General features: G+C 41.0%; 2 protein-coding genes across 3 annotated transcripts; both read left to right on the top strand.

Moving 5' to 3' along the window:
• Window positions 1–9,706: 9,706 nt before the first annotated feature.
• Window positions 9,707–19,673, top strand: ARGLU1 (arginine and glutamate rich 1). Of its 2 annotated transcripts, none has more exons than XR_015913189.1 (4): window positions 9,707–10,195; window positions 13,709–13,934; window positions 15,781–16,349; window positions 17,657–17,745. XR_015913189.1 is itself a non-coding variant. In XM_010216013.2 (4 exons), the coding sequence occupies exons 1-4, from the start codon at window positions 9,840–9,842 to the stop codon at window positions 17,819–17,821; spliced, it is 831 nt and encodes a 276-aa protein (XP_010214315.2). In that variant the 5' UTR covers window positions 9,732–9,839; the 3' UTR covers window positions 17,822–19,673. The 2 variants fall into 2 exon arrangements, 1 of the variants encoding a protein (XP_010214315.2); XM_010216013.2 differs by having other exon boundaries at window positions 9,732–10,195; window positions 16,266–16,349; window positions 17,657–19,673.
• Window positions 19,674–26,314: 6,641 nt separating this feature from the next.
• EFNB2 (ephrin B2) lies at window positions 26,315–68,061 on the top strand. The gene is made up of 5 exons (XM_088521347.1): window positions 26,315–26,513; window positions 47,029–47,312; window positions 63,841–63,933; window positions 64,691–64,804; window positions 66,415–68,061. Exons 1-5 carry the CDS (start codon window positions 26,386–26,388, stop codon window positions 66,795–66,797), a joined length of 1,002 nt encoding a protein of 333 aa, XP_088377473.1. The 5' UTR covers window positions 26,315–26,385; the 3' UTR covers window positions 66,798–68,061.
• The last annotated feature ends 3,498 nt before the right edge of the window (window positions 68,062–71,559 follow it).

Here is a 71,559-nt window from a genome sequence, read left to right as displayed (position 1 = left end):
AAACTCAAATGGTACTATCTGACTTTGCAGAGCTATGTCAACAAGCAGAATAGTTACTATGTCAATAATCAGAATAGTGCTAGCAACAGTGAAACAAATAAACTCTTATAAATTAACACAGGAAAGCTGTCTCTTTCCGTAATCATTGTTTGGTCTCATCCTCCACTTTGTAGGAAAACAAACAAACAAACAAAAAAAACCCTTGAGAATTCCAAGTGCACTTCTTTCTGTTTTATGGGTAGAGATGCCTAACATACATGCTGAGGACATGGGGGGAAAAAATGCAAAGATACAAGGAAAAAAAAAAAAAAAGAAAGGAAATGCAAATGGAGAAAATGGGAAGCTCTAGAAGACCTGCCCTGGTGTTAGCAGATAATGTAAGAAATGGACATCACTGAAATAAGAAAAAAAAAAAATCTAGCAGTCTAGCCAACTGGCATTATCTTCCTGGAAATGAAGAACCGAACATGCTACAGCACTCAGAGCAGAAACTAGTGTGCTATGGGGAAAATCCAACTCCCCTTCCTTAGCCAGTAAAAAACTGAGCTTATATTACACAGTCAATCCCCTCCCAACAGCATTAACCTGGCTTCCTAACAAAGTCTTGTCTCTCTATCACTTGCAGCATACCCTGACTCTTGAGAGAGTGATACTTACTATTGCATATTGTTTTCTTTCTGCTGCCCAACCTAGCATGAAGATTTGAGCAGCTGGAGGGAAACTGTGGCACTCGACTGGAGGAACATGAATTGCAAATACCACTTGGGGAAAGGCAGGAAATAAGCACAGGCACTTCAGCCTGTCCAGTAAATCCAGACCTGTTCAGTATCCCCTCCATTCTGAGTGCATGCAGGGAAGAATGAACAAAGTAATCCACAGCAAACGGGTAACAAATCATCCCTGAATTCTGCTCTACACTGCACACCTCAGCAAATACAGCATAGCTGGGGACACAGAGTGGCTGTTCGCACCACGATGAAGCTCTGCTAGATGGTGCTATTCTGTGAAGCAACATCGGAGGAAATGCATTTAGAGACTGCACTGCAACACAGGCTGGAAAAGCGGCCAGAGCTCTGCACAGCTTCCTTATGTCTAGATCGGCACACGCCTTTCCACTAAGAAATAGCAATGCTTGTTAGAAAAGCCTTAATAGACTTTACCAGCCTGAACTGTGGAGTGAAATGGAACTAGTTTCAAGACAGGATCTTGCTGCCAAACAAATATAAATATTTGTAAATATATATATATATGCATATACATATATATATATAGGCATTATATGGATATCTTCCGGTAGAAGTTAAAGCCATGATTGCATTTTACAGAGAATGTATTTTGCAATAAGGAAGCTTAGTACATTTATTTCCTGATAGATAAAATTTACTGCTCAAGAAAAATTGTTGCATATTTTCTCCCAGTATTAATATCCCATTACTATTTCTGCCAGCTCAGAAAGTAAGCAAGAAAAGTCAAATAAAGGTTACTGGCCTGGGACTTGGAAACTCCCTTCCCTGAAACAAGCTGTGTCTGCAGATGCAAGCATAGCTCTAATTCAAGCTCTGTTCCTCATTTGTGAAGCAGAGGTAATAGCAATGCCTTGTATCATGATAGTGTTGTGAAGTTAAACATAACAAGCCCTCAGGAACACTGTGGTCATAAGAGTAATGCGGCAAAGGCACAAAGTCAGGGCATATTTATTTATTTTGTTGGCAAAGCATTGCTCTCAGGGCAATAAGGCAAACATTCTTGGTGTAATGACAGGTATGGTTGTAAATGAGATGTGTTTGGGCTGTTGCTTTTGACTGGCACTGTTTCTGTTCCTAGCTTTTCAGGCACTGCAATCAAATAATTATTGTTTCCTTGGTTGCCAACTATTTTTTCTTTTATTAGTAATACTGACCTTTGTTTACTCTTCTTCCTCCCATGGGAAATTTCAACACACCTCCAGGAGGATGTTGTATGGATCTCATTTCTAATGGGTTCACTCCCTTTCTTCCCAGAGGAGGCTTTCTCTTTCAGTTTTTCCCCCGTACCCATAGAAGGAAACACCAAGTCAAATCTCTGCTGCATTCACATTCTTCTGATCTGAACACGAGAAACAAATCAGCACTTCTCACACATTTGCCCGGAAGACTACAGCTTAAGAGAAAACATCTCAGACACTACAAGAGCAGTCTCTTGTATATACCTAGAAAGGTAAAATCAAAATTACATTCAAAAACACAGTTTTACATTTTCATTTTCCTTATCACCAATAGTGCTTTCAGGGGGATGCATTTTTTTATTTTGTTATTATATTGAGTGTTTGGGAGGGAGGAGATGCATCTTTCAATTCTTTACTTTTTTTGCTCTTCACTTCCTACACTTTGTCCCACTGTGCTCATGCCTTTTAATTTCTCCAGTGCACCAATACTTTAGACTTATTCATTCACCATTTATTTTCTGGTGTGGTGGTATTTTTTTTTCTTCTCCTCTTTAGCTACCCATATCCTCCCCTTTCACCTGTGTAGTTTACTTTCGTGTCTTATCATGAACTGCTATCATCTGTCCTAGAAAGCTTTTCCTTTCACCGGTTTGTCGTGTACCTTTGTCACTCTCATCTGTAGCCCCAGCTCCACTACTTGCAACTCCTGCTGATGACAGATGTCTGACACCGCTCTTGGCTTCCAGCCTGACGGAAACTCTAGACTTTCCTTACATTTGCTCTTTGCAGCATACTTTTATACAGACAAAGCAGAGTCACCTTTTTCTGGTATACAGGTTCTCTTAGATGATTGCAGGTCCCTGTACAGCATCAAGATTGAAAAACATTAGAAACAGCTTAAAGAAAAGTGCAGACAATGCTACCTAGCAGAGTGAGCAAGCATGGATGGCATTTTTCCCTGGGAGTCCGATTTTGAGCAGTCAGTGTATTATTTCATCATCTAACACACACAGCAGGAGCTCCCAACTCAAGTGTGCACAGGAACCTTCAATACATCAACCCTAAGCTACATCCTCCCCATCCATCTAGCGCAATACTTTCATTTTGTCCCATGCCTCCTGTGCCCTTCAGCCTCCATGTTACCTTGCACCAGTCATTTCTTCTACTTACATTTGGAAAACCAGAAAGAACAATGATTGTCCAGTGAGGATTTTAAAGAACAGAGTCTAGGGTGTGCTAACTCATCAACTAGCTAGCAGGAAAGTCTGCAAATTGGTAGATATCCCAGTGCTATATATATACAGGTTGGCTTGGTTTCCATCAGACACTATCAGAGAAAAAAAGAGTCTCTTAGCCTGCAAGAAAAACAAACAAACCAACACAGTGGCTCAACAGTCTGTGTAGACCTGATTTGCTAAGTAGTTGTGTCTTTTGGCCTAAGTGCTCTGCAACCTGACATGCTACTGAGCAAAGGATCCAATGCCAGAGGACTTTCTAACTCAACTCTATATGGCACCACTGCTATGACAGCAAGAACTGCTTTGAAGTCAAAATCTGTGGATTAAGACAGTGGCTGCGGAGAACCTGAGTCCCACACTATGTGCTTTTGGGGAGAGCTTTATTTTGGACTAGCTCTGGTCTAGTCCTCTAGACTCAAACCCAACAGCAAATAGTCCTAGAATACATCATATGATTCTATTTCATCCCTCCAAAAATCAGTTTATATGAGATTCCTCCACAATGCAAGTAAATTGCTATGAGTTGAAATGTTCAAGAGATGCAAACTCTGTATTATAACTAAAACATTTCATTCACTGGTTCTTCTGTTCCAGCCATATAATTCAGGATCAGTAGTGCCTGACTCTAAAAGTGATATTTAGTATACTATTTCTTTAAACACTTTTACAAATTGTGGACAAATTGGTTTTTTTTCTTGGTTATTCTCCTATCTCCAAAACCAGAGCACAATACAAAGGAAAACACTGAGAACTGCCTAGGTACAAATGCACCACACTATGTTTTGCAATGGTCTAAACCATAGGATATGCTTCACTCACCTGAAACTTTTTAATAATGCAAACAAGGAAAAGGAGAAATAGTTGTGGATTCCTTTACACAGGTGCATCGTTTCCCAAGCTACTGAGAGCGTGCCCCCCGCCTTCATAAGGCTGCAATTTTCATCTGTGATAGAAATCCCAATACAACTTTATCAAACTTGCATGGCAACCAAAAACACTAGCAGTCAACAGTAACCATATATATCCATATATGATGTCAGCTATAGCTCTAGAAAAGTATATCCACGCATTAGATATTCCATACATTTGGAAACCTATCCTGCTCTAATGCGCCGTCATCCTGGACCAAAACCAAACAGGCCCCATGCTCCATTTTGAAATCCATGTGCAGCATGTTTGATGGCAGATCAAATGCACTGCACAGGCTTTGTAGAGCGTACAGGTCTGTACGGCATGACTCCAGACTACAGAAGCAGTGGCTAGATGCTGTATGTGCTAAGGGTGCCCTATGTTCAGAGCTCTGTCATCGCTCGAGACAGTTCTAGTACTGCTGAAGTCATGGCTACGGCTCTGTGGTAGATCTTCAGCTGAGATGACATCCAAGTCAGTCAGAATCCTCATCAAAAGACAATTCAGTGTGACAAGTAGAGTTAACAGTATGGCTTAAATGTTATCAAACTATCTATGGAAAAATATTCAAGTATTACTGATATAATTTAGGAATAAAGGGCACAAGACACCAAATGAGCCAAGGAGTCAAAGGACATGTTCCACAGCATTTTCAACATCTTCCAAGAAGAGCAGAAGGAAAAGCAAGAACTTTTAATGAAAACTCCTATAGGGTTGGAATTCAAAATGTTTATTTTCTCTCTCATATTTTGTTTCTCTTCAAATCATTATAAAGACCTCCACAACTAGTCTCTTAAGCCTTTGCCATTTTAAGGAGATATTCGCCAAAATAAATAAATAAATAAACAAACAAAATGTTGAAAACTTTTGTCGAAACTCATAACAAATATATAATAATAATGAAATTATGTCATATCCAAATGCATTATTCATTCAACCTTTAGCCTGCTTTGGTGTGCCTAGGGAAATGAAATAACTCAGTCAACTTGCAAAATGAAGTACTAGTTTGTGAATGCAGGAGGTGGAATCTGGCACTCATAAAACTTCCTGCTAAACTGGCTGGCCCGTATTTGCAGGATACTTGTCTTAAAATTTTTAACAAAAAAATCTGGGGAAAGTAACAAAATACAATAGCAACTACTATTTTTTTTCCTCATTAATGCATGCAGCTTTAAGTTCAACAATTCATATGATGAGAAGGAAAAAATAAAGTTTTTGCAAATCTTTTTTGATAGTATTTCAGCACTGTACTTGACTATTGAAATTTCAAATCTGCTTCAGGGCAAATTCCCATCCATTGTTGAATCATTGTGTTAAGTGTAGGCTGCTTTTCCCATACCTGCAACCCTATTTTTACCATAAACAAGTTGCTTCCTGACTGCTTCCCCTCTCCTCCCCTACCAAAAAAACAGAAGTAATAGCTCCCACTTGTTTGCATATTCACACAGAAAAGCTGTAATGAGAGCTGTACTAATCTGTTTAAAAAAAAAAAAAAAAAAAAAGGTTGGGGGGAAAGGTTCTGCCTCTAAATACAATTTACTGAGCCAGGAATTCATCCAACTACTTTTTTCAATATCAAATTAGAATTAGGAACTCATAAAACATGCATGCTAATTGGGAATTACGAAGCCACGCGGAAATGCAGCACGGAGAGGTGTGGCACTTTCCCTCAGGTGTCTGAGTCAGCATTTCAAGGGTGGCATCTTCATCTCTTTAGGAGCCAAAACTCGGAGGTCTCCCCTGCGGGCAGTGCCTGGGATAGTCTTTGAAGAACTAAGGACGGCTCTCACTCTTTTTAAAACAGCTGCTGTATGACTAGTGTTATGTAATATCCTAGTGGTTACAGCACTTGTCATGTCTTGTGTTCCAGCTCTCAGGATTAGCCCTTCTTTTGTTCCCATGACTATTTAATAAAATGAAAAACTTGTCTCATGAACAGGAACCTAAACCCGAGATGGCTCACTTCCACAGACACGTTCACTCATCCCGTATTATGTTTTGTGAAACCATGTGGCTTCAAGAAGTAGAAGGGGACTTTGCACCCAACTCTCCCCTGTCTCCAAAGTTCAGCAGCACGGTGATTAAGACACTTTCCTGGAAGGGAAGTGATGTTGATATGAGCAAGGAGACACCAGAAGCCTGTCTTCTTACTTGTCTATGTAGTCTAACCCCTGGATTAAGAGCAACCTGTGTGTTTGAGTAACAGTGCCCTTTGCTACTGACTCTATAAATACACATACACACACACACACACATATATATGTAAAAGGTAGTCAAGTATTCCTACTGGATCAGTTCCTCATAAGATTTAGATGACACTCCAACTTATTTGTGCATCTAGTTGGTATTAAGTTCCTAGTTACACATACACAAAGCTGCGAATGCTAAAAGATCCTCCAGATAAATCAGGATATGCCTACAGAGTTAGGGTATCTCCAGGATCATGCATCTTCTGACAAGGTTGATTGTTTTTCATATTACATCTAGTATCAATGAATCATTGTATTTCACTCACTGTGGAAAAAAAAAAGAACATTAGCTCACATCTTAACAAAAAGTGCCTCAAATTTTAATCAAAATTTATGTTCACCACTACTAACATCCTTCAAGAGCATGATCTAAACGGGTTAGACAATGACAACAAAGAAAATGAATGAACATTTTCCCCTCTTCCATGCAAAAAGTAGTAGTTCAACCATTATTAAAAAGGCATTTTAAAAATTACCACATTGATTATGATCTTGGTAATTGTTTATTAAAAAATAAGTCAATTTGGGAAATAAAACAAATATGATCTTAAATTGACTTGATTAGTACATACCACAAATTAGTCCCAATTCCTCAAGCTGTGAATTACAAAACACCTTTAACAAGCATTCTGTATTGTATTGTTTATTTTTCAAGCATATGGATATCTTTTAAAACACTCTTTTCTATACACAATTAAAAACCTGTATTTTCTGTTTCCCTACAGGATTGTTCAACTAATAATTGTATGTATACAACCTATCCAGCTTTTAGTAGAAATACAATGTGAAAACATTCCCATTGACTTTTATTTCTGTTTGTACAGGATTTCCTATTTTTTCAACTAAATGTTCCCCTTTTCAAAGCAGTCCTTCTGCAGCAGCTGTTTCAATGACTCCAAGTTTTAGAAAAATAGTTCTTTCCTTTATGCCAACTATTCTGTGTTTCTGTCATGTCTTCTTCAGAGGCAGTGTTCTGCTCTCCCAGATGCTTCATCTCCCTCCCTCTCCTAGCTCTACAGTTCAGCAGCTACAGCGCTGCTGAGATAGGGAAAAAAAATAGCAGTTGATAGAAAAGCACAAGCAAAACAAGCAACTTTAACATCAGGTGTGGAGAGAAAAAAAATCAACAGGCAAAAGTGAATAGGCAAAAAAGGGAACAGGTTCACACATATAACTTTTGTGAACCAGAATGTGACATGAATCACAGAGCTTCACACTAAACGCAAACACGGTTTCTATGAGTACATAGTTTCTAATCCTGTAATAAAACTCAGGTCCAAATAGCTACTGTGGAAGGACAGATATTTAAACCATCTCCTTCCCACACCCCCCAAGAATTTCTCTCTTCTGTGCTTCTTCTGTCATCTGATTGTAAATCATATATCCTGTTGCTTAAACTATTATGCCCTATTGCTTACCCTCCAGGAACCTTCCATTTCAAATCCATTAGGAAGATCCTACATCAGCTGTGCTACGCTCTAGCACAAACGATAGCAATCCCCTTTAAGCATCTATGATTCCCCTTGACCCAACTGATGCCAAAAGTGGTGGCATAGGTGAAATCAGAGGCATAATCTGGAGATGATAACAACACACTCTCTCTGCAGGACCACCTCTCAAAGACCCGACAGGCTGAGAGATTTCATGGGATGATAGTAGCCGTGTCACAGAAGGGTGAGGTGCTTTAATTAGGCCAGAATTTGGCTGCCAAATAAGGTGCTTTCCAACCATAAGGCAACTGTTTTAAGCAGCAAATTCTGCATTTGAATATACTGAATATATTCATATGGGGAAAAATATATTTTTTCTATATTCCAGGTCAGGTCTGGTTCAACCCAGTGTTGAACATATTGCTGGAACTTTGGTGTTCCAATCAGAAGTTTGTGTTTTAGTGGTATTGTGCTGTGTTTCAGTTGGTGTTTTAATCAGAAGTTGTTGCTTCTTTTAAAAGACTCAATATTCAGTTGTAGCCAAGAAATTATGCAAGATCCAGCTGGAAACTCAGCTACGTGTCCCTTGGCCAAAAGGGCGAAGCACCAACTTCCTTAGCAGGAACCTGTTACATGGGCTACTATGGTTAGAGACGGACACATACCACAAAGGTCCGTGCCTCCAAAATTCCTGCCGTGCTTTTTCAGTGTCCATTACTCTGGGCCAAGTGGAAAAAAATACTTCATTTACTGAGTAATCCAAATTTCAAGAAATTGAATTCTTCCGTATATATATACATACATATATATATAAAGAACTAAGACAAGTCAGACGAAAAAATTGAGACCATTCTTGTCAACTAAAAAATATGACTATTAAACTTATTATCAAGAAAAACATCCGTTGAGATGTATGTTACAGTACACAAGACTAACAGCTACATAGCAGATCTGCGATTAAAAAACAAAAAACTTTACCCACAGATGACCACAGTGCATGTATATAGTGAATACCAGGATCATGTTTTCTGCCTTAACTGAAGCTGGTAAATGGTTTTCCTTAGAGCATGAAATAGATTTGCTGTTATCAAGGGGGAGGCCAACAACACACCCAGGTAAAGCCACTGTACACAGAAGTTAAATACATACATAAAATGACACTGTTGTGCCAAGTTACAGACTGGCTACAACAAAACAGCTTGCAACGACTTTGAGATTCCACAGAACACCAATAAAAAGTATTTTTTTATTATTTTTTCAACCACGTTTCCACAATTTCCCTAGTTGGCAGTTGGCAACTACTTTTACCCGCTTTTGAGACTTTGATCCAAGTGTTCAGAAAAAAAAACAACAACAATAAATAACTTTTCAGCCGCAGAACCCGTGTCACCCCAGGACGCCTTGGTTGCTGGTGCAGCCTCAGGCTGCCCCGGCCGCTCACAGAGGAGACACCTCCAAACGTCTCCCACACGCAGCAAGCCCGGGCGCTGCGAAGGCGCAGGGAAACCCTCCAAAGAAACGGCGCACGGGCCTGCCCCACTCCAATACACTTCCCGCTTGCGGCCTTGCTACGGGAGGGCTGCGGCGGCCGCCCGGGAGGAGAGCGGGGCAGCCCCCAGGCCGCCGGCCCCAGCCGCCTCCGCAACGGCCCCGAACACCTTCCCCCAACCGCCTCTCGCGGGAGCACATGCGCGGAGGCAGGCGCCGGCGGACGCCACTTCCTCTCCGAGGGCCAGTTGCCATTGGCGGCCGAACCTCCCCGAGCGCCTTCGGGCCCTCCCGGCGCGGCGCCGGGGGCGGGGCGCGGCGCCAACGGCCGGAGCGCCGCGCGGCGCATTGTGGGTCGGCAGAGGAGAGTCACCGCTCCGCCAGCGCCGCCATCTTGTCTGCGTCCGGCCTTGCCACCGCTCCGGGGCCCGCTCCTTGCGCTCGCCGAGCGGCGCGGGGGCAGCGGCGGCCAGAGCGGCCCGGCGGGGCGGCGCCCATGCGCGCGGGGCCTCCCTGCTCCTCTCGCGGGCGCCGCTAGCGAAGGGGCCGGGGAGCGGGGCGGGGAGGCGCGGCCGCCGGCGCGGCCTCCTGCTCGACCGCGATGGGTCGCTCCCGCAGCCGGAGCTCGTCCCGCTCCAAGCACACCAAGAGCTCCAAGCACAACAAGAAGAACCGGAGCCGCTCGCGATCCCGCTCGCGGGAGAAGGAGCGCGCGCGGAAGCGCTCCAAGTCGCGGGAGAGCAAGCGGACCCGGCGGCGCGAGTCGCGCTCCCGTTCCCGCTCCAACACGGCCCCCTCGTCCCGCCGCGAGCGGGAGCGCGAGCGCGAACGCGCCTCCTCCCCGCCCGACCGCATCGACATCTTCGGGCGCACCGTGAGCAAACGCAGCAGCCTCGACGAGAAGCAGAAGCGTGAGGAGGAGGAGAAGAAGGCCGAGTTCGAGCGGCAGCGGAAAATGTGAGTGCGAGGGGGTGGCGGCGGGAAGGAGCGGCCTAGGGCCCTGTTGCCTTCGCCCCCCCGAAAACCACCCTCGACCATTCCGGAAAACAGGCCCTCGCACACCAGGCCTTCGCCGAGGCCTAACTTGTGCCTCTCTTCCCGCCTTCATTTCCGCTCCGCCGGCTCCGTGGGGAGGCGGGAGCCCCGCGGCGCATGGCCTCGCTGTCACCGGGCCGAGCCCTCTCTTCATATCCCGCTCCGCTTAAACTTAAACTTCCCTCTGTAGCCGAGGCCTCTGCTCTCCCAAGGCTTTGTGAAGCGCTGCCGCCCTTGTGCCCCTCCCCTTCCTTCTCCCTCTCTTTTTTTTTTTTTTCCCTCTCCCTCGTGGAGCTTATATTGCGTTGGGCTTGTAGAGTTGCCCATCTTGTTGGTTTTAAGGAGTGGAGTACAACACTTATTAACCTGCGTTGTCTTTCTTTCTTTTTTCTCTTTTTTTTTTTTTTATCCATCCATCCACCCATCCATCCATCAAACTGGCTAGCTATTTATCATCTATCTGTCCTGCTGCAAAGAGGACAGTGAGGCCAGGGAATTTGTTTTTCTTAAAAATCTTTTCCTTGTCCAGTTCCGGCTAATACTGTGGAGTATAGTTCCTCGTGAAATCTACAGAGATGGGTACATTTTGTTCAAATAAGGTGGAATGGGAGTTCAATTGTCTAGTAACTTTGTTAAGTAATGAAAGAGGAACTTTCTGTAGTACAGCCTATAGAAAAGCCATTGTAAAAGCTGTAACAGCGATTCTTGTTCTTGAATGTTATCCTCATTTCTTGGAGCAGTGAATTTAAATACTGAATTCAGAAGTAGCTGTTTGTGTGAAGCTAGTGAATTCAGCTGATTCTCCAGTGCAGAATTTTGCTCTGGGCTTTATTCCAACTCTACGGCTCAAATGCAGTAATTCCTATTATCTGTAGTTCAGAAGGTCTGGTCACTGGAAGTTGCCACTTAGGTACTGATGCTAATGAAGAAAAGAAGCAACTTTGTGGCGGACTGAATTAACTTGTTCATATAATGAAAGTGAATCTCTTCATCAGTCTTTCATCTTAGTAGTTTCTACTTTTTGCTGGGATGGTAATTTTCTGTATGGACCCTGCAAGTGCATCAGCTTTTTTTTGATTGGAAGCTTACTGAACTGTATGCAGTCCTTTCTACAGATTTTATAAAATCAGTCTTTAAGAAGACAAATTAAAGAAGAGTATGCTAAAAATGTTTAGGCGTTAATGACTTTTCTGTTTCTCTGGAGTCATTAATAAGTGGGCATGAACTCATGTCTGTGTATCAAATGAACCATACATGTGTGGTAGAAAATGAATAGGTACTGTCACCTGTAAACTATATCTTTGAGTTTCTCAAGAAAATCAAGTTATAAACACAATCAAGTTATAAACACAAGCATAAATGCCAAGCTCATTTATTGGAAAATATTATCTTTATGAGCACCAGGTGACTTTATAAATGATTTTTGAGAATAAATTTTGTCTTGATTCCATATCACTACTTTTATTTTTCCAGTGTCGTAAGGATCATATCCTCAAAAGTTATTTATAATAGCACCATTGCCTGTGAATGTAGAAACATAAATTTGCTTAGCTTAAATGAGTTTAAGTAGAATTTTTGGAGGCGACAAAAGACTTGTGCAAGTGCAGGGCTTAATTTGAGTACATCACCAGTTGCTTCACATAAGTGACTTTTTTTAAACTTAGTTTGTCATTCCAGATTTCCCTAATGTTAAAAGTGCAGTTGAATAAAACGCTCAATTGCAAGCTTTCTGAAAAATCTGTTCCTACAAAACAGTCTCTGGCATATGCCAAGCTGTGTCACTGAAGGAAAGTACATGCTGCTGAATAGCTCTAACAGCAAAGAAAACTTTTTTTTTTTTTAATAAGAGATTATTTGATAAAAAAAAATGTAGTGGCTTGGTGAAGACACAGTGAGGCGGATGTGTTTTTCTTTCTGCAGAGTGATTTGTTTTTTCCTATCAAAAATCACCAAGATATTCAGTATTGCTTTGGGAAAAGATAATGCCGGCCTGGTATTACTGGAAAAGTTTGCCATCTTCTGAGGAATGAATAAATTCCTTCTGCTGGGGATCAATGTCTAAAATACATTTACTAAATTAAATGGAGTAAGAATTTGCTTCAGAACAGTTTTGAAAAGATGGTACAAGATTGGGAAGTCTTTCACATTGGTATTTCACATGTGCTGTCCATAGGGATCCATACTTTAGTGTCTCCCAAGCATGCATGTTTGCAATTGCACACGGAAATCTAAAATTCAGTAAATGCTACAACTTTTAAGCTATTTTTATGACCGTCAACCAAAATAAGATAATAAAAGGCAAGCATTTTGAGCGTGACAGGAAATTGCATCAGATAAGTGTTACTGTAAATTGTCGGTTTCTGGTGCTGACAGGCCAGAGGCATGTTTATAACGCTGTTCCATACTTCATGGAATACTTAAACTGAAAGTTCAGTTTCAAGGTTAGATCAGAACAACCTTTTCCCCCAAAGCCTATGATAATCTGAAATAAATAATACCTCACTTTGGGTTCACTTTGTATTTACATTATATAAATACATACCATGTGTGAATGTCTACTTGCCATATCACACTGGTGGTAGGAAACCTGGAAGATTTCCTATCTGGAAGAGCTTTTTCTTAGTTGGTAATAAACGTGGGTATTGAGTTTTAATATATGCTTTTTACTGAAAGCTTAAACAGTGCACAGGCTAAGTGATAGAGTTGCCTTCAAACAAAAGGAAGAAAGAAAGGACATTTGAGAAAAAGCTTCTAAATTGTTAAACGAGCAAGAAAGAAACATTGCAAGGATTTATTTAGTTCTTGAACTGGTATATCTTATTTTGGATAATTATGCTGGAAACAATGCCACAATAAGGAAGTTAAGGAGAGCTGAAATATTTGAGATTGGGCAGCACCTGGACAGCACAGAAACAGCACCTGGAATTCATACTAATAATATTAAAATTATAGCTTCCATTACTTCTGTCTTTTTATATTATTTAGCAGTTTGTTGCCTTGGAGATGGAGGTTTTAAAGGTAGGATTTTAATGCTAAGTGTAACATAAAACTGAGCATGTTTAAATTCCTGAAGCAGGAAAAGTGCACAATTTTTTTTTCTTGCTTTTTACTCTAAAAATTACCTTTCTCATAGCAAGAAGTAGCACGATACATTGTCTTGTTAATTTCGATGTCTTGAGCAATGGAGAGATACTTAATAACCTGGCTTCTCTGTATAAGAAACGTTGTTTTGCCTTATGTCTAAGGGAAATGTATTGCACCTACCACTCTAAGGAAGGGATCCATGTGTGCAAGGTGTAAGGCTTGTAATGCTGGTTCTGCAGCGTGGTTGGTGCCGTGTCTTTGTCAATGCTATTTCTATATATATATATATATATATATATATATATATATATTTACTGACAAAAAAGTAATCTTCGTGTTTGCCTCTTTTAGTCGCCAACAAGAAATTGAAGAGAAACTCATAGAGGAAGAAACTGCTCGAAGAGTAGAAGAGCTCGTGGCTAAGCGCGTAGAAGAAGAACTGGAGAAACGGAAGGATGAGATTGAGCGAGAGGTTCTGCGCAGGGTGGAGGAGGCTAAACGCATCATGGAAAAACAGTTGCTCGAAGAACTCGAGCGACAGCGACAAGCTGAACTTGCAGCACAAAAAGCCAGAGAGGTAACGCTCGGTCGTTTGGAAAGTAGAGACAGTCCATGGCAAAACTTTCAGTGTCGGTTTGTGCCTCCTGTTCGGTTCAGAAAGAGATGGAATACAGCAAATCTAATTCCCTTCTCATGTAAACTTGCATTGCTGCGAAACCTAATTTCTAGCCTATTCTGAGGAGCTCACTGATACTTAAACAGTTACTCTCCTAAAACCTGAACAAGGATACTTGATTTTTAATGGAACTGACCTACATATTTCAGAATTGTTTGAAACTTTTGCCATGGCTGCAGGATTTATCAACGGTCCTTTCTTTTTGGGGAAGGGTATTAAAAATCTATAATTATGTATCCTTCATTTGTTTTCATTTTGCTTACCTAGACTGTAAGAGGCTTTTGCCTTCAGTCAGGCAAAGAGCAGGGCCCAGCACTGAGCTGCAGTACCTGTCTTTAACAAATAGGTTTCTTATTCTCCATATAAAATAAACATTTTCCTTGAGCATACATTGGACTAATTCTGGGACTTCGAGCATAAGCCCATCCACGTCTTCACCAAGGATCTATGTCCAAGTCATTATATCCATTTTTAATAACTACTAACAACGCCTTTTTTTTCCCTAGAAGTTATAAAAGAGCAGGTTGCCCTTGTCTGAAGTCAAGCTGAACATGTGACTTGGGTTTTTGGTTGTTGTGGTTTTTTTGTTTTTTTGTTTTTTTTTTCTTTTTTTGGTTTTGGTTTTTCTTAATTAGCAGCTGGAGCGGAAGCTGAAAATGTCTTTCTGTGAGACAGTAACTTGCTACTAAAGGCTTTGCCTGCCTGCACCACTCATTCCAGGATCCAGAAATTTCAGGGCAGGTTTTAAATCTTAAGGGAAATTTGTGCTAAGTAGTCACAAGTATCAAACAGCTTTTTCAGTCTGTGTCCTCCACATTTTGAGTTAATATTTTGATTGGCTTACCAGAGGAAAGTCGTAATTTCTGCTTCGAACTAAATGCTTGTCTGTTACATAGTATCTTTAAAAACAAACAAAGAAGACACTATTGCAATTCAGCAGTTTTTTAAGATTATTAAATTCTCCTTGTTCTGTAAATCTAAACCTTAACTTTAAGAGACCTGATTTAGAAACATTTATTCATCAAATGTTTCATATAGTGAGATTTTCGTTTGATCGGATCACATTTTTTAAGAAGATATCTTTGTTGTAGTCAGTTCAGTGGGGAGAAGTCCCGTCAGTTCTTTACAAAGGAGAATACCTGGAGTGAAGCGTGCTAGCCAGTAGCTGGTTACTAGTCATAGTAAGAAGTTTTCTCTTCACATGCTTGCTTTGTTCATGTTAACTTTTTTTTTCTTATACAGACCCAAACCTCTGGCTAACTTTAAATCTTCCAAATATTAAAATATTTTGGATATATATCATGTGAACTGAAACACTTCAGAAACTTTCACGCAGTCTTCATATTTATGGGTTGCATAGAGTTCCATAAAATTCACCAAGAAAACAACAATTACAAGGCTTTATTTCCTGATCATGCCTTCCCTGGACTCCTGAATTCAAGTTCAGACTGCAAATGACAGTTCAACCTGTCTTAAAATTGTCAAAATATTGAATGTTAAGTCCATTCTCCCCATGAAAGAAGCCCATAGCTCCATGAAGTATGGATGACCATTTGTATTTTTCACTAACAGTAAATGTATTTTTCTTATTAATTGTTTGCCTTAGGAATGATTTACATATTTTTGTTCCTTCTTATCATAAACATCTGCATTCCTCAGCTCAGCCTTCCTTGTATGTTGTTTCTTTATAAATGGTTGAGCTGCTGATGCAGGTATTGCCAAGCTAACAGTACAAATCATTTTAAAGAGGAAGCTGGCGTGTATGGCAGCCGAGGAGCACACTCTGCAGGACACTGGACAAGACAGTAAATATTCAACTTTTAATGCTGATTAAAGGAGTATAGGTAAAGAATACGTAGGTATACTTAATTGGTGAGACAAACTATTCACTTTATTTATATTTTATATATTGCTTTTTAATTTGGTAAATACTATCCAGTTTTTGTAGTTGTCCTTGTTGATTTGTGTGATGTTAAAATTCTAGTCATAAATTGTCAGGTTTCTATGACTAGGGAGGGTTTAGTTGGTTGCTGTTTGGACTGGGCGGGATGATTTAAATTTAGTTCTAGAGACCAGATTTAGTGGCTGCACAATTTACCTTTGTGAGACAAAATAGGTGGCTCTAAAGCTGCCACTTTAAGTCAGTTCACAAAAGAATTCTGAGAAAGATTAGTGAACATGCAGAAATGAATATTTTACTTTACTAACATCTTGCCCTGTCCTCCCGTTTAGGAAGAAGAGCGTGCAAAGCGTGAGGAACTAGAGCGAATACTAGAAGAGAATAATCGGAAAATTGCAGAAGCACAAGCTAAACTGGTATGTGAACATGTAGTTAAAGTTTTCTAGGGGAATACAGGTCCCTCTGCCTAATTTGCAATGCAATTAAAATACACAAGATTTTTAAACTGTCTGTTGCTGTCTATGTCCATAAGGATTGTTCTCCATCTCTACAGAGAGAGACCAGCTCTTTAGCAGTAACAGTGTTCTGAAACTAGTCAGAGACTGGTTCTGGTGCAGATAATTTAGAGAAAGATTACTACCTTTGGAATTTAGAAGTACATGTTAACAGTATTTCACAGGGCTACTGGAAGTATACTTGCAAATACATGTTTAATTTCTAGAATGTGAATGACTAAGTAATTCTGTCTTCTTGAGTAGGACAAGTACAAACTGGATTGAGACTAGTATAATGTTATACAAGTGCTGAAAGGAACTTTGAGCCCATAAGCTTAAGACTTCTACATTATGAAAGTCTTAACCCATGTTCGTCTCATAGTAATTTAAGCGGGTGCCTGCCTCATGAGGATATTTGGTATGGTTTAGCTGATTCTAATCAATTTATGATAAGCCAAACTAAGCTTCTTTAAAATCCTGCTTGAACAGTTTAAGTCACTCAACTAATTACAGCTTTCTCAGGTGAACAAGATCTCTTTTAAACTGTCTACTTGAACTGAATCTGCTTTAGATCTCACCCTGAGGTGGTGTTGCTACTTTGTCCTTTTCCTGACCTCATATGGAGGAAATGGGACAAATGGAAAAACTGAAGTGCTAACCGATTTAATGAACAAAATTGGCGACTTCAGAAGATACCTGAAGAGGTTCTGTTTAGGAAATGTTTGTGATTTTTTACTTCTTGCAAGCAGGTCCATAAGTAGCACATGAATTGTTTCACTTAACTCACTGCATGCTGTAATAGCGTATCAATCTAAGGACTTGCTGGAAGTCAGTTGACAACTGGTTTGAATTAGGAGGGTCTTTTGGACTTTGCTTTTGGAGGGTGAGTTTAGAGCGCGTTTGAGGGAGCATTGCTGTATTTCATTGTATCTTCATCTTAAATATGGCATTATATAATATGGCTCTGTTTGTGCATTGGCTTCCTAAATGAAAATACTTCAGTGTGGTGTTTCCAAACAATACTGAAAAACCTTATATGTAAGCATTCAGTATTTTGGTATTCATCTGTTAGTGTAAAAGTCTGTAAATAGAGATTTTTAAACTCAATTCATGTAACTATGGTGTCTAGCCAGGGTAGAACTACTTATGCTTGGGAGTTGTACAGAACTGTAAACTGCTTTTACGACTACAAAATATGTTGGCCTGAGTTCTGCTCTTTTCATATGTAGGCTGAAGAACAATTGAAAATTGTTGAAGAACAAAGAAAGATTCATGAGGAAAGGATGAAACTAGAACAAGAGAGACAACGTCAGCAAAAGGAAGAGCAAAAAAAGATCCTGGGCAAAGGAAAGTCTAGGCCAAAACTGTCCTTCTCACTAAAGAGCCAGGATTAAGTTGCAACTCTGAACTCTTAAAAGAAACAGGAAAAAAAAAAAAACTTTGTATGGTAGCTTCATGTTGAAGTGTTTTTTTTTCCTCTTCTCTCTCTCTCTCTCTCTTTTTCTCTCTCTCTCTCTTTTTTTTTTTTTTTTTAAAGTCTGGAAAGTTAGCTTGTTCTAATAGGGGCTGTGCTCTGCTTTTCTTTTTTCTTTTTTTTCCCCCCCCCCCCTCCATTAAGCTAAATCCTTATCAGATCATTGTTGCCTTTTAGAGAGTAATCTGTTCTCATCTATTTTGTTTATTAGTGATCTGAAAAAGATCAGGTCACTTTATGAATTGTGGGTGATCTGATAAGGTTTTACTTAGCTACGCATCAGAGTTTGACTCTGATAATTGACAGAACTTTATACTGGGTATTGCTGACTTTTATTTTTATTTTTTTTTTAAAGTCAGTACATACCTTGGTAAATTGTCATGGTATTACTGGACCTCTGTGGTTTATTGTTAAATCAGTGTCCTGTGATACTGTCCCATTGTTGCGCTTGATGTTCCTGATACAGGTAAGGAAATAGTTTGTCATTTCTGCTATGAATACATAGAGAGAGTTCAGTATTGTCTCTGTTAGATTTGTTTTTATTACATTGACAGAATTCAACCAGCGTTCCCCATTGTGTAAATAAACAAATTTGCTGAATAAAGTGAAAGTCTTAAATTCATATGTTTAAGTAAATTTTTTTAGTACACTTCTATAAACAGCTATAAGAATGACAATGCACATTATTAAATTCAAAATTATAGTGGTATTTTTTTAAGTTTGCTTTAAACTATTGTGGCTGCTCCTACCTATAATGCAAAATTACACACAGTTAAAAATCCCTGCGGTTGTGAGTGTTTTTGATGGCTGTTGCTTTTTTCATGAATGTCAGGATTTATTCTTGACAGAAACATATTTCAGCTGCAGTATCATGTTTAAACAGCTGTTTGGCTTACTGCATCCAGACCAATACTTTGATAGCTACTCCCCTTCAGTTTACCCCATAATATAATATGTTGTGTAAGTTAAGATCTTTACCATACAATGAATTGACAGATCCAAAAGGAATTAAAAAAAAAAAAAAAAAAAACCTGGAGGACTGGATGGGCTAGCACACTTGAACTCCAAAGCAGAATGTGAGACTTAAATACATTGTTTCAGCCAGAAAGCAACTGTTATTCGTATATGAGATCTTTGAATGTTATCCATTTATATATACAGGTTTTATTTTGAAAAATGAAACTACAGATTTAAAACTTTATATAAAAAATCCCCTTTTTGTATATAACTCTACTACCAAAATCTGGATTGCTATAGCTCGTCCAGTTCTAAAAACTGTCTTTTTCCTGTCAGTGTGTTACATCTGTAGTAAACATAAACTGAAAGATATCAGTAGTTGCCTGAATATTTGAATGTTTGCTGGACAAAATTGGAAATAATTTCTTATACTCCCAACAGATGTTTCTGTAGATTTGGCAAATTAAATGTGGGAGCAAGTGGAATGTATCACCGAAAGCAATGTTCAGTGTGCTTTGTATGGAACTTGGGATTGGGGACAGGTTGGTGTGTGTTGCTTTGTCCAGTATGTCAAGATCAATGTGAAGACAGCAAAATACCTACACTATTACTGTACTTAAATTTGTCTTTATATATTGTGTTACAAAAGAGGGTTGCTTGATGCATAGAAACAAGCTGAAACCAAATCATGTACGTGACCTGTTGGCAAGAGCAGGCTGTATTTAAAGTTCAACTGATACCTGTGTTTCTAAAACTGAAAACATCCCCTGTTCCCTTATGAGAAACAAGCTATTAAAAGTCAATACTGAAACAGACCTATGCATTTTTGTTTGCTCTCCTCTTCAAAAGGCAAGAAGCCATGTTCTCCTGCACGCAGCTGTGTTATTAGGCACTTCGCTCTTCATTGCTAATTTGCTGTTAAGTAGTGGCATTTGTTTTCTACGTGTGTAAGTTTCTGACTTAGGTTTACAATTAAAGGAGTTTTATTTCCTTCCTATTACATTTTTAGGACTGCTGTGTGCACAAAGTATCGAATCAGATCCTTTCAACATCTCCCACTTTCTTACTTGCATTTTCTTGTCCCCACCATCAGAAACAGGCTACATATTTTGTTCTTTTTGGGGCAAAAAATCACTTTGGAAAACCACCGTATCTTTATTTTCTCTGGTAGGTAGAGTTTTATAGACTTCATGTGGGATGGGCTTCAAATTTGAAGTCCTTCACATTTGATTCTGGCATTTTTTAAAAAAAATTACTGCCAAACTTCAGGCATGCTGCTGATTTATAGGATAGGCAGAATTGGGGGCAGGGAAAGAATCAATGTAAGGTGAGAAGGGGAAATGTTCCATCTTCCCGTGCTGCACCTCATTTGACAGGTATCAGGTATGGCAAAATGCAGAGTGACGTTTGGGTAGTGATTAAACAGTGTTACTGCACGTCTCTGAGGGTATCACTGTACATGGAGAACTTGCTGAAATTTGTGAGTATTGGGTGGTTATTTTATTACAGCCTGAATTATCAGCTTCAGTTTTGGATAGAGAATTTTGAGTGGGGGGAGGGGGAGAAGTCATGGAGATGGAGGTAAGTTGTTGTTTTTGTTGTCACCTGCCTTGAGCAGTTTTTGTTTCCCTTGCTTGATAACCAAAGGTAATCTCGGCCTCTAGTGCGTGTCTCTCAGGTTATGACCCCTGTTCATAACCATCTCAGGGAATTAATATAATACCGAACAACGCGTTTGCCTGGCAGATGCAAGAAGACATTGCAGGCAGTATTCTAGCAGTATGCCGTATTTTGGAATGGAAAGAAGTTACTACGGAGGTTTGTTAAATCACCCTTTGAACTCACCTTGTTCATTATCGTCGCTATTTTTCAAGTGCCAGTGCAAAGCTGGCTGCTGTGGAAGGGAGTGCAGAGCAGAGAGCTGGGTGAGATGATGGAGCTGTGGGCATCCCAATGCCAATCCCAGTCCGTGGTTGCTAATCACGGGAAGATTCCTCTCAGTATGTCTTACTCGAGCACCAATACGTCGTCATTATGTTCCTGTCTGGCTTTTAAGAAGACATGTTTACCTTCCTAATCTCCCTTTTTCCCTGGCGTTTGTGCCTCAGGCTCTTGCACTTCGCCCGCACCTCGGTCCCTGCCGATGTCGGGTTAGTAAACCCCTCTTCCTGACGCCTGAGTGTGTCCTTGTAAAGCTGTGTGGCTATTTTCGTGCTGTTCCTAGGGGACCGGAGCACTCGCTGTTTGCACACAGTGATATCCAGTAGCGGGTGCCTCGCCAGGGCATCTTTGTGGAGTATTGGGGACTGTGTTGTGGCTTGGTGGAAGGACAAAGATTAGCTCGCTAGGGCCTCGGTGAGAACTCAGATAAAATTCAAATACGATCTAGCAAATCTAACAGAGACAATACTGAACTCTTCATTTTACACTGCACAGATGCTCGTCTCAAAAAGAAAATGCAAAGTCGTGGGTGTGCTTAGGTACTTTCCACAGAACAGAAAAAAAAAAGGAGTTGGAAGTATCTGTCTGGTTCAATTTTAGCCCAAAAGCCTGGTCTAGCTGGAGTCGAATCAAGCTGTTTTCACGCACCTGGATGTAAACCCGTGCGCGCTGGTGCCAGCACCACCACATGCTTGTTCCTCAGCCTCAGCTCCCGCCTCAGTGTTTTGTGCCATTGTCCAATGTCACGAACTTCCCTGGTAGCCACCAGAGGAGCGCGGCGCCTCAGCTGACATCTCTGCAGTCGACCTAACGCTCCCGGCACCCTGGCTGGACTGACACGCGTGGCCAAAGGCTGCGCCGGAGCCGCGGCCGGCTCTGCGCGAGGAGGCCGAGAGCCTGTTCCAAGGCCCATCCTGCCGCACCTGTTCCCTGGCTTTATTCTGCCGAGCGCCCACCTCACCCCGCGGGCCGCAAAAAATAAATGAATAAAATCTCGTTTTCACTGGGTGCTACTGAGCAGTCTATTTAAAAATAAGTCAAAAAAAAAAGTGTGACTGAAAGAATAGTTAGATATAGAGTAACTTTTGGAAGGGATTTTTTTGACATGGTTGCTTGAAATTATATTTAGGAGAAGCCTAGCTCAATTTTCTTTTTTCTTTTTTTTTTTTTTAAAAAAAAGCTGGTTAACGAAATTAGAAGAAGATAAGTTAGCGTATGCATAGTGTGTTTATATATATATATATATATTTGCTCTGCCATAAATACAGAAAAAATGCATTGTTACAGTATGAATGACACCATTGTAGGAGCAGTTTCAAGTATCCAGCACTCTTGGCCTTTTGTGTAAACAATAAATGATCCGCTTAAATCAGTAAGTATCAATTGCCCTATCGTTTGTCTTTACTAAATTTGGCAGAAATTGCATCTGTTGCATTGTACCTTTTCCATTTACAAACTGGCAATTTTTCAAGCAACGGCAAACTCAGGTGGGCTTTTCCGCTAAACGGAAATAAATGTTTATGCCTCCTATATTCTCCTCATTCCCGGTGTTTAGCCTGATGTCTAAAAGAGGCTTGCAGTGTGGGGGGCCCAATCCTGATCAAAGCGAATAAGCGGGCCTTTTATCCCGGGTTTCACAGGGACAATATCGATGTAGTTCTTATGTTGTTGTCACAAGGAAGCCAGACCGGTTATTCTGGGATAAATTCTGAGTTTTTATTATTATTATTATTATTTTACTTTATTTTGCTGTGTGGCTGGGCAGAGGAGGAGAAATAAAGGTTTAAGAAGCGCAAATCGCAGACTCCTGCTTCTTTTTCTGTTTCCCCTGAAGTTAAGGACACCCGAGAGCTCTCACCTGCTTCACGGCACCGCTCTCCGTCCGTCCGTCCGTCCCTCCTCGCGCGTGGGCAGCTCGCGCTGCAGGGGGACCCAGCACCGGCTCCCCACACATCGCAGCGGTAACAGCCGCGGCCGCAGCCTCTGCCTCGCTCCTTCATGTTCGTGTTTTGCCTTGATCTCTTTTACCCCTGCCCCAGGCCGCCCCCCAACCCCGCGCTCGCGTTTCCCGCTTTGCTCGGAGGCGGTTTCGGCCGCTCCTCGGGACGGAGCCGGCAGAGCTGGAGGCCGAAAGGAGCCGCCCGCCCCGCGCCCGCCCGCGCCTCCCGCCGCGGGGCTGAGCGCACGGTCGGGTTCCCTGGCCCTTGTTGCTCGGGCTATCTCGGGGACAAATAAGCAAGCAAGCAAGGAAGCAAATACAAAGTTCCCACTATTCTGTGTGCTCTCGCTGAAAAGTGGTTCTGTTAAGGCTTTTTTTTTTTTTTTTTTAAGACCTACATCAGTAGGATGCTGAAGAGGAGATGAAAACAGCTGTATTTACGTAAAATGATTAGCCGATGAACAATAGAAGCAAAGTGATATATTTAGCTGCAGGAGGATATTTTCAGACAATGCCCAGGGCTCTTCGTTTCCTCTGGTTTACTTAACGCGAGGATACGGGGAGCCAGAGGTCACCGTTTACTCACAGCTTCGGCAGAGCGCCGCTCGTAACCTTTTGGTGCAAAATAAACAGAAGAAGGGACACTACAAAACTCAGGTAAACCGATTTTACACGTCTCTGTGGCTGGAATCATTTATCAGGCTGAGTGTTTGCACTGGCTCTCGACTGGCTACACTCCAAACGTTTGTTGGAAAGTTTAATAATTAAGTGTTTTCCTGCCCTCCCTGGCGAAGGGACCCTTTGATGCCCCTCTATGTGCATAGATACCCCACGTCCGCCCCCCGCCTGAGCGCTAACTTTCCGAAGCGCTGGGAATCGGCTCCTTTTCCACCAAATTGCGTCGCCGGATCTGCAATTCCTCCCTCCCTGCGAAATTCAATTTAATTAGGCAGTTTACCTTAAAACGTATTCGACGTTTGGCGTGAAAAGCAAACTGCTTGCCTCGCTTCCTGGAGAGGGAGGTTTCATTGGAGAGGCACCCGATGCGATTAGCGCGAGATCCGTGGGGCGCCCCTCCAAGAGCCTTTCCCTGGGGCTGCGATGGGAGAGAGGTCCCTGTCCGGGACCTGAGGCACCAGCCTGGCCACAGAGCTGGGGGAAGCGTCATCCGCTTCCAAACTCTCCAGGAAAATACGTTACCGTGCCAGTCGTTTTCCTTCTCAGGGCTCGCTTACGTCGGTCCAAACGCTGAAAGAGCAGCAGCGCTAACCCGAGTTGTAAATACATGGCAGCGTTTCTTCGCGAGTAAAATGATACAAATTTGGCTCTTTATTATTCTATTTATTTATTTATTTTCAGCATGTGCTTCGCGCATTTTGCCTGAAAGGCGGGGAAATGGCAGAAAGAGCGCCGCAGTTTTCCCGGGATTTAACTTTTAATCCTTTCTACAGATATTCTTTTTTTTTTTTTTTTTTGGCTAGAAATCCCTCCTGGAAGGAATCCGCTAACCCCCTTCGTAACTCCCTTCACTCCGACATTGCACAAACAGCCTCGACCCTTGCTACTCACCTCGGCGCGGACCCTTCCCGTGCCCTGCTACTTCTGCAACCCCGCGGCAGCACGGGCGGGAAGCGGGGGGCGGGAGGACGTTATTTCATTACTATTTTACCTTTTTATCTTTAACACAGTAACTGCGGGCAGAACGGCGCTAGGGGCCCGTGGGGGGGCCGTGAGCGCGGGTACCTCGGCGGGGGGACCCTTCCCTCCCCCTCCCCCCCGAGCGCCGCCGCTGGCCGCTAGTGGGCGCTGCGACCCCGTGCAAGCGGCGCGGGGCTGCGCGCGGAGCGGCGGCCGCTCCCGCCGCGGGGCAAAACCCGGGGCGGAAAATTAAACGTGTCCCCCCCAGGCACACGCACCCCTACACGAGGGGGCTGAGCGTGGAGGGAGGAAAGCGGCGCTCAGGGACGGGCGGGCCGCGCTTTGGGGCGCCCCTGCGCGCCCCGCTCCTGCTTGCGCGGGGCGGCCCGTGGCCGCGGACACCGGGGAAGCGGCGAGGACCCCGCGTGGGAGCCCCTTGGCCCGCGGTGGCGCCGCGCGGGAAAGTTGCGCCGGGGAGCGGGGGTGTTGGGTGAGGGGGAACACGGACCCGTCCCGAGCTCTTCCAACTCGCGCAGCGATGCGCGCAGCGGAGCGGCGCTCGCCCGCGCAAAGGGCCGCGCAAAGCAGGGAACGCGCTCCGAGGGGGCGCGCTGCTCCGTCTCCGCACATTTTAAAGGGAAACGTGCTTAAGAAAACACTACATTTTCTTTTTAGTGAAAAAACGCTGCGTATTTTTTATTTTATTTTATTTTATTTTATTTTATTTTATTTTATTTTATTTTATTTTATTTTATTTTATTTTATTTTATTTTATTTTATTTTACTTCATTTTATTTTACTTCATTTTATTTTACTTCATTTTATTTTATTTTACTCCATTTCATTTCGTTACTCCTCTCCCCCCAGCAGCCCCGCGCGCTGCGCGGGGCGGGGCGGGCGCGGGGGTTACCTGGGCGCCCCGTGGCGGCCCCGCCCGCCGCGGCGCTAAGTGACGCGCGCGGCGCCCAACCAGCGCGGGGCGGCGGCGGCGGCGCCCTATGAGCGGCGGCGGCGGCGCGCCGGGCACGCGCTTATAGGGCCGGGGCGGCGGGGCCGCCCGCGCTGCTGCGCCCGGACTCGCCGCCTGCGCCGCCGCCGGAGCAGCAGCAGCGGGAGCAGCAGCGGGAGCAGCGCGGGCTGGAGGCGCCGCCGCCGCGGGCTGGAGGCGCCGCCGCGGGCACGGCCGCGCCTGGCGCTGCTTCATCCCGCTCCTCCGCGCGCGGCACTGCGGGCGCCGCCGGCGGAACCGCGAGGGAGCGAGCTGCGACACCTCCTCGCCCCTCGTTTCATTTTATATGCGTTTTTAATTACTGTTTTCCGCCTCCTTCTCCCCGCGCCCACCCTCCTGCGGGCGGCTCTGGCCCCGCGCGCCGCCTCTCGCTGTGGATTTATAGAGCGGCGGGTGCGCGCGGGCTGCGCGGAGCGGATCGCGAGGAGCCGGCAGCGCTGAGAGACCCGCGCAGGAGGAGCCGCCTGGCGCGGGCCCGCGTCCCGCTCCCGCAGTCCTTCGTTTCTCCCGCTTCTGTTGCTTCTTGTTTGATTTTTATTTTTGTTTTCTGCTGCTTTACGTGCGGACCTTAGACACTGTGAACGTGTACGGCGCGCTGGATCCAAATGGGAGTTGGCGATTTGAGTGGCATCCTCCACGGCAGCCGGGAGACCCCGAATAGGAGGAAGGACTAAGGCATTCGCATTATTATTATTTTTTTTTTCTTGCTACTGTTGCTGTTACTTCGGAGGTGGCCGGGATCGTACCTCGCAGGAGCTTTTCCTACATGCGGGCGGCATACATGACTCAGTAGATCTGCCGAGTGCCGTCGTCGACCCTTCACGTGTGATATCTTTTTTCTTTTTCTCTCTCTTTTTTTTTAACTATTATATTTGATTTTTGCCCCTCTCAGTCGCCCCGGCCGCTGGGGATAGCGGCCCCCCCGCCCGCCCCTGCTGCTCAGGTGCACGGAGGAGTTGGCGAAGCTCTGGGGCAAGGGGACTCGGTGCCGCTTGCGACCATGGCAGCGCGGGGGCGAGACGCCTCCGCCGGGAAGTACTGCTGGGGAGTTTTCATGGTTCTATGCAGGACTGCAATGGCGCGATCCATAGTTTTAGACCCGATTTATTGGAATTCCTCCAACCCCAAGTAAGTTTGCAGCCCGTTTCCCCCTTTTTCCCTCTCCCCCGCCCCCCTTTCCTCCCCTTCCCTTCGCCCTCCCGGCGCGTCCCCCGCGGCGGTGCCGCAGCCGCGGATCGGGAGCCAGGGCGCGGGCTGCGCATCCCGGTGGCCGCCACCGGCATCGCGGCCCTCCGGCGGGGGGGAGGGCTCGTACCGGGCCGGGCTCCGCACCCCGCGCAGCGCCGGAGGCCGCAGGGCAGCGCAGCCGGGAATGGGGGTTGATGCCTCCAACTTCTCCGGCTGCAGATGCACATTCACCCGCCTCCCCCCGCTCGCTCGCTCTTGACTTGAGCGAAGTTACAGCTGCCTAGAGCAGGGCTAAATTTGGCGGTGGAGTTGGTGTCGAGGCACATGGCAGTGAGTAATGAACTAAGCATTACCCATTGCAGAGCCATTTAGTGTCATTCTTCATTAACAAATTCAGGGGGAAGGAGAAGTACGTGCCTTCGCAAGGCTTTGCGCTGGAAGCACACCCTGAAAATAGAAGCATGTCCTCTTAAAGCCTTCTTTATTTAAACGTATATAAAAATATACCCTTTTGGGAAAAAGGAATTTTAGGGAAGTAGCTTTTTCTTCAGGAAGATTACTTAAGACAGTGGTGGAAAAACAGTTCTGCTTTTTCTGATTTTTTTTTTGTCCCCTTTTCTTTTGCATTTCAAAAATAAAGTTCCCTTAGTACAGTTGTTACATGCCCTGAGAGTTTGGTGGTAATAAAAACATATTACTGCAGCAAAACCCCATTTTTCTCCACCGTAGGAATATAAGTCTGTAATGAGTTTAGGAAGTCTTGCACTGGAAATGGTTAATATCATTTTTTTGGTCATTCAGGTTACATGTTTTTAATAAGATGCTTTAAAGTAAACCACACACTTAAAGGATCACAGACATGAAATTTCAGCATATGCATTGTGATTTAATTGAATTTAGGATTTCCCATTAAATCCAGTAAGTACATGCCGCCTTCTCCCAAGGGGCTCTTTAGAGGAAACATTAGGTGGCGATGAGACAAGAATGGGAGTATTTCCTGGATCAGGGGCTAATCCTGTGCTGGTGGCAGGATCTCCAGTAATTTAGTGACGCTTTCCAAAGTTTGAGTTAGGACTAGCAGCTGGAGGGATCAGAGTAATCTTGTTTCACTTGCATCGTGGTCCTCCCATTGCTTCCACTGAGGAAAACCTCATTGTGGATTTCTGCCAGTTTTTTTTCCCAATAATGGCAGTATGCGACTGGTTTATCTTTAATCCTTCATAGAAGAGCTAAGAAGTTTTCTAACTCTTCATAAAAATGGGGAAACTAGTTGACAGCAACACCACAGACTGCTGTTTCACTGTGTGTTTTATTTCTGCTGTTGCATGATGAATGTGGGTTGCTATACATGCCCTCCAGGTGGGAAGGCAGTTGAAACACAAGTTTAGCTTGGTCAGTGGCCGTGTGTTTCTGCGACTGCAGCCTGAAGCCCTCCTCGGCCTAGCAAAGACAGGTCGCGCTCTCTGCGAGCGTGGAGCAGGCTTGGCGGTGCCCTCTGCCTTCGCAGGAGGCCAAGGCTGCGAGCCCGGGTCGCGCTGCACTAGTGGGCCCGCTGCGGCGGCGCAGCACATGCTGCGCTCGCGAGGAGGAGGAGGCATGAAGCATCGCTGGCCCTGTGAGCAGCTTGTACCTACAGAGGTCACTCTTCCAATGCAGAAGAGCCTCGGCGCGCCGGCCTGGCCTCCGCTGCGCTGCCGGTTGCAGCCCGCTGCGCAGGCTTAGCTCGCTTCACCTTACCTTGCGTTTATAGCTTTTATTGGCCGCCAGGGAAACGGGAGCACCCGCGTAGCTGAACTCGGTTCCTCTTTGCCCTGCCTGGGGACATGCCTGCTTTATCAAATGAAAGTTGTGTTTCCATTTGGCTAATTCTAAGCAATGTGATTACAAAAAAACAACAAAAAAAAATTTGAACATTGTTAATGGTAGATCTAATGATAATATCTAATTACTTTTTTCAACTTAAATGCATGCTTAAAAATAGGCCCTGCTGTTGATGTAATTGAGTTTTCTTGAGTGATTCATTGAGGTTTAATCACCACAGTGAAGAAGTACACTATTAAAATTAGTCTTTTCAATTGCTGGGGCTAGTGATTTATAGGCCACTTGGAGGCCTGTAGTTCGAGGAAGCTTACAAATGCGTTACCAATATCGCTGTTGGTAAGACAGCTCCACTTCGAGCAGGATTTCTTACTAATTCTTGTCACAGTTGCTTGCCTGAAGGGTACCAAATAATTTCTCCTTGGACGAGATTGTCTACACTCAGGATTCAAGCTGAGTGTTAGCTCGAGAAATATGCTGCTGAATGGGTCTCAGTACAGGGTAATAAAGCAGCTCCTCTCTAGGTTTGTAATAATAACTATCTTTGGTTAATTTATTCATGGAAGCTATGCATTTAACTCTATTGAAAGTCTCGACACATAAATCTGCTGAACAGGTAGGCAATTAAATGCTGTGAGAAGTTATTAGTCAGGTTAACGTAAAGTATGAAATAATAAATTTTAGGGCGAGGCGAACATATAAAGTGAATTGGTTTTGCACTGAAGTTTGGAGGTTGTAATTTTTAGCAGGTGGCTGGGCCTGAGAGCATGCGGTAGCTATTTGAACACAAACCAAGTTCCCTCCCCCTGCCTTTACTTGAGATCCGCTTTCATTGTGTCGACTGAATCCAAAGATGTGTGTTTTAAGCGACATGCCTACAATAACTATACCTATGAAATATTACTTTGGAAGTTTAAATGCCATTGTTGCTAATGATCCTGATAAACTTTGCAGACTTCGTTTGAAGAACATTTGATCTTAGATGTTGAGAATGTGGTGACTGTAGGCTTAACCGCTGCTGACGTTTTTTAAGCAAGGGACTTTCTGCATGTGTTGTTTTCGCCAAGATAAACACATAGAGATGGCATGGATTACCTCAGTTTCACCTCACAAGTGTTCAACATCGCCTTTGAACTACACGGTGGAATGTAGTCTTATGGAGTGCATTTTAGTGCATTTATCAGAGAAACACCATACAAAAAGTGTTGCTATTCCCTGCTTGCTATAGACTGGTCAGCAAAACAGTTTTCCTTACTAACACATAAGTATACCCTTTCTAGGTGGTGCATTTGACACTGATTGACTTAAGTATTTTTTCCTCTATCTCTAATAAGCAATTATACATGGGATATTTCACAGCCAATCTCTAAATAAATGCTAAGGTGTCAGAGACTGGTAAAATAAACTGGGATTGATGACCCTGTTAAATGGTCTATTCAGTAGCATCTAGACTAGTCTGCTTCTCATTGTATCTGAAATTCTTATTTTTTGTAGGTAAACAAATGCGCATTCACTATCGATTGAATAGCCCCTTGAACTATGCTCTGCAGTTTGCATTTGGGTTAATCTTGTCGGTTTTAATATAGAGAAGAAAAAAGGAGAAAGCACCAGGGGTGGAATTGTTAGTGCTTTCACATCCACATTCCTCACGTTTTGTCAGGATGATAAACTGTAGGTAATGGACAGTCCTTGTTTCACAGGACAACCGAGCCAGCTAAAGCACAAAGAGCTTGCTAAAACGATATCTCACAACACGTTTGGTAGCCTCTTTCCAGACAAGAATTTATTTGGGAGTCCTGTGTCATGGGACTGCACTTCTTAACCTCAACAATTACAGCTTCAAGCTGAAGGAAGAGGAGTGGAAGGTTAAGATGATTTAAACACATGCTTCTAAATTGTACCTGAAACCGAGCTGCTGACACTTGGCATGCTAACGCAAGAAGCCAGTGGTAGCTACCAGCCCATTTGATATCTCTGGCATTTGTAGCCTGATATTAACACAAGTGAATTAGCAAAATGAATTCCAAACAGGCTGAAAGGCTGAGTTTTTGACTTGGCTATTTTTTTTCTCCAGTCTTCTATGCTATAACTGCTATATTATTTATAGTAAAGGCTGTTATCTATAAGCAGGGTTATTTCCCCGTGTTTAATGGAGTAATTGACTTTAGTCACTGTGTTTCTAAAGCTAAAATCAGAAGTCCTCCCCCTACGCATGCACACAAGAATAACACCCCCCGCCCTTTTTTTTCCCCTTTCCTTTTTTTATTGCAAGAAGATGACATTGCTTTAGGTGTGATACTTAGGATTGTCTCATTTAGTGAATATTTCTATAATGGCAAATCAGAGGAGAACCCGAGGTGACTGCAGTGGCATGCTGGCAAAGAGGGGGCCTTTCAGACCGGCACAGCAGCCACAAACAGGTTTTCTTAGGAACTGCTCTTAATGTATCACACAGCCTGCAATACCTGAAATCGCTTATTGCAAATGAGAAGAAAGTATTCTTCTGAGAGAAAAAAAATAGTGATTAAAATGTTATTCATGTGTGCCTAATGTCTGCCTTCCTTGACTGCTGACATAAAGAAACCTGTTTTTCAGGTCATTTATCATACATCTACATAGATTTGCTTATGAGCTCACTCTCTGTGAGGCGTTGTGGAAACTTAAACAGGAATGTTAAACTGCTCAAAGTATTTTGATTAAAATATGTAGTGCCATAGGATTATATGCCACAGAATCATAAACTTTTAACCAATGCACAGGTCTCCTTAGCGTTTTTTTTTTTTATGGGTTGAGGGGGGTGGTTGGGAGGAGGAGGCAAAGAGTTGGGGAGGGAGTTATATGAAAAGTGAAGGAAGGGAGGATGGCAAATGGACAGTGTTAGAACAGCTTGGAAAAACTCCTGTGGCTTCATTGTCTCTTTAAAGCCCGAGAACACAAAGACATACGCGGTTCAGCCTTTCTCCCATGATGGAAAATGTAAACCGTTGACACAGCTCCCATGTTTAACTTGTTTAATTCTCATTTTAAATTCAGTACTATACCAGCCGTGTGAACTCTGAAGATTTCTTTAGTAATCCATTTTGTAGTTCCTAATCAAAAACAAAGTGAAAAGGTCTGACACAATTTGCTTTTATTTTTAGGCAAATCAACCCTGGTCATAGTTAATAAGGGGATTACAAACCAGACTTGGTCTTTACAGATGTAATGTAAATCAAGGGCAGAGTATAAAGAAACTGATCCCTTTTGATTGAAGTATGGTAAAAAGGCATAGAGAAACTAGCAGCAGTAATCTGATTGTATGGCAATAAAACCACCATTTTCTGTCTTTCAGATAAAAATAATGTGGTAAATCCATGCAGTTCATAAGATGTAAAGGCAGATAAAGGGTGATGCCATGGCAACATATAGATTAGCTTGATGTTAGAAATGACATGTCCGTGAAAGGGGTGTTAGAAACTAAGGGCCTTGCTCCGGGCTGTAGGGTATTATGTGAGAAGCGCACAAAACTTGGGGGCCAGGATTAGAAAGTATGAAAGGCCTACTTGTGGCTTGTGATGGTTAAAGCAGTAAAGAAAAGCTGCTCAGTTCTTGCTCATTGGTGGTGTATAATATGGTAAAGATGGATTTCATTTACTACCCTCCTTTTTTAACTGAGATTTGGACTGATTAAAACTTCAGATCACTGCAGTTGTTGGGTGGGGACGATTTTTCCTTTTAACTCCTGGCCTAGCAGCGGCCGCCATTCTGTAGACTTAGCTGCACTTTGAATTTGTTTCCTTAATCTATTTGTGCTTCAAGCGGGAACATGCTGGCAAGGAACAGAGAGCGGGGGGGATAGGTAGGACGAGGGTTATCTGAAAAGAAAACAGAGACCTTTTGATTTCAGCCATATTTCAGACTGTGGTCTCAATCTCGCACTCCATGGGAGAAGCAAAGATAAACACTGTGCATTGTGTGCGTCTTAGCCAGATGATACTTCAGCGTTTCTTGTGTTTCTTGTCCTGAAGAAATATAAAAGAAAAATCCGGCATTCATTCGTATTTACCAATAAAGCTGCTGATAACCGAATTGATCTGGCTTAGTCTAGGTGGTATTTATTCCCAAAAGGCAGGCTGAAATCCAGGGCTGAATGAGATAAGCGTCTGCCTCTTTCTGTGCTTCCCCTCTTCCTCCTCCTCTTCTTGTTGCCTTCTTCTTTCCCCACTTAAAGTCATTGGGATGAGTTTGCTGTCAGCCCAGCCCCTATGGCCCTGTGAGTAGCAGGGAATTTTATCCATACTTTCCTTATTGAAATGATCTGTAGCTGTAAAGGTAGTAAAACACCTCTCCTACTTGTTTTTCTTTTTTTCTTGCCTTTTCTCTTAAAGAGACTTCTAAACAGTTAAGACCTGCTTTTCAGCCCAGCTAGCACCCATAAACATCCAGACTTTTAAGAAAAAAAAAAAAAAGCTTGTCAGCATTACACTGCAAACTGGGGGTGCAATTCAAATGGGAAATATTTACTTTATTGCCTGCTCATTTGTCTGCTAAGAGGAAAGAGAAAGCACTCTGCATTTGTTAGGCAGAGTCTAGACAGAGGAAAAAAACACTGAAGCCTACAATAACAGTTGTGTCTTTCTTTAGTGGGAATGAGCCTTGGATGAGCTTGGCAAAATGGAATTCATGCTGTTTGTTTGGCAGTGGCTTGGAAGCTTTCTTTTTTATATATAAAGATGTTAATTACATGCTTGAATTTATCATTCTTATCCTACCTCATAGCAAGCTGGAAGGTTTCACAAATCTAGGTGAAAAGGGAACTCCAAGCCCCAAACTGTCAAGCTGCTGATGTGATTTAACAGATGAAAAATAAATAAGTGCATATAGGGAACTGAACAGATTGGCATAATATGCTGGGTCTGAAGTATTCAGATATGTTTCCTCTCTTGCAGCTTAACCTTCAGAAATTTCTATGAAAAGACCCGTTTCATTTGCTGAAATTCTCCGAAGCGCAGGGGCACCCTCATCTAATTTACAGGCCGGTCACATCCAAGCACCTTGCATTCTGCATTTGACAATGATTGCTAATGGGCCATTCAACTAAAGTATTTGCTTGTTAACAGGGAACAGAGCATGATAAATGTCCAGCAAGCTTGCGGCCTCCTTCAGCTTTTCAAATGCAGACTGGTGCATATTTATGGCAGGCAAATGACAAAAGGAGAAGCTGAATTACTCTGGCCTTATGCTTTCTGTTAGAACAAGGGTTAAAGTAATTAAAGAAATAATGTAAAAACCGATGTCCTTTGTTTGCTAACCATTATCCAACATTTAGCTTTCGATCCTGCCTGTCATGTCACATTTCAGAAATGTACGAGATGAGACTCTGTACATTTGCGAGGCACGAAAAGGAGTAGGTAACTCTCCGTGCCGTGCTCCTTATGCACTCAGGTCAGGGCTATGTATTCCCATGCGCAACCACCTGCAGGTTCCGCTTACCTCAAATGGTGTTCGCTTATTACGCAGATGTACGCACAAGGTTTTGCAGTTTGCACCTAATTGAGAAAGAAAAGTGTCAGTGCTTTAAGAAAACAGCGCATTACCATCAATATGCCTCTGAAATGATAACAAAATGGCAGGGAAAACAAAACAAAACATTTTGTTGTTTCCCCTCTAATCACGGGGATGGATAGATCTTCTAAATTGAAACTGAAAAGCATGCTCACAAGTTCTGTAAACTTGCAGTGTTTTCACTGTCATCTTAATCTCTTTTTTAAAGAAAGTCTTAGATAAAGATTTAGGAAAATGTAGTTACTTTCTGGGCTTATAAATCCGGATTTTCAGGAATCTTCACACACTCTTAAATAATCTTCACACACTGTTACAATAAATTCATTTTAAATTCTATATCTGAAGAAAAATCCTTTAGTATTATAAATTTTCAGTCTCAAGTAGATAAACATGTTTGAGGCTTCTGTCTACCTCCCATGAACTCAATGAAAATACCTCAAGTGATTTCAGTGAGTATTACATTAGCCCACAAGGCACATTATAATCCTTTTTTTTTCATTATAGGCAAAAATTTTAATTTTCATATAATGAACAAAATCCATCATTTTACTCAAGGAAAGAACCTCCAGGTTCTTTTTTTTTTTTTTCTCGTTTCTGTTAACTGTGATGCAGAAGACTTTCCTTTGATGTAATTATATGCATTGTCAAAGACAGCAAATAAGGGCAGGACCTCTATCTTTTTTGGCAATCCTGGCCAGCCAACACCCAGTGTTTATTTGCGGTATCAGCCTGATAATTATAATGCAGCTGATTTAAACTTTGATGTAATGGGTCTGTGCTCTCTCCTGGTTTTAAACATAGGTCCCAAGCCAAGAAAGATAAAGGCTGGTAGAGGATTATGTTGCTAGGTGAATCATTCCTCATGCATAACATATACATAGCGATAAAGGTGGTTTTGCTACTTATGGTGGCTTTTTTAAATGGCTCATTGCTAAATTAGATTTGGTAACATTTAGTAAGATTCGGAGTTATGAACACTTTAAAGAATAACACATGTCAACAGAAGCTGAGAAATGTCCTGTACAGGAGAGAAAGTTAGATGTTGGTTTGATACTTTAGCCTGGAAAAAAGCTGGTGCTATAAATTACTTCCCACTCTTTTGTTAACTTCCATTTGAATAGTGTATTGATGCAGGTACCCAACCCAAAAAGCAGCAGTGGAAAAGGTGAACAATACACTGTAAAGGGAAGCGTTTGTTAAAAGCTAATGACAGGGATTTAGAATGTATTATTATTATTAGTTAAAGTCTAGTCACAATTGAATGTGATTTTATTTTGGATTTGGGAGTTCTGCCAGACTCCAGCCTGTCAGAGCTGAGAAGACTCAAATCAAGTCCAGGCCTATTTCTGCAGAGAACTGGAATCCTGGCTCCTTGCCTGTGGATTCATTCAGGAGGGCCCATCTGGCTTTTGATGTTCTGCAAGTTTGAAGCAGTTTGTTTAAGGAACCTATGCAGTGAGCGCTGGCGAAGGACACATAACTGCAGTTCTGATTCTTCAAGTGGTGCATCGTTTTGCATTTTCGCTTTTGCTGTTGCTTGCCATCTGCTTACCTACAGCCTGAGCAGCAGTTGGTTTCTATACCTGGCTGGGTAAAAGGGTGGATTTGGAGCTAGGAACATCCTGGCTCCTTCAGAGGATTTGCAGTCCCATAGCATTACACAGCATTAACTGTCCATACTTCACTTGCTTTCTTCATGTTTAATTAATTTTGGTTTAGTTAGAAGCAGTCTAGTTTAATCACTGCACAACACTTGACCTTTAGTTTTATTTATTTATTTATTTCCCCAAGGCAATTCCAAACTATATAGATCATCTGAGCAGGGAAGGTCATGTTGTCAGGTAGGATTACTAGTCACTGCAATAAATACTTTAAAAGACTTTTTCTGCTGGCTATCATTACCTTGTCTATTTTTCTTTTAATTTTTATCAGACATCAGTTTCCAGCTTTTGAAAAAAAAATGAATGCTAAATCTTTATAAGTTAATTGTTTATGGCAGTCCTCTGAATCCTGTCAGTCTTTATGTGAGGGGAAAGTGAGAAAGATTATTTTTTTCTCCTAGAAAATGAGTCATGAAACAATCCTCATTGAGAAAATCTCATACAAAGCACCGAGTATTTTCGTTTAAGCAGAATGAACTTAAACGTGAGCTTTCTTGAACCAAGGCCAGAATGTAAAGATTTTTGAGGTTGAGCAAAGATGCATCTTTCTGATGCTTCATTACGTCTTTTGCATCAGAAAATGATGTCAGAAGCGCAGGCCGGGTCTGCGCTGGGAGTGAGTCTTGCGTTATGCAGCCTGGCAGTGGTCGCGGTAGCTGTCGTGCTGGTGATCCTGTCCACAGGGCACCGCAGCTTGAGGAGCTGCTGACAACTTTGCTGCTCGAGCTCTGCCTGTGCTGATAGCTCTGTTGGCCCAAAGTTTTCTACATTTTCTCTTGCAGTTTAGAGCAATGTCCATGCGTTTATGTGGAGTGCCAGTTGCTATTACTAATTCTGTTATTCCCCAGAGCAGCAAGGGTTACCCATCTGAAAGATAATCAATGTTTTGATTCCAGTGCACAGTCTCACCATGATGGGGGCTGAAACAAAATCTAAACGTTCTCACAAGCTTAGGGCAGCTGATGAAAATGGTGTGGCTGGAGCTGTCACTGTTCCCAGCTGTTTGCTGGACCTCTCGGATATCCTTTTCCGTCAAGAGGCAGAGGGTTTTTGAGCTACTCCTGGGTAAACTTCTGAACTTTTGCAGTGGTTTTTGAACTGCTTTGGTTTCAGTTTAGATTAATTTGCAAGGCTCAACACAGCTTTGGGCCCAAAGTTGTTTCATGGTAGGTTAGATGTGGAGGTGGTTGTCGCTGCCCTATTTTAATATACTTCTGCAATTCTGTCAAACTTTTGAAATTTTCCTATTTAAGGTAAGAATGTGTGGTCGCCAAGATTGGCTACATTTAATGTGAGATGAATGTGAGGACCAATTGTAGATCTCTATTTTATGCCCAAAGCCATTTTCTACCACCTGAAAATTGTGTTTATGTGTAAGGAGAGGAGATGATGCGATATAGGAATGAAAGACAGTTGCAGATGGATTCTGCAAATCCTGGGTAACAGTGACTTACCGAAATGTGTTTGGTGCTGTTACTGATTTGGCATAACTCTTCCCAAAACACAATGTGGTAACAGCTCATTCCAGTGTTTCCTTATGAATGCAAGTGTTATGGAATAATATCTTTTCTGACAACTGCAAAGCAGCTGAATTTTTTTCCTTTGAATTTCAGAGATCTAATCACTGATTATTAATGTCTCATCAAGTAACAAGACAGTCTCTGCCCTTTTTTATAGACTTTGCTTGAAACATTGCCTGGAACAAGACTGTACAGGTGTGAACAAATTATAGTCAAGAGAAAGAAGACTGAAAACTTTGGTTTGCACCCTTGTATTGTGGCTGACATAAGATTTGTTTCTGTAATAGAAACAGCAGAGAAAAGCACAGAATAGCACAGCAATAGAACAATTGCTTTTTATTGTTTCTCTCTTCCAGCCATAGCTTGTGATTTACTGTGCCCTTTTTGAGAACTAGTTCTTTGGCAAATGCCAGCTGGCCTCTGTTAGCTTTCTAAAAGCAAAGCCTTTAGTGACTCGTGTAAGAAGCACACATGGTTTGGTTTGCCTTTCCATTCCATACTAGCTACAGCTCTGCATCTTTTCAACAAAGCGCCATGTTTCTTGTTTTTGGCACACCCTGCTTCTGTGAGCACAAGTCAAGTAGAGCAGTGGTTTTGTGTTACATTGAATTCATGGCACAGATTTTTTTTTTTTTAATCCAGACCATATAAATACCAGATTATCTTTGCTGCAAGAGCAAGGAACTATTTTAATATTCCCAGTAGCGTATTTTCAGCAACAATTCTTTAATTAAAACAACATTGTTCTCTTCCTGTATTTCATAGCTAGCAAATGAGAGAAAACACCAGTGTTAGTATCAAAGGGAGTCACTTTTCATTACAGTAATGGTTCAATTGTGCAATGCTGTAGGCAGTGAAATTTAATATTATTGTGACTTGTATTGTAATTGTAGGATGACAGAGGAAAATGGATTAAGTTTAAATATAAGTGTGCACAGCAGCACATGGACTTTGTCAAGTGGAAGCTGAAGTTAGGGGCAGGATGAGTCCCCCTCTGGCTCTGTCATAATGAATTAGTATTTTGTAAATAACTGGGCACTAGACTACAGATTTATTACTTTTTGTAGTTATATATGGACACACACAGACACACATGAATTCTGCACTGACTGTAATTGCAGTGCAGAGTTGCAGAACGGGTTTATGCCCTTGGGCTAGCAGGGTATTTGAATGTCTAGGCTTCTTGTCTTCACCTTTCATGAAAATATTCTTGCCTGCCAGTTTGTGAAGTTTTCTTCTGAAGGATACACCCATCCTTTTGAGTTTTGAGATTGCTAACTCACGAGTGGCCTCGACTGGAAAGCCCTTTGTCATTCTTTTCTTCCTCTCAAATAAAACTAAATTGAAGTTGCAGATGATCTTTGCTTTAGAAAATTGTGACAGAAGGACAACCGGTGTTAACGAGCAATATCCCTTTCTTTCCCCATAGCCTTTATACATGTAGATTAAAACAGAAAATGGTAATTTAAACCACTCATTACTGATGTCTTCCATGGAAGATTGAGGACAATGAAAACTAGATGTTTCACTTGTTTATCTTTTAGGTAATTGCAGGATGCTCCAAAAGTAGTGCCTGAGAGCCTAGTGTGTAAACATGATGCCCTGTCCTTTTACCCCACCTCTTAGCCATGTTGCACAGAAATATGTTTTGTGTTGAAACCTGTTCTAATGTTAAAGTGCAAAAGGGGGCAGTAAAGTGCTATCCAAAAAAAATGTTTATTTTTTAAGGGTTTTTTTTTTGTGGTAAAAGTTGCATTTTTCAATGGGCTTATGATCTCCTGTATTAAAAATAATGATCTTTTGAATATCTTCTGTTTTCAGAGCCTTAAAAATCTAGCACAAGTGTATTAAGGGTTGTGGGAACAAGGTTTGGCCTGTGTAATGCCACGTCCTGTCCTTTAACCCAGTCCTGAAACATGCTATGTATTTGGAAGGAATCTGAGCCAGAAAGCTTCCCTCAGATATATTTAGGACATAACTATAAGAAGCATTTCTGAAAGAAATCCAACCTTGGTAATAACGTCTCGTTCTCATTTTGTGCATTACTGAAACTGCATTTCTGGAAAAACAAAATGAAAAGAACATTGAGGCTTAGGGTTTTTTTTTTTCCCTGAAGTGCTAAAGTGTGTAGTGGTGGCATGGGTCAAGAGTTGGGCTCTTATCCAGACCTGTATGCATCATTTGTCAAGAGGTAACTAGAAAGAGCAACTAATTACAATGCACCTACTGAGTGTTTTCTCTCTTCGAAATTCCTCAGAATAAGCCATTTATACAGATCAACTTCCACTCTCTACTGCAGCCACTTGCATAAAAAAAAATAAAGGTATGCAGAAAGCAAGCTTCTTGCTGAAATGTGATAAAAAACAAATGTGTTTGTGTGTGTTTGCATGCTTGTGCGTGAAAGATAGATACCAAGCAGTGATTGGAGGAATTGTTCCCTCTTTCTTGAAGCTAAATGAGCTCAGCACTGTTGTGAGGATTCATTTCTGTAAATGCTGGTGAAATGATAATATAATTCAATTTAAAGTAGCATATCAGTTGCATCCCTATTTTTTCTTCCCCTTTAGTTTGGAGACCATCCTGGAGCACATTAGCGGTTTTTTTGTGGTAACCGGAATTGATTTAGTAAATGGATCAGAATTCTCTAGTGTTTTATGTACTTTTAGCAGAGCAGTAATTGCTTTCTGCACAATAATACCAAAAGTTAATTGCAATTAATAGTGCTTTATGTGGAGGTCATGCACAAAAGTTGAATATAAAATCTGTGTTTTTTGAGAAAAAAACAAAAAAACTTTTTCTATCTTGGTAACGAATTGAATCCTATGTATTTTCACCATTTCAAGCCTTATTACCTGTGTGGTAAATACTCTAAGAGAAGCTGTACAATCCTGTCCAAAAAAAAAACATAAATCCTCTGAGAGTAAACACCTATCTCTCATTTTTCCTCTGGAATAGGGAGCAAGATCTGTGGAGCTTTTTTTTTTTTTTAAGGCAGAGTAATTTTTTTTTTACCTGAGGGAAACTGCATTTATTTGCACCATCCTGCCTTTATGCTGAGGAGTGAAGGGTAGAGCACAAGCTTGTCTGAAGAGTTTAGTTATATAACCGTGTTTTTTTTTTTTATTGTGTGTTGTGCGAGAGGGAGCCCAAAACAGGGAGGGAAAGGGCAGCTTTCCAGCAAAATGAGTTTTTCTTATTAAAAAAAAAAAAAGGCAGAAAGGGTGTCCAGCTGAAACACATCTGCTGACATGCAGCGCAGCCTGGTCACCGCAGTGCATCAGCCGCTGCCGTTCCCCGCCACAGGAGTCGCAGGGAGTCACTTCTCTCTGCTTGAGCCCAGGATGGAGATAGACGCTAAAGCCTTCCTTTGGCTTATTTCTTTTCCTTTCTTTTTTTCTTTCTTTTCCCCTCCACCCTGTGTCAGGCGATCATTGCTGTAATCTTATATCACAGTTCTCGAGCAGCCGGATTTGCTCTTTGAGAGCACGTCTCCAGTAAGATGGGTTTTGGTGCCAGGTTGCAGGTGATCTCCTTCGATACACCTGAAGGGTTGAAGGGATGATCAAGTATCACGCCACAATTGCGGCTTTTGTGCAAGGCTGCTGCTTTGCGTGGAGTGAAGAAGTGACGGCGCGCATCCCTGCAAAGGCAATACTCACACGGGTTACATGGTGGGGAAGGGAGCTCATGGTGCATCTTTGCAGGTCATGGTGTTTTTTGAAATATTTGAAGACTCGTGGTGCCTGTGGGTGTCCCTGTATTCAGAGCTGGTGTTGTGCCTTAGGGACTGTGATCTGAGGGTGCAGCTTGTCTCTGTGTCCACACAAAATGGAAATCCTGTTTGGGGAAAACGGTCAGCATTTTCATACCATGCTTGTTTCATGCATATGAAGGTGGGGGTTTTTTGCCTTTTTTTTTTTTATTATTATTTTGCCTTTTACATGTTTTCTAAATAAGTTTCCGGTAAGAACAGGTACAAGAAAAGGCAGCAAAAGCTTTTGGGAGGCTTCTTCAGCCACACAAAATGGCGCCCACCATTTGAGCCACGCAAAATGGCCCTGCTGCCATTTTGTGTCCTGAGTGGCAGTTGGAATGAAATAACCACTTGGTCAGGGCCTTTTCCAGTGCGCTGCAAGTGCATCACCCCTTGGTAGCCTGAAAACAAAATGAGATTTCTTTGGGTATGGGAAAGGGCAAAGCTGAGGAGGTCCTGCATAACCCAGGATGGAGATTACTTATGGTTCCAGGGTTGAGTTTCAAAGCTCACGATTTCAAAGATGTTTCCAGTGAAAGTGAGAATCATAAGAACCGTAGTTTCAGAAACCTGGGTTATGGTTTTTTATAATTTGGCTTTGTGTACTTTGGTACTTTCCATTAAAGATCTTAAGAGATTAATGTGAATATATTTGTTTGTTTGTTTATTTGAATTCCATTGGTTTCTGTTCTGCAACTCTTATTAATGCAAGGAATCCTTGCTTGCATGAATAGTTTCATTAACTACATGGAAAAATGTCATATATAAATAAAGGTTAGTAGATTAAACTTCTTACATTTATTTAAATTCAGAAACGTATTTATTTTAACATGTTCTCTAAAATCATGTTAGAGTATTAAAATAATTTAATAACATTGCCTTGACAGAAGCAGCTTCTAAAACTCATTCAAAATAATTTAATAATATGAAATGCTGCACTTCCTTCATTTTCAAAGTTTCTTTTGCAAGTCCTGTCATCTTGTCCTGTCAAGCCTCGTGGTATTTTCTTCTTGCAGACAGTTCATGCAAGAGAAGTGCCTGTCTTTTTCAGCCAAATTCCATACCCATTTTAAGGCAGAGACTCTACATTAATCTCTTCTGATGAAGCTCATTTTTCTCGCTCTTCCATAGCAGTTCTTGATCCTGTTCGCAGTGAATTCCTGTTCACTTAATCCACTTAAACTAGGGTGAGATCAGTCCTATAAAATCACTGCTCCTGCAAAGCAGTGCAGCGCATTTATCACTGCGTGAGGCTTATATCCACATGGCTTATTTTCAAATATGATACTGAGCATGAGGGAAACTAACGTGAAAGTGCTGCAAGGAGCATGGTTCTCTCCTCTGGAGCACGTTTGTCTCTGTTTACGTCTTTGGCATTCAGCAAAAGTGGTTTTCATCTCATTCAGCAGGCTGTGATTAGGCCACTGCTACTTTGCTGAAATCACTGGGATTTCTTCCTGTAACTTTTATTTGCTTTGCATGAAGCCATTATGGCTTTTGCCTTGCTTAAATATTCCTTCTGTGTATCAGACTCAATTTTAAGAAGCATTTTAAGCATTTTAAGAAACATCTTGATTGTTGAAGTTTTTAGGGTTATTTTTGTTATATTAAATTAAAACTAACTGCCTAGACCAATTAGTTCAGGTAAGATATTAAAGCACAGAAATTTGGCAGTGTTTCCCCAGTAAAATATATAAGACTTAACAAGTAGTAACACGCTTTCTAAAATTGCATTTATGACTAGTACGTAGTTTAAGCTAAGTATTACATTTTTACACACACACACATATGTGCTCATGTGTGCATATATATGATTGTAAAAAGCCTGGCAAAATGTTTTTTATATCAAAATTAATTAATCAAGAGTTTGCTTCTCTGAGAATTTTATATTGTGATAACTTTATAGTTTCAGATGTGAGTGTTTAGTAAGGAATGGTAGAATATTCTCAAAAAAAAATCTGCTGACAGATAAAGTACTAATTCCATGAGAATTTAATACTGTGTGGGATAAGATGGGTTTGAATAGTTAAAATTATGGAATGGTACTGCATAATTTAATTGGGGTTAATGCAGTAAGATTCTGTAAAATCTAAATTAGATCCTTAAGACATCCATTTGAAATGTTGTAGAATTAAAAATTCAATTTCTATAGAATTTAAAAATCAAATGTAACTTCTTTAGGAATTTGACCAGTGTATTAACTCCGTATTAAAGGGGCAGTAGAAGCATAAATGTAGTACAGAAAATAACTGTAACACTGATAGGAGTAGAGAATAGACTACTCCTTTCCAAGTCCACTTCTTATTTATGTGGTATGTGGATATTGATCCAATTAATACTTATTTTTAACAAGGTTGGAAACCTCAGGAAGTTGCTGTTACTTGATAATCTATGTGAGTAGTGGGAAGCTGATGTGATGGATTCACATCCATGGACAAATTTTGTATAGATGTCAAATGTCACCCTCAATTCACCAACTTTGGGATATCAGCGAAAACACAGTCTTTATCCAAAAATACCAGACAGAACGTGTGTTAACTGAATTTTACAGCTTTTCTGTGCTTTCTCACAGTAAGCACTATGATTATAAATGTGAGTAAGATTTTTCAAAATGCTCTAATCTCATTTTATCTGACTGCTGGAAGAAATAAGTCAAGAAACTGGCTGAGTGTTTCCCCAAAGTTTCCATTGGGAATCTATATTGGTATGTAGGTTTTCCACTAAGGAATATTTATAGTAAGAAAGCGTGGTTCCAGTGCTGTCAGTCTCCCAACTACTCAAATAGTGCGTCAGTATCTGGAGTAACCATCAGTGTAATGTAGCCTCCTCTGGGTGTCATTTGTAGGATTCAGAAAACATCTTGATCCAAATTTATTGTATTTTTGTTTGAAAAAGATCTTTAATTAGTTGAAGGCACGTTCTATTCACACTTTTAAAATCAGTTTATAAATTTTATTTTTATAGCTGCAGTCTTGCCAATATTTTATAAGTGTTGATGCTACCCCAGAATGCTTAAGGCTACATTAACAGTTGCAGAAATAAAGATTTGGGATAAATTCACTCTTGCTGAAATCTTGGTTAACCTATATGAAAACCGTATATAGTCTTCCTTTTTAAGATATAAAGTTTTCAGAAAAAAAGATCATAATGGCAATACTCTTTAATGCTGTTCCTTGGCATTTGATAAATAGCTTAGTTTCAGAAAATGTTTAGATCTAGCAGATGATTGATTTAAAATCTTTATAAAAATACAGTAGCAAGACTGTTCTTACGCAAGTGGTTGGATAAAAGTCATGCCTAGCTATGGTCACTATAAATTTTTGTGGTGAAACAGAAATGCATGAGGTAAAGCTTTGTTTTTATTCTCTCCATCCACATTTATAATTTACTATTGTAAGAAAATAAGGAACGTAAATTGGAAAAATGCATTTCACATAAAGGTAACTGTCAAAATGACGAACGGTGGAAAAAAGTTTCAAGAAAATCAAGTTAGCAGATTAATCCTTTCACTTTCAACCTTTTTTTTTCTTTCTAGTCTTATCAATGTTAGATCTTAAACCATCAGAAACTGAAGTGGAAGCAGATTTTTCAAGCTTAATTCTCAGACTGTGCAGACTTCAGACACATAGCTAGAATATTCCCCTGCCATAAAGTCTAACGAGTGCATCAGTTAAAGCTCTTGTAAAATGAGTTTTAGTTGTCTGTGGGGGGTGGTTCTGTCCTTTACATTTTATAGGGCAATTCCTAGCTACTTAACCAAGACACATAAATGTGCTTTCTATTTAGTAGTTGTTTCTGAGAATTGCCCTGCATGCTGCCTATGAACCACTCCTGTTTGAGCTCATAATTTGTACAGAGGATTTGTACGTTGCTACTTAATTAAACACATAAATAGGCACAATCTAAAGTTAGATTTTTTTTAATTTTTATTTTTATTGGAGCATCTTCTAGGTCGTATTGTTGATAGTGATAGACAGGTGTGTGCTTCTAACATGATGAATTTATTATGCAAAATTAAATTGATTGTCTTAAAAACAAGGATCTGGTCCTGAGAAATCTTGTGTGTCTCTTACTACCTGTTCCCATTATGTGAAGTAGACTTGCTGCAAGTGGGAATGTTTGCAGCAGTGGGATCCTATGGTGGCTGGCCTTTGGCCTGGCATACAAAATGGGAGGAAGAAGTGTAATTTTAATGTCCTAGATTGCTGTGTTGGAGCAGAGTAAAACTGGGCTGTGGTCAGACAAGATGATGAAGTTAGTAGCAAATCACGTGGGTGGGCTCAGAAACCGTCGCCGCTCCTTTGGCCTCTGCCTGGTTTGCGTCGTTCCCTGGAGCTGCCCGGGAGAGCCTGTGTGTGTAGCCGCGATGCTGGAATCATAGAATCATAGAATCATAGAATCATAGAATGCTTAGGGTTGGAAGGGACCTCTAGAGATCATCTAGTCCAACCCCCCTGCATACGCAGGGACACCTAAAGCACGTGGCACAGGACTGCATCCAAGCAATCCAATCGCCTGCCTGATGCAGTCCATCCTTACCCATTCCCTCCCATCGCCGGCAGCCTCCCCCCGGATGGGTCCTCCCAAGGCCGCTGACTCCTAGGAGGGCCAGCGCTCAAGAGGAGGTGCAGCTTTGCCAGCCTCCAGCACACCACTATTTTAATAGCCGGGGCCAAGCCCTCTTCCTATAGTCCAGAAATTACACCGCGCTACACAAAAGAGCGCAGTGATTTATACATCAACAGTCACTTTTCTTGCCATAACATTTCATTGTTCTTTTCCCCTAAATCTGTAATTATGTGTTTTTGTCCCGCTCCATGCTGCTTCACAACAAACATAATTCTCACACAGGCTTTGTGAGTGAAAATAATCCCACTCAATTAGCGCAGATCATAAACTTGCATTGTGTAGGAGCAAGCAGTTGTGAGTGATAGATGTGAAATTTGTGGCATCTTATGAGCCCTTTTGCTCTTGTAGCAAGTTGTGCTCCAGTACTAAGAGTTCATGGTGAGCTTCTTTACCTGAGGGAAAGGATGGAGGAGGAAAGAAAGTCAGCCTTTTAGGTCTGTGCATTAGGGGCCGTTGCATTGTTGGCTGTAGTTCTGAAGCTGTGCTTCTTGGCCTAAGTTGGAACAAATATCTCTTCAGGAGCAAAACAGAAAACCAAAATCCAAGTCTGTTTTGGCTCCTGTCCATGTGAGATCAAGGCTTCTCATCTTGTGAGTGAATCAATACTATGAATAATTATTTATACTTTCCTTTCATGAAGAAGTGTTAAAGTTTGCATATTAGTTAATACTCATAGCAAAGGTATAAGATGAAGTCTAACCCAAAACATAAAAGCTCACTGCCAATCTGTGTAAGCAGTCTTTATCTCCGCTGAGGTAAAAGCGTAGTCGCGTTTCACTTGTAACACACACACGAAAGAGTTAAATTAATAACTAAAGGTGGACTTTGCAAAGAGAAGAGATTGCAAGGAAGTGATCACACTTTTAGGCTGAATGCGTCATCAGGCTGAATGCATCAGAGGAGTGTTTGCACTCCTTGGGTCAGGTGGGCGTCCAGTCCCTTGTTAGTTTGTGAGCAGAATGCTTCATGAATGATTGGTATTGCTCTGTGTCATACCAATGTGCTCTGTGTTACCAATAGCAGTAATCAGCTTTTTAATGCCTTGTTAAATCTTAAGGACTAAATTGTTTTCTTCCCTGCACTTGGAGGAGGGTTGGCAGATGATTCCTGTCATTCTTCGGAGTCCAAAATTAGCACAATATATGCAAGTATAGTAGGAATGTTACCAAAATGGAAAACCAATATTGTGACACTTTGTATCCCTGTCTGTTATGCATGACCTACTGTGGAAGAAACTGTGGTGCCTGCGACAGACACAAAACCTGAAGTTCCTAAAATGGGGATAAAGGCTGTAAAACTCAATCCATCTGTAATTTCTAAGATTTAAATAAACATCTTGTTGATATTAAGTCAGGCACAAACTATTAAGAGCTGCTTTGCTGACTCTGTCATTTTGGTTTGGAAACTGTTTGTTCTTTTCTTCCTGTTCCAGTGGCTACTTTTTCTGAGTGTTTTTTTTATCAACTGTCTCACATTTTCCCTTTCTTTCTCCCCCCCCCCCCCCCCCTTTTTTTTATCCTTTCTTTTAGATTCCTTCCTGGACAAGGATTGGTACTATATCCACAGATAGGAGACAAACTGGATATTATATGCCCAAAGGTGGACTCTAAAACTGTTGGTCAGTATGAGTATTACAAGGTCTACATGGTTGATAAAGACCAAGCAGATAGCTGTGCTATTAAAAAGGACAATACACCTCTGCTCAACTGTGCCAAGCCAGATCAAGATGTTAAGTTTACCATCAAGTTTCAAGAGTTCAGCCCTAATCTCTGGGGCTTGGAATTTCAGAAGAACAAGGATTATTACGTCATATGTAAGTTCAAAATAACTGCTGTTCATTCTTTACTATATATGTACATTATACACAGACTAAGAAGAATTTGAATGGGTTTGTATTTTTTTTCCCTCTGGATTTTTATTTTTTATTGACAACTTGTTTTAAATATTATTTCCATAGGGCCTGAGACTTTTCTTGTTATCCCTGGTCTGCCTATATGAAATTAGACTGTACTTTTATGCCTGTAAAGGGTTTTTTGTTTTGTGCAAATATGCTGTATTGTGTGTCTTGTGTTTAGATTAAAAGGTTGTGTGTAGCTGAATTAAGATGCTTCCTGCCCACAGCTCCACAATGGTGCCACCTCGTTGGTCTCCCTGAGGATGCCTTTACCTGGGGAGCAGGATGGTCACACAGCTCTGAGCTGACATCCTGCCTGAGGTGGTTTGCTGAGGGTTTCTTGCAGGAAACACCCTTGGGCCACGCTGGTTGCCAACTTTGTCAGTGTAATTTCAGCACAAGGGCTGCTGGTGGACTTGGGCTGAGCACAGCTGCCTACATACCCACTGTGACCTTACCATAGCTAGGAGGGTTCTTGGGCTGAAAACTAATCATCTAGCACGTTCTTGATTTTTCTCCTTTTTCATGGTCTTGAACTAGTCTGAAGATTCCTATGTGGGACACTTGAATGTGCGCAACGAATTAGACTTTGTGTGAGTTTCAGGCTGATCAGGGTCTAATGCTTCAAAACTGATCTGGGGGTACCCACTGAGTTCAGCGGTTCAGTTTACTAATGGTGTGTAAAGTTAGTGACAAAGCTTCAGCAATGCAATGATTTACATTAGTTTTCGTATTTGTCACTGTGATGCTATGGCCTGAGGAGCTCTGGGGACATTTGAGGCCTTGGAGCTTTGGGAAAGGATGAACATTTAGTAGGAGCTGGGCGAATTCAATGCTTTGGGTTTTCTGCAGTTACGAGGAAGTTAGATATTGGCCCATCTTATTCCTCCCATCTCCTTGAAAATTTGATTGTTGGAAAACACAGAGAACTATTTAATGTCTCCTACTATAAGTATTTCTTAATCAAAATATTATTACTCTTAAAAGTGCTTAAAGCATATTAAAATGTAAATTAAACTTGATATGGAATTAATGATATTTCCTACCGGTGCACACAATATTGTTATATATGAAGCAGGTTGTATATCACAGGAAGTAACAGTTAACTGTTACATATATATATAAATGGTATAATCGACTAATTAACAAAAGGGAGATACAACATGTCATTTATTGTTTTTTAGGCTTTGACAAAAACATCTCTTAATATGGATGCTTTCTCTGCTTAGTCAGTGGGCATTTAATAACCTCATTCCATTTAGGCAACGTTAAACTTGAGCAAAGTTCCTACCAAAATCTGTCGAGATTTACCCAGGTAAAAGCTGCTAGATTAGATTTTAAGAGCTAGTTGTCTTTAATTCTAATGAAAATTTGCGACATAAAAATGTCCATGCTAAAATAGTTGGTTTTAATGATGAAATATGTTCATTATTTAATTTTGCATTTGAAAAAATCTGCAGCAGACCAGTTATAATGGAATAAATGGCACTGATATAATTATTATTTCAAAATTATGGGCACAAATGGGACTTTCTGATAGACTGTCAGTTCTGTCATATCTCTGTCATGGATTTACCCAGAGAATTATTAAGTATGGCTCATTTTCATTAGTTTTGTATAATTATTTCATTACAGCAATAAGACATAATAGACATTGCATTTCCTGGAATATTACAGTATAGTCTGTTTGATAGAACTTGCTCAGCCTCCAGCTTAATGGCTCAGAAATCACACTAGGCTTGCTGTAATACTGGAGCGCCATAAAATATTACTTATCTCGCTTCTGGCATAAACATTTGGCTAAATTATTAGTTTTGGCTAAGCTATTGGTAGTAGGGGGAGCTGTATGTTTGGTAGGTTTGAGTAAAGAGCTCAGAATAAAGACATCCTGAAGCTAAAACTCTTGCTGTTCTGCCATCCAGGGAGAAAACAGTAAACTCAGCGATGTCGGTCTTGAACTAGAAACGCTAAGTATGTAAAGATTAGATCAAGGCTCACCAAGGATGCACCAGTTTAGAGAGACGCTCTAACTAGGTGGGATTTCAACAGTTCAAAAGCTTTTGAACTGATAAAGCCTTGCAAGAAGTAAGTTCATTTGGTCAGGACATTCGCTGTCTACTTTATAAATAATAAAATACAAAGCTTATGACCTGACATAGCCTTGCAAGAAATAAGTTCTGTTAGTCATGACATTTATTGTCGATTTTATAAATAATATCATAGTTCTTAATCATGTAAGGACATAAGCTTAATCCGGACATGAACTATTGGTATAAATCCCTATTCTCTGGCCTGTAACTTAACAGGTGTGTACAAGCCTAAAAGAGGAATGTACTGGGTCTCCTCCCGACTCAGATACACATGAATCACTGCTCCTTTCATTCTTTCTTTTCTGCTTTTGGGCGATTTTTGTGTTTGTCTTCCTGTTTCTTTCTTTTTTTCCTTCTTCTTCTTTTTCTTTCTTTTTTTTCTTTCTTTTTTTTTTTTTTTCATTGACGTGAAGGTGACAATGTATTTTGAATGGAGAATGGATCTGAGCTGAGGGGTTACTGGGCCCGGCGTGTTTACAGGGCACGTTGTGGTTGGGTCAACAGCCTGAACCTCATACTGTTCATACTGACAGGCTGTTGTTAGTGCTTGCTGTGTCTTTTTTCATCTTGCCATTTTTTAAAAATGCAGGATATTTTGTGGAGATGTATTAAACAGTAAAATCTCAAATCAGATTAGTCATCCTGGGAGCCTCTGAGTAGCAACTTAGTGGTGTTATAACACAGCATAAAGGAGCTTAGGGCATCCTGTGTACTATTAGGGAAATGTGATTATACGTTAATTCTTCAAGCCATCATTTTATATCACTCAGATATATTAATGCTACATATATTGAAAGAAATCTTTTTTATTCATTACTGCCCTTAATCTAAGCATATAAACATGAAGAAGTATTTTTTCTTGTTCAGCAATTAGATTGTAGAAGTACCCTCACAATTTTAAAAAAGAGAAGTTTCTGACCGGTTTTCATATTTAATGGCACTTTAATCCAAAAAGAATCAATTTTCTAGAATGGCAGCAGAGCAAAATATCCCTTGATATATTGAGGTTCAAAGAGTTAATGCTGCTAACAGCAGTACTTGGGAAGATGATTCTGCATGGTATTGTGAAAGTGAATAAATGATGTAACAGAATGTCCTTGCTTTTCTGTTCTTTGCCTTCATCAATTTTTGGTTCCTTAGAAGTTAATAGATTCCTTTCCCTACAGTTACCTGATTTCTTTCCAAAAAAACTGGGGAAGGTCAAATGTACTTGCGATCTGAGACTTATTAATGTTCGATTAACCTAAAATATGCAGCCACTTAGCTAGTGTATCATAAGTCTCTAAAGAAATCCCTAATCGGATGCATGAAGATACATCATGCCCAACAACATAAATATCGGTGCGAAGGACAAAGTTAAGCAGAAGGGTGTGCAAATTTGAAACTTTGTGGTTTGCATTAAAAAGTCCCTTTATGTCTTTGCTGCACTTTGGGAACGAGGTAACGTTTTCTGCTGTTGTGCACTGCCCCGAGTGAATGGGCATCGCATGGGACATGAGGATCCGCAAGTCCTTGGCTGATCATCTGGTTGTGTTAGTACCTCCCTCGGGTTCAGTGGCTCCTGGATGGAGGGAAGATGGGTTAGTGCAGGACAAGCATATATGTATGTGTATGTGTGCATATATATATATATATATATATTTATGCGTGATAGGGAGTTATTCTGAGTCCAAGGGCTTGGGCTCATTGTACCAGGATTTATCACAATGGCTTTTCTCCACCCCTGAGCCCCCCTGGCAGCCTTGGCCCGCAGTCACGACCACGGAGCGCCTTGCGGCAGCGCGCTGCGTTCTCGCTGCGGGGCTGTAGCGGGGCGGCCTGCAGGACGCTGCGCCGGGCGCAGGACAGCGGCGCTGCCCGTGCCCAGGGCATCGCTCCTGAGGTCGCCTGGCCGAGCAAGCACCTGCTCAGCGCCTTTCATCCCTTCTTGTGCACGAAATGAAATGAGGATTATGGGCCACTGGCTTCATGAATGTTAAAAAAACTAGTCATTTGCAATGAAGTCTTTGCCTGTTTGAAATTTTTAAAATATGTGTGTATTTTTTTAAATCCCTGGGAAGCACTTGAAGCTTGGGGCTTGGCTGAGGAATGTCCCTAGAAAAGGTTCCCATGAAGCCCTTGCTCTGCCGGTGACCTCATTAGCTGGCCCTACCGAGGTGGTGATGCTCATTGGCTTTGACACTGGCCAAATGGAATATGCAGCTTTCCTGAAAACTTTCTGTCAACTTTTTTCAAGTGACCCACTTACATAGTTAGCCTCTGGCTTAAATTAAAATTAAAATACATATATTTTATATATATGTATATATGTTTAATCACTGACTTTATACTCTGCTACTTTTCAGATTAATACTTCAATAAATGGAAGCTTTTAAAATCTAAACAGCTAATCTGAAATTTTATCCTTAGCTGGATTTAAAAAAAAATCACAAAATTTTTATGTTTTCGTTTTCTGTTGCTGTTAAACTATTGGAGGAAGAATGCCTTAAAGGACAATGGAGACTGTGTGCTGAAATATGGCCCAGGTGGGAAGCGTAAATCTCAGTGTAGCCAAGCAGATTTACATTTAAATGTTATTTTAGTATTCTGACAAAACAGTTTAAACGGTAGCTAATCTGGTCGGCTGAACAGTCTGACACCTCTTTGACACAGACTTCAGCCTGCGGTCCCTGTAACCTCCCAATCCCCCAGCAAGAATTACCCAAAAGGAAAACCGAAGAATTACCTTTATTTTGGGGTTAATTCTGCACCAAACAAAGGCTGAACAAAAAACATAGCACAATATCAAATCCTCTCTTGCAACAGAGGCATTATTTGTGCTTTTCTCTATATACATATTAAAAAAAGACTCAGTGGTTCAGCAATCTAATGTTATTTGTATTTTGGTGGTTGTTCGGGAAAAGCTCTGTGATAAAAGCTACCCTGATTTGGGCTGTACTTAGATCACATTTTTTCTTTCCATTCTCCTCCTCCTCCTTCCTTAGAAAATAAGATAAATTATTTCTTCCTCGTGTAAAATGATATCCAGAGGTCAGTCTTTGACTTCTATGAGAGTCTTTTAAAGGGGTATATCAGCAATACCACTTAGCTCTTGTTGAATTAAATATAAATAGAGCTCATACAAATAATATTATTGGAGAAAAAAAAAATCAGTGTCTGTGCAGCTTCAGATTTCTAACAGAGCCCAAGACCTGCAGGATTAATGGAGTCATGTTCCTTTGGGGTTTTGTCCCAGACCACACAGGTCTTGTAAGAGAATAAGGCTATTTCAGATTGATGGTCTTTGTTCATATTCAGTGCCATTACCTAGGCGATACTGACAGTTTATCTCCTTTAAAGTGGACAGCGATAGTTCAGCAGGAAATCTGTTATTATTGCTCTATTCCCAAAGGAAGGAAATGAAAGGACAAGAATGCTTAGTTTGTTAATTGGATAGCATCTTGTGAAAAAAAAATTATCCCCTCCCCCCCTAAAAAAGTGTTCAAAGTAGATTTGTAATTGGGTAAAAATGAAGAATAATTATTCAGACTCCAAGAAATAATTATTTGGAAAATGCTCAGGAATTAAACAGATTGTAATTTTTTTTCAGGAAACAGTTTAATATTTTTTCTCATTTTTATTTCACTTACAAATAATTAATAAATACACAATGTACTTTCACAAAGAAAAACACAGTATTCTTCCTTAGAAACCTTATGTAGTTAGTGTGTTTATCAATGAGGAAGGACACTTGAAGTTCTAGCAAAAACAGCTTCAGCCCCAATCCTTAACAAGCTGTGTATATTCTTAGTTTTATATATCCACCTTTAATAGGACTATGTGCAGAAGACGATGGGATTGAGTGTGCATTTTATATGGCTTATATGTAGGATGTGATTAACCTAAAAATAAGGTGACATACTGAGGAGCAAGGCTATAATATAAAGTAACTAAAGCCTAGTAGCACAGTAGCATACAGAAGCCCATTTAACTTTCATTTGTATATAAGTTTAGCGGTGAGTCAAAGTGGGCTGATCAGTCTGTTCTATGCAGGTGCTTGTACTGTATGCTATTTTTTAAAGTATTTTAACTCTTCAAATAGAACCCAAGAACTGCATAAGCATCTGTAAAGGCTTTAATGAAATTGATTTTAAATACTGAGAATTGTTTTCCTAATTAAAGTCTTTGTATGGTTGAATTGGAGAAGAATTTTCTGGCACTGAATTTTCTGTATGTGAGAGGAGAGTGTACTTTTGTCTGAGAAATTCATTATCGACAACAGGGTTGAAATAGCTAAAAAGAGAGGGTTAAACATCAGTTTAGATTAGTTTGGATTTTCTTTCATGGTTTAAGTCCATTCTGAAGACTTTAGAGGAAGAGTATTTCAGGATTTATTTCTGATAAATCAGACTAAAACTCAATCCTAATGAGAAATCTCCACAGTCCCTAATTCAATCTCAAAGATATCATGCATATTTTTTTGAAGAGAAAAGAACAGGATTAGTTGTAGTAGTTCTTGGAGTAGAGCCCTGTTAAATTGTTTTTTCTTTTTTTTAAAAAAAAAAAAAACATATTCAGAACTTCAATTGTTAATATGATTTATCTGTTTCCTGCTCAGTAGATGAAGACAGCAAAAAAAGACTAAACTGCAGCAGAAGACTTGTCCTTATGTGCTTGCAGTATTCTAAGTTGCTGCGAGAGAAACAGAACTCTGAATCCAAACCCTGCCAAGGAAACTGAGAAGTGGTGGGTTTTCAAGTCTTATATTTTAGCATGTAAACGCCCTAGCCCAGAGCCGTGCGAGTGATCACAGAATGGTTGAGGCTGGAAGGCACCTCTGGAGATCGTCTAGGACAAACCCTTTGCCCAGAGCAGGGTCAAACAGGTTACTCAGGACCTTGCGCAGTCGCGTTGAATACTCAGGATGGAGACTCCACCACCTCTCCGGACAACCTGTCCCACTTTTTTTTACCACCTTCAGAGTAAATAAAGTTTTTAAAATATGTTTTAGCAGAGCTTGTATTTCAGCTTTTGCTCATTGCCAGTTGTCCCGTCGCTGGGAACAACTGAGAAAATCTCTCTCTGTCTTGTTTACTTCCCCCTGAGATACTCATACACATTGATAAGCCTCCTCTTCTCCAGGCTGAACAGTCCCAGCTCCCTCACACTCTCCTCATGTGAGGGTTCATCTGGTTCCTTCATCATTTTCAAGGGCCTTTGCTGAACTCTCTCCAGTACGTCAAGGTCCCTCTCACACTGGGCAGCCCACAGCTGGACCTAGCGCTCTGTATGTGGCCTCCGCAGTGATAAAACAGAGAGGAAGAATCACCTCCCTTGACCGGCTGGTTAAACTGTTCCTGAGGTAGCCCAGGAAGCTCTCGACTTGCTTTGCGACGAGGGCACATTGCTGGTTCAGGTCCAACTTGTCCACCAGGACCCGCAGATCCTTTACTGCAAAGCTGCCCTCCCCCCAGCTGCCCCCTTTTCCTAATAATTGCACCTGCCTTCCAGAGTCTGCCACAGCAGTTTCAGTAGCAGCATCAGACAGTTGTTAAATAATTTGTGTTGCAAAATAAAAACTAACAAAGAGCATAATAATGTTATACTACCACATACTAGTGACATACGAAAACTGTATAAAATCCTTATTAAAAGTACCTGCTTTCCTGTCTAGTTTTGGCTTCTCAAAATTCTGAGCTGTAGAGGATTTACATATTCATCCCATTTGAGTTTCTTAGAATGAATCAAGATATGCTGATGTGATAGAAGAATAGAAAGAAGCTAAAACTCTTAACTTCAGTATTGGAAAGTATTGCAACTAAAAATCCCATAGTACTTAGCAAAATCAGGTCACTGAATTTTGCTTCAGGTTGCTTCTATTTCAGCAGTGCTCCCTCATTAAACTTTATTCTGCAGGTGTTTTAAAGTTCCAAATACAAACATAAGCATGCAGCAATCAAAACAGTACTTAACTTTGGATCATCTTTGCCAAGTGCACAGTCATCCAGTAGTATCATCATTGATCTAAGTACTAGGGTGCGAAACTCTGTGTTGCTGAAGGATTAGATGATGTAAATATCTTTTTGTGTTTTGCAATAAAAGCACACTTTTGTTGCGCCTGATGCAGGAGCAGGAGATGAAGGTATTCCTTTATTGAAGCAAACATGTGGAAAATTGCTCTAGATTGTTATAGTACAGAGCATCTCCCCTGAAAGGAAAGAGGTTCATCTATAGGGCAAGCTCTAACTGTGGCGCTCCGTTGGGGTTGCTCCTGGACTGTGTGGTCAAAGCAAATAACGTCATGTCCATCTAAACTGTTAAAACCATGAGAGTGGCACATTTTCTCATCTATAGTGTTATATTCCAAACTGTCACTAGGCATTAACTCAGTCACTGGTGAAGTCCTACCACCTAGAGATGAACTCTGCCTCAGAATGGTGTTTTCCACTTCACTGCTACTCGTATAGCAAATTACTGGGTCATTAATATCATTGCACGCAATTAGTGACAGCAGAATGAGCAGGGGGGTTGTTTTTTATTTAATATGAACTTTTGCCATAACCCTTTCTTATCCAAGTGCTGCATACAGAAACCAGAGAGATTTTCAAGGTAGATGAGCATCCTTGAAGAGCTGCATGGCGTTTGTGTGGTACAGAAAACATGTCCTCATTTAATGTTAAAGCTGCAGCTTTTGTTTCCAGCAAGGCTGCTCGTCATTAGCAACAATCAGTGTAACTTGAATGCTAACTAATTGTATTAGTTCTGTTCAGCTGAACTGTTAAGCAGAGCTCGCTGTGGTAGTGGGGAGAGATTTTTTTCCATCCATGAGAGGCTTCTGCCAGCAGTGTGCTGAGAGATGGGCTAAACTATGTGAAATATCTGTTCATGGTTGATGAAGTAAACTAGCTAGTAATCTGTTTTTGATGCATGCATTCTGATATATATTGAGTACCTCATAATTAGTGGGCTTACATCTGCCACAGTTACTTCAGCACTCACAAATATATAATTTGTTTATGTAAACTAGAAGCAGCCATGTGTGCAGTAGATCATTATCTGACATTTCTCGGAGTATGAGAAATATGCAACTGACATACTTTTATAAATGCTTAACTAAAACGAAAGACTTAGAGTGTCATTTGTAGCAATACAATACTGAGATTTTTGTTTTGTTTTGTAATCTTCCAATCAACTCTAAATCTTTCCAAAACAATTTTGAAAGGGATATTTGACAGCGGAGAGGGAGGATTTTGTTGTGAGTGGGTGGATGCTGTGGCCTTCCATAATGGATAATAATGTAGCAACTAGTTTGCTGTTTAGCATGCTTCAGCTATGGTATCCCTTAAACCAGAGAGAAAAATGGTGCTGCTTTCTGTTTTGTAGCGAGAGGCAGCAGCCTCCAGCTGATTCCGCCAGCTTTTTGGGTGCTTTCTGTGATTCTTAGTGTCTCTTATTCCCTTCGTGGAAAGGGAAGGCCTTTTTTACCGCCTATATCCTGTGTATCTGGAATTAGTAGAATCATTCTGCATGGAGGAAAGGGGGGAAAAATCACAAGAACTCTCTCCCTATTTTGTGCATCAGACTTGGGTGATCCTTCTTATTGGGATGACATGAGATGTGGAAAGCAGATTATGGATTTGCGAAGGCGTGCGTGGAATTAAACGGTTGGTGTACATGAGGTAGATACAAAGGTATCTTCCAGTACAGAACTGGTTGGCTCTGTGTTGTGGCCGTTCTCCATGTTGCATCCCAATAAAAGCATTAAAGAGCAGTAATATCTGTCCCTGTCTTGACACTTGATAATAAGAGGAGGATTATACAGAGAATTTTGTAAAGAACGCCATATCGCCAGTCACATCTCTAAGTGCAAGTCACATCATGAGCATTTGGAAAAGATACAGATTAGTGTTAGAGTAGTGGTTTAAAAAGTGAATCATAAAATTGCACTGCAGAGCCTTTGACTTTTTATAGATAAGAAGAAGCCTGTTTTTATTTTACTTTGTTTTCCTCTGGTTAGAGCCTGACTGAGCTACTTGTGTATTGCTGCTTACTTCCTCTGTAGAAAATAACTTGTTGAGATATGAATTCTGAGTCTTACAATGTAGAACATTAAAAAAAAAAAGAGAAATGTAAAAGAAAATGGAGGAATTCTTTCCACATAGAATTTCTGCTTTGTTTATAATTAGAGGAGAAAAGGATTGGCTTCAGGAGTATTTATAAACACTGCAGAAGCTTTATAAAGGAAAATTCTATATTAATATGAAAAAATGTGTGGATGAACTCTGAGAGAATGATGAGTTTCAGAAAGGGGTTTATGTTGCGCAGCCCCTCACAAAATCCTGCTTCCAGTTTAACTTAGCAAGTAGGGCAAATAAAAAAATAAATGAGTAGAAAAATTCAAAACGATTAGTAAACTTTTTTTATATATATACATATTTCGTCATTTTTTCATTATCATGCATTATAGATACCGTATTTATTGAGCAACCTAAGTAGTTTTTATTATTATTAAAGATTCTTTTTCTGTCTCTAAGATCCATAGAAACGTAAGCATGCCATTTTATTGTTGGAGCACAAAGAGTTACACGAAGGAAGTCTCCAAGCTGCAGATCGAAACAAAGGTATAGAGTGACAGTGCTCAGCGCAACCATTCAAAATGCAGTTTACACGTTCACAGGGCTGGTGTCGAAGTTTGGGATTGCTTATAGTTACATTTTGGAAGCCAATTTGCTAGAGAAGAAAAAAAAAAGAATGTTTCAGTGTCCATCTGAATGCTTGTAGCTACAGGCAAGTGTAAACCATTAGTTGCTTGTAGCTGAAATTGTATATTTTTTCTTCCCTTTAAACGTTCTGAAGCTCACCCAGTGCAGCGCTTGCCAACCTACCTGTACTTTGGTGAGTGTCCTGAAACTTTTTTTTTCAGTTGTCTCAGATCTCCCCACAGGTCTGGCATTGGTACTTAGTGGGAAAAAAAGAAAAGAATTTAATTTCAGTTAATTAAAACACTCCTTCTATTACCTCAGCTGCCTTGTTCTTCATCCCTGGCTAGTCTAGAAACAACCTTTGTGCTGTGATCTGTGATTTGTGGTTTATGAGTGTGTGATTTCTGGTGTTCTCAAACCTGTCCCATAAATTTAGATAATTTATGGGAAAGAAGAATTATTTATTTGGCACTTTACTAAGAAAGTAATTTAAAAGACCAAAAGTAGATGAAAGCAGTCAGAGCGCACACACACATGAAGTCTGGCAAAATAAGGTTTTATTAGTTAAAAAAAAGAACTAAAAGAACAGCAAAGCTTTGCATGCTCTTAGTAATCTTTTGACTGTATGTTAGATAAGTGCAGCATTAATTCTTACTAATGTTGAATCTAAAGCTTTCAGGGGTTTTTGTTACTGCTGTGTTTAGGGTTTTAATTTCAATGCATAGCAACAGCACAGCCGGGCAAAAGTGGAGATAGATTCGGTTAATTTATTTTATTTAGCTCTGATTTTTAGAAATCTACGTTGTGATGCTGGTTTCAAGCAGTGTTTCAGACAAAGATGGTGGATGCAGAGATTACTACTGCAAGAGAGTAGTGATCCTCCTCGAGGAAATCCATGGTTTCCTGCCTCCTTCCTTCCTTCTTCATGGATCCACACAAGTAGCAATTAATTCCTGAGGACTCCTTCAGTGATATATCTTTGATAAGATAGATAGTTAAGTGGCTATATCAAAAACCAATTTTGCCCTCGCTATCAGTCTGACATCACTCATTTGTTCCTATAGACTCTGAAACAGGAAAAGTGAAAGGGATGATCACAATTTCCCTCTTCAGGCACGTTGTCCGTTTCATATGTAAGCTCCAGAATTAAATTAGTTATGAAGCTGTGTTGGTTCAAAGGATATGACATTTAATTTGGCAGCTAGGTAGCGCTTTTCATAAACCTAAAACATGAAAGCCCGGCTAATAACTGTGACAAACGTAAAGGGCTGAAATTTTAGTCTACTGGTGTTTTAAGTAGTTGTGGTGGCGTTTTTTAATTTTGTAAGGTGCATTTCTAAGAGTGTAGGAAGTCGAATTTCTGTGGCTCTGCCTTCATTTCTAATCTCTTTGTGAATGAAAAGCTATATACAGGCACAAATCCAGCAGCTTAATTCTCCATCTGATTAGAGCAATGTTACCAATCCGATAGGTTGAAAACAGCCAAGATCCATGCAATGGCTTAGCCTCCTGGGAGGCAGAGTAATAACAATCAAATGAAGACATATTAAAATGTAATATTACTTCCTCTCCGTGGGGACTGTATAAGAATCATAGCCAGGAACTATTCTTGTCAGCTGATTCTGTTTCGCTTGCTGATTCCCTACCTCGGCATTTATGACTAATGCATTTCATACAATAAACAGAGCTTGTGAAGTTCTAAAAGCAAATGAATGTAAAAGACCATGCATTGATTTACATGATTTCCATATATGTATGTACGTATGCATATATATATATATATATATATTATTTTTTAAACAAGGGAAGACAGAACTGGCATTATATGCTTTGGTCTGAATAATTTCTTAACCTCTTATTGTGAGGCGATATCTGAACTGAAAATGTACATTAACTTCTCCAAAATAAGAATACAGCAGCAGACTGTCACCCCCTGATTTTGTAAGAAATCAGTTTTTCTGAAAGTTGAAAACCCAACCTTAATTTCCTTATAAAACGAGTCTGCTGTTGACTTCAAGAAATACAGACACCCACTATTAACACAGGGCTCAAACATTGTTTTTAACTTGCTCCTGAAATATGTATTGCTCATAATTTATTCTTATTTTGTCGAGAAATGTTAAAATTAACACAGATTCTATAGCCATTCCATGTGTTTGTTTATAAATATGGATGAAGCGTGGAGTGAATAATTTAGTGTGTATATTTGACTGCATTTAATAGAAGTTTTGCCATTGACTCCAGTGGAACAGCTCTCAGAAAATCAGAGCTACCTTTCCAACAAAAGATTAAAAAACGTTTTATTAGCTGATTAGCACCATCATACTTTCTCACAGTTTACTATATGTTGCCTGTATTACTATAAAGTGTGTGATGTTGGAACATGTAATACTCATGAACATCTTTGTATTAATCATTGATTATGTTTGGTAGTGTTAATATTTAAGTAGCATCTAAGAAAAGAGTCATATATTAGTAAATGCTTCTATCATAGAATCATAGAATGCTTAGGGTTGGAAGGGACCTCTAGAGATCATCTAGTCCAACCCCCATACTATATCCACATTCAGATCCTAAAATAAAAAAGAAAAAGATTTCTTTTTAGAGGTGGGGAATGGAAAGTTTTTCTTTTTAGAGTTGGGGAATGGAAACTCTAAAATTTATTCACGTAAACGCACCTGAGAGCAGCATTTCCCTTTAGGCATGATAAATTAGTGTTATGTTTCTGCATTTATACCCTAAACCCTAGCCATATCCTGAACAGATATGGTTAGTTATTTTTTAATATCATATCAATGTAAGCAGAACTCCAGGTACAGGGTTACTTTCCCGCAGAAGTGTGAGTGTAATGGAGGAGCTTGGATCATAGTGGGTATAATTTTCACTTGGAGATCAATATAGAAAGACAGCTGCAAGTGTTTGAGGTATATTTTATACTTGCTGCCTTGCTGACTTACGCACACTAAACTGTCAAGGAGTATTAGCAGCATAAAACTGTTTTCTCTGCTGTCCCAGATTACTTCTCTCTCTCTCCGTGCAGCTTTTTGAAAACTATGTGTTTAAAACTACCCACTTTCTTCCTGGTACACTAGGGATATGTGAGGTTACATTTTGATAGTCTTAATGAATTTTGAAAAATAATTTCCTCTAGTGGCCTTGGGTAATCGTCGGTTTAATTACAGGGAGAAGCCGAGATTGAAACTTTGCTTTGTCACTGAAACTCTCCTCTTTGAAAATTCTCCATTCCTCAGGATGTAGCGCGCTCCACTCTGAGCTATAACACAGGCTTTCAGAAAACCCCTTGAAGAACTGGGGAAAAGTGAATACTTCTGCAAATTCATTCATCTAACATCAAAGCCATGGGAGCATTCTTTTAGCAAGCGAGGCAGATTGAGCTCTTGTAGGCACACAACCAAAGTCATTGTACATGTGGGCCTTCATTTGCAGACTGTATTTGAAGTAATTTTGCATTCTTTTGGCCATCTAACTTTCTTATTCTCTGCTGAGGTCAGACTGCATCTTATTGTGCTCTCCCGCACTGCAGGTTAAATGGATAGGCTTTTAAAGAATAAAAAGGCATTGATGTTCAGAGGAATCAGCACTCGATTCAATTAAAATCAAGTAGAAGGTGTTTAAAGAGATGTGAACCCCCATAGCCGAGATTAAAAAACAAAGAATAACAACAAAGCAAGACAAAGTCAGTGTTTATTAGTTGCGCTTTCATCTGATGCTCAGCTTTGGTATTGCTATTTAATGCTTCTTTTTTCCCCCGTCCTTGTGCTGGTACATTGGCAAATAGGTCATAAAAAACACTTTCAGCAAAGACACATTTGATTTATGTCCAGAACTGGTTCTTAGTATTGATTTTTTTTTCCCTCTGGAAAAAAACAAAAGAAAACAAAACTATACGTCTCCATTATTTTCTGAGCCTGGCAATGCAGTGGCGCATTTCAGATCTGCTTTTATCTTAAATTACTCATTGTGCTTTTTTTTTTAATATATTTTTAAAAGTTGGGTTTTTTTTAAGTTTGAAAAAAAAAAAGAAAGAAGTTGTTTCTGGTCCTTCCATCCTCATGTTTCTCCAGTGGGGAGGGATACAAGAGGAGGAGCTGGGGGGGACCCAGTATAAGGAGAAAAAGCACTTGTAGGGGAAGAAGGCGCAATTTGGGAAGTTTGTGTGGTGGCTGTAATTTGAGGTAGTCACAAAAGAGGCAGGAGGGGAACAAAAACAAGCAGCAGATCAAAGGCTAGGAAGCGAGCGTCAGCGGTATGGGGCTTATATCTTTACAGCTAGAGAGAAGATTAGAGCAAGAAAAATACTGCCATGGGGCTAGGAAGACATTGTGAAGGAAAAAGGAAATATACAGCGCCCGCATTTGAAAGAAAATCCCCGAGGAAGGCGAGAGAGAGAAGGAAGAATTAAAAACAAAAATCTGAGCAGTGTGAGGCCCTTGTTGAGTTAGATCTCTAGCTGAAAGGAGAGAGGAAAGTGCTGGTTAAGCACTTCATCAGTGCTGGGGCAAGCTCTCTATCTCTCTTCATTTTCCTTTTTTTCCCCATTTGCTTTGTTTTTCGTTGGTGGCCTGGAAGGGGTGCGCGCTGGCCCTGCTGGTGTGCGAGCCTGGGCACGGGGCGAGCGGGGCCGAGGCGAAATGGAGCCGGCGGCCACACGCGATCCATGGGGGCAACAGTGGCACCGGAGCCGGGCCTCGTCCTTACGCTCTCACCAGGCCCCGTAGCACAACCAATGTGGGAAAAAAGTAATAAAAGCAAAGCTGTGTTCCCTAAAGAAAGGTGGAGCAAAGTGACCACGTCGCCACCGCATGCACCTAACCGAGGTGCCCGGCGTGGTTTTCCCAGGAGCAGGTTGGGTTGGGAGCCCGCAGCCGGCTCCGCGCTGCCGTGGCCTGGAGCGCAGGGCCCGGCGCGGGGGGACTCCGCGGTTCGGCCATCGCGGGGAGCCGTGCCCTGCACAGAGCCCTCCCTGCGGCGGCAGCTCGCCGTGGGTGGCATGGGGCTGTGCCTAGGTGAGCGCCCGCGACGTAAGCGTGGGGGAGAGCGCCCGGCTGCGCGCGTGAGCCCGGAGGTTTCTGTGGGAATAGAGCGTATTGCCCGCCCGCCCCCGCCAGTGCTCCTGAATGCTGAGAAAAGTGAGATTATACTTTAAAATATTAAATGGTTTTCCAATCAGCGTAGAATCTCAGCTTTCACCTGGGTCTTTTGTATGTGTTCGCTTCTTCCAGCAGGAGATTTGTAATAGAGGAAGCAGGTGGAACGTGGTGATTATAAAGATATGGCTGAATTTTCAGTGCTTTGCTCCTTTGAGCCTGCCAGGGCTTCCTTTTCAGCTGACTCCATCGCCTTTTAGGAGGGTGCTGTGTTTTTGTCCCAGCCAGTCAGCCAGTCAAATGTGCATAGAATGAAAAAGTTGCTGGGTAAATTTGAGACCTTGATAACACATTTCTCCATTTGTATATATTGTACGCCTTACCAGAGTATTCATTCCTTTGGCTTTCAACATTTTACATCTTTCCATAGGTCAACCTAAGCTACAAGAACAGATCTGGGTAGATTAAAAGAGTTTATGCTTTTAGACACTCATGTTCACATCACTTTGCCTGTTGATTTCCTGATTTTTATTTTATTTTATTTTGTTTTTATTTTTTTTTTAATCAGCAACATCAAATGGGTCTTTGGAGGGCCTGGATAACCAGGAGGGAGGGGTGTGCCAGACAAAAACCATGAAGATCCTCATGAAAGTTGGACAAGGTAAAGACCGTCTGCTGTTTCATGAAATCGCTTTGATCAGTCTCAGTATCCTTTTAGTTTTCAGGCTTCTTTTAATAGTGTAGAACAGAGAGCCAACGGAGCCTAGAGTGGTCATTCCTCCCTGATAGTCTGAAAGCGAAGCCTATTTTCTGTTCCTCAGCTACTGACAGATTTCTACAGGAGGAGGTTTAGTGTAATAAGATCTCTTCATTGGAGAGCTCCCTAGAAGGAAAGGTCACCTGGGAGTAACCTGTTTCAGTCATTTTTATTTTTATTTTAAAGACAAAAGCCGCAACTTCACTATTCAAAATTATTTAACATAAATGAAAGGAGGGAAGCTAATATTTCTATAGTTTGCTTGTTATAAATTCTATTTACAGAGACGTTTTTGTTCATTGTCCCTTTTCATATATAGATAACCTATTGTGCAGAAAGAAAGAATTATTCTTCTAAGTAGAAGTTGGTTTAGTAGTCAATCAACTTCCTCAGTTAAACTGAAATGTCATCTGCAAAGCTTTTCTTGCCAATTACAGGAATCCCTATAGTTTCTGCAGATGGCCTCACAATTTAAACCTCTGAAATAACTAATATAACCACTTTGCTTTAAAAGGAAAATTGCATTCTTATATCTCATAGTTCTTTGCGTAAAGGTTCTTCTGTTCAAAGCTATTCATGTCTCATGATAAATATAACCAGCTTATAAAGCTTAATATCATCAAACCTCTAAGTTGCAGTGAATCATTTTTCTTTCTCACAGATCCCAATTCTGCTGGGTTACCTCGGAATACGGATCCAACGAAACGCCCAGAGCAGGAAGCTGGTACCAATGGGAAAAGTTCCACGACGAGTCCATTTGTGAAGGATCATTCAGGTAGATACCGTGGCATTTTGGCCTGGGAAGTAACTCTGTCAGATTTCCTCCTTTGTTCCCAAGCACATTTTTATTTTTGCACTTAAATGTCATGTTTTCATACCGAGTTGAAGCAAAAATGACTTTAGAAGCTCGAGTGGGTAGTATCTAGGAGTTTTAAGTTTTGGCCACAGTTACTTTTCCCCCTCTTTCGCTTTGCAGTTGAAGTTAATTACATCTTATGAGAATATCACTCATTTACAGGAAAGTTTTTGGATAGGACATTCTTTAAGCAGCTTTACGATGGTAAGTGCTGCCTTACATTTAGTGCTCTGGCATCTGGCAGATGAAAGACTCTTTCCGTCTTTCTCTTCCCGTATGATACATTATCAAGTGGTTCTCGACAGCCGTTTATAAAGTTTATTTCAAGGCACCTGTAATGAATGCCCTGATCTTTTAACTGTTCACATAAAGACTACACATGAATGGCAGATCCTTCAATAAATTAAAATAGTTTTTCTTATAAATTAGTTTAGCAAGATAATCTGATGGTTCCAAACAAATGTTTTCAAGGTGAATTTTGCACATTAGATTAAAAAAAAAAAGCCTTTAAGACACGAAGTCTCTGGAAGAAAATTCTATGAATTGGAATGTTACAAAGGAAAAATTGCTGGGAGTTGATTTTGAGGTTCTCAAAAGTGACTTCAAGTTTTTCTTGCCATCATTTGTTACCAGGCTAATGAAACTTTGATGTGGCAGTTGTTGCGTGGGCTTCAGCAATTTTGTACTAAGGTTACAGTTGGAAAAGTTCATAGTTATGTGAACTTAGCATCTGTAGCACTACTCCTCTGGAAGTGAGCATCTAGAGAGGGGAGAGTTATTTCAAACTTTAAAGGGAGAAAGTGTCAAGTGAGCATTCATTTAATTCATGTGGCAAACTGATAATGTGAGTGACGGAGTCAAATACTGAGCGGGCTGTTGCACATGTGAGCCTCTCCCAGATTCCATGTATGTGTTTTTGGTTTCCTTTTTTATTTATTATTTTTAATAAATGTAAGTTAGGCAATGCATGCAGATAGAATATATATCATAACCATTTCCCCAGTCTCCCACACTGCCGCAAGCGCCTTTGTTTCATTTGCAAGCAAGAAGAGTCTGCACAAATAGGCACCGAGTGCTGTTTAACTTAAATCGATATCTAAAACATAAAATAGCGGAACTGCGTGACACTAACCAGTGCCAGCTGTCCTGCAGACTGTCATTTCGCTGCGTTGCTGCCCCCTTGCCGTCCCGCCTCACCCGTCCTGAGCTGGCTGGCATCTGTTCAAAGATGCGGTGTGCGTCAAAGGCTGCCCTGTCAGTGCCAGTCCCTGCTGCTGATGGATGATGATGTATGAAACAGTGTGGTTTGGGAGCAGCATAAAAGTGAGACCAGCAGACACACAGTCTTGTTTAATATTGATTGCTGACTACAGCTGTTTGCATTTAGCTATCTAACAGGGTAATTGGTTTGTCAAAGTTTAGCTGTCAGTTAATTCTTCCAGTCTTGCTTACTCTACACATTTTTTAAAAGTGTAAATTGGTTGCAGGATGGCAATAACTTTTATCTGTTGTATTTCCATTCTTTCTAGGATCTAGCGCAGATGGCAGTAAGGCTGGGCATTCCAGTATACTGGGTTCAGAGGTGGCCTTATTTGCAGGGATTGCGTCAGGGTGCATCATTTTCATCGTCATCATCATCACTTTGGTGGTTCTTTTATTGAAGTACCGGAGAAGACACAGGAAGCATTCCCCGCAGCACACTACAACTCTCTCACTTAGTACGTTAGCCACCCCAAAACGCAGTGGCAACAACAATGGTTCTGAGCCCAGTGACATTATCATTCCTCTAAGGACTGCAGACAGTGTCTTTTGCCCCCACTATGAAAAGGTCAGCGGCGACTATGGACATCCGGTGTATATAGTCCAAGAGATGCCTCCTCAGAGCCCAGCAAACATTTATTACAAGGTCTGAGAAACACAACACCAACTCTGTGGTACAGTTGAGTCATAGAGGAAACTTACTGGTCAAATGCTTTCTGTTGGGGTTTGTGATGATGCCTTGTGCGCTAGTATTGACTCAAGCACAGGGGAGAAAAGGCGACAGCTGTTTCTCCGAGAGCCAACTTGAGCTGGACAGCTTACCTAGTCTGTAGAATTCCTATCTCGGTGAATAAGTATTCACTAAAAGCTGGAAGACTTTAATGTAGAAGATACCCATTCTGATTGCTGTACTCTTGTTACATTCATCATCCTCAAAGCCATGTGCTGCAGGCATTCAGGCATGTACAAAAGCCAAGGGAAGATGGAGTGATCCATGGATGTTGATAGCTCTAGGCATCCTGGGAAGGTGCTCTAGGATATCAAGCTTGAAATGCAATCTTCTGACTTTTGTGTGTCTCTCTCGGTGCATACTGGATTTGTCACCCAGACCTTGGTGTCTAAGTAAGACTTTTAAAGTTCTCTTGCTTTTAGTCCGTCACTGTTCCATTTATTTCTGTTATCTGGGGCTCTGCCATCCTTCACGTAAGATTTCCTTTCACTCCACCTCCTGAATCACTAATGGAACATTAATGTCTGGAGATACGTGCTCCATCCATCTGCTACAGCAGCCTCAGTCGAATGGGTAATACATTTATAGAAATTGTGTTTGATAGTAGGGAGCCTTCCAGCCAAAAAGTTAGGCTGTCAACAAAGTCAGGAGCAGGACTGGGTGGTGGAGGGAAGGGCTGACTGCAGCAGCAGTTAATATTGCTGCCTCGAAAGTAGAAGCTGGGGAGAAGGAACCATTTAGGTAGCGCCGCACTTTGGCATGCTGAGTTTCAAGAGGCGAGTAGGAGACACAACCACACGCGCAGAGGATCAGGGCTGCACTTGAAGGCATTCGTGGTTATCAAATACCAGTGTGCAGAAAAAATAGCACCTTCGATACAGTAGAACAAAGGGGTATTGTTAGTAAATGAGCAAGCTTGGAGAGGACAAGACAGTAGTAGGCCACTGAGGATATATTAGGGCAGGGCTGTTGTGGTACTGGCAATAAAACATACAGCTTTGAAGCTGTAGCAAAAATGTAGTCTGCTTTGGATGACTTTTAAGCAGACTCAGCTGCTATACTGTCACATTATACTAAACACAGGGAGAGCATTTAAGAAAAGAGCAGAGAGCCAAATCTCACCCAGATGATTATAAGCCAATGGGTCAAACGAGCTATATTTCCATCACTGGAAAAGTTGTAAAAATACTTTCTCATCTCTAAAAATAAATCAGATTTTTTTTAAAAATTTTTTCTGACTGAGCCTTTTGACACTTTGGTTTATTGTAGTGCTGTCCCTGCACAGTGCGTGTAGGTACTGTAACTGACACAGCAGTTCATTGGTGCTCTGTTGCAAAGTTAAAGCACATATGGCAAACCTCTTGCAGTCCGTAAGAATAAAATAAATTATGACACTGAGATGGAGAAGGAAGATATGTCTTATTTATAATAGGTGTATAGAACACAAGGGATATAAAACGAGAGTTTTTCTTTCTTTCTTTTTTTCTTTCTTTCTTTCTTTCTTTCTTACTTTTTTGCTTTGTTTTATTTTTTACTAATATATATTTTGAGATTGCACAAAATCTACACCAGAAGATGTGAAATTCATTTGCGGCAATTGAATAGTCTTAACTTGTCATCATTTTATATACACACAACACACATACACACGTACACATATGTATATGTTTATGCACATTATTTTTTTTTAAAAAAAAGAAAACTGCTTCTGGGAAAAAAAGAAAAAAGACAAAACAACCATTCCAAAGTCACAAGAGCGTACACAAAAAGACTTAAAGCACTATAAAGGCACCCCATATAACAGTAAAGGAGGAAATAAAAGGCCCAGAGTATCAGAGAATCAGATGTTACTGCATTGCATATTTAACAGTGACAAGGTGTTCCGGCATTTGTTTTCTGTGTTTCATTTTCCCTTGCCTTATGGGCTGAAGTGTTCTCTAGATTTCATCAAGATTCTTAGAGGGGGGTTTCAGGTTAAAGTTTTCTCTTTAGCGTGGTTATTCCCCTAAAGCCCCTACCCTGGGGAGAGAAAAAAAAAAAATCCTACTTTTTATGTGCTATGCAAAATAGACATTTCTAACATAGTCATGTTACTATGGTAACACTTTGCTTTCTGATTTGGAAAGAAAATGTAGCAACAGCGTTTTGGGGTTCTCAGGCCTCTAGCAAGCACCTGCAAGCAAAAAAATAACGTAAAAACAAAACTGTCATAGAAATGATTACTCTCTCTGTTTCCTGAACCTGAAAATGATCTTGGGATGTTGGTCCAAAAGAGAGAAACAAAACAAAAAATCCCAACCGATGGTTCCGTGGAAGGTTACCATGGTGACTAACTACACCACATATGTAATTCTTTTCAACAACCCTTCCTTTCTGTGAATCCATCCATACAAGGTTCTCTTGTAAGTCATTAAGATTTTATTTGGGGGAGGGGGAGAAAGAGAAAATATGGGTTTACTGATTGTGATTTTTATTAAATCAAATCTACGCTTCATCAGTTGGCTACATTATACATTATGTACTAAACTGTGAAAAAAAAAAATCAGATGAATTGCTGAAGAGCAACCTGCAACCAATTGAAAAAAAAAATGTACTGTGCGTCTGTTTTGTGTCTGGTGCAGAATTATGACAATCTACCAACTGTTCCTTTATTTGACGTTGGTTCAGCTTTGAAAAGTTACTGTAAATGCCTTGCTTGTATGATCATCCCTAGTCACCCGACTCGGAATTTGCACCATCATGTCTAAGTGAAGATGCTGTAAATAGGTTCAGATTTACTGTATATGGATTTGGGGTGTTACAGTAGCCTTATTCGCCTTTTTAAATAATAAAAAATATACATGAAAACAAGACAAAAATGGCTTTTCTTAACCAGATTGTGTATATAGAGCAATGTTGGTTTTTTATAAAGTCTGAGCAAGATGTTTTGTATAAAATTTGAATTTTGCAATGTATTTAGCTACAGCTTGTTTAAAGGCAGTGTCATTCCCCTTTGCACTGTATTGAGGAAAAAAAATGGTATAAAAGGTTGCCAAATTGCCGCATATTTGTGCTGAAAGTGTGTACCATGAATATTTATTTAAGAATTTCTTTGTCCAGTTTGTAAGTAACACAGTATTATGCTTGAGTTATAAATAATTTCTTCTTTCTCTGTTTTTTTGTTTTGTTTTGTTTGTTTTTTTCTGATTTTGTTCTGTTTTTAAACTAGCTGGTCATAATTTTGAAATCTGCTTTAGTTCCACATTGCAATTAGCTCCCAGAAAATGAAAATTATGAAGATCACATTCCACGTCTGTTTCAAACTGAATTTGTTCTTAAAAAAATAAAATATTTTTTTCCTATGGAAGTCTTGCCTTCTAAGTATTTTATTCCTTTTTTTTTCCCCAAGCCATTCTTTTTCTTTTTTAAAAGATAAAGATAAATAAGAAGAATATCAAGCCTCCTTCCCTCCCTCTCTGCCTTCCTCTCTGCCTCCCTCCTTCCCTTACCTCTTTCTAGACCCTGATTGCTGGTGGTTTCTAAAGAAATAGAGCGCATTATAGTATGCTGGCTTCTGTAAACTGACTCGTTTTCCAGGCTTTCTGTCTTGTACCTCATCAGGTTGTAAAATCCACGTAGGGCTCTTACGCCCTTTGAGGTCAGTAGGCCTGTGGTGGCTGCAGTAGCCCAGCCAGCCAGCAGATGAGGCCCTGCAGGTCATGCTTGGAATTTTACAGAGATTTTACTGTAGGCAGAGCAAGAAAAACAAATAAACCTTTAGTGTTTGGGCCACTGTGGCTCTCCTTGCTGCTCCTGGGGAAAGGAAGTGGCCAGGCTGAGGTGGTGGGGTGGGGGACGGGAGATGGAAGAAGCTGTGAGAAAGAGGGAAAGTCTGGAAATGCCAAGAGGCCAAAATGCACCTGTGTGCTCTTTCTGTGCCCTGTCTGTCTATGCGTGTGATGTTCTCAAATCACGGACCTGTTGGTAAAAGCCAAGTTAAGTTGGGGCCAACATGTACAGACAATACAAGCCTTAATACAAGATCTGTGGTTGTGCTGCTCTCTCATTATCTCTGGGATAACTGATACATCTAACAAATACTTTTTATTCTTAGCAAAACCCAGTCACCTTGGAAAGTGTTTTTCAGGCTGCTTGCAGGGCACAAACAGAATGCGCATCCATGGGGTAACAGGTGGCAAGGTCTAAAGAGGGGAAAGATGCATTTGTCACTAACAACTGATGCCAATTTGTCATAGAGTTCTTGTTACTCATAGTGATGGTCATGTAATTCCCATTTGTCTTCTTTTTAAATTTATTTTCTCTGAATAATCAGAGAAAAAATATCTGACAGTCAAAAGTAAATTGTGAGGCCCCGGATGCGTTGGGCTGCTACAAGTGTTCTGGACTTAAAGAAAGCCCTAGAGACCCTTGAGCTGCTGGACTAGCTCAGCAATGAGACTGGCAGAGCTAATGTTACAGGTCCCATGTACAAACTCTGTAATGGGATGATCTGAGGAGGAAAATCATGGATATTCAGATACACCTTGTGATTACACCAGGGCAAGTCGCTTGGTTCAGCAGAGCACTGGAGGGCACACAAGGGAGCGCATGGGCATCCACTGGCTTCTCAGGTAAATGAAATGGGTCTAATCCTGCCCTGACAGACAAGACACCCGCACACTCGCCTGGATCGCGACTTCTCTGT

The sequence above is a fragment of the Tinamus guttatus genome, unplaced genomic scaffold (genome assembly GCF_059628265.1).
Source record: "Tinamus guttatus ecotype Peru unplaced genomic scaffold, ASM5962826v1 Tinamus_guttatus_pri_ptg000118l, whole genome shotgun sequence".
NCBI classification, from domain to species: domain Eukaryota; kingdom Metazoa; phylum Chordata; class Aves; order Tinamiformes; family Tinamidae; genus Tinamus; species Tinamus guttatus.
Note: the sequence above shows the minus strand (reverse complement) of the source record. Positions and strands in the feature narration are given on the sequence as shown.

Excerpts from the sequence above, each read along its gene's own strand:
- ARGLU1 (XM_010216013.2), top strand. The coding sequence starts at position 9,840 with ATGGGTCGCTCCCGCAGCCGGAGCTCGTCCCGCTCCAAGCACACCAAG. Across the intron at positions 10,196-13,708 it reads TTCGAGCGGCAGCGGAAAAT|TCGCCAACAAGAAATTGAAG; the intron begins GTGAGTGCGAGG and ends TGCCTCTTTTAG. Across the intron at positions 16,350-17,656 it reads CAGAAGCACAAGCTAAACTG|GCTGAAGAACAATTGAAAAT; the intron begins GTATGTGAACAT and ends TTTCATATGTAG.
- EFNB2 (XM_088521347.1), top strand. The coding sequence starts at position 26,386 with ATGGCAGCGCGGGGGCGAGACGCCTCCGCCGGGAAGTACTGCTGGGGA. Across the intron at positions 26,514-47,028 it reads TGGAATTCCTCCAACCCCAA|ATTCCTTCCTGGACAAGGAT; the intron begins GTAAGTTTGCAG and ends CCTTTCTTTTAG. Across the intron at positions 47,313-63,840 it reads CAAGGATTATTACGTCATAT|CAACATCAAATGGGTCTTTG; the intron begins GTAAGTTCAAAA and ends TTTTTTAATCAG.